A 72,089-nucleotide genomic window follows, 5' to 3' on the forward strand; every position below is an offset into this window, starting at 1 on the left:
TCAATACCCATAGGTATTGGATGGCGGGGATCCAATCTCTTTGACCCCCTCATAAGTTAACTACTATTAATACTATAACCCGGCTATTTAGGACTGTATCCCTGCTGACTCAGACTACTTAGTCGAGGGTAACATCACCTCCAAAAGAGGGGCCTACCATAATTTGCATTAATAACTTAATTCATTATCTTTCAATAATCCAACCCTTTAGGATTGTATCCTTGCTGACTCAAACTACTGGGTTGAGGGTAACGTCGCCTTCAAAAGAGGGGCCTACTACAATAACTAAGATAATCTCTTAAACAAGTGCAAAAGTGCGAAAATATTCAAAGGTTATACTAATACACGAGTCGGATCCAAGTGATTCATCTTGTCTATCTGTTTTTATTTTTTATTTTCAGCATTTAGTTAGTTTTTATTTTCTTAGTTTAAAAATCTTTTCTAACATTTTGATTTGGTTAGACGTTGAGGATAAACCGGTACTAAAAGCTCTTGTGTCCTTGGACGACCTCGGTATCTTACCAACAATATACTACGTCCACGATGGGTGCACTTGCCCATATGTGTGTTTAGTGTTAGTAAATATCGTGTTTTATAAATTTAAAACTTGGCTAAAAGTGTAAAAAGGGCTTAAATATACATCTAAAATATATTACACTACACACGCATCAGTAGGGGTGTTCAAAAGTATCCGTATCCGAAAATCCGATCCGAAATATCCGATATCCGAATCCGAAATATCCGAAAAATCGGATATCCGAAATTCGGATTCGGATAGCGATTTTCAAAATTTTCGGATATTTCGGATATCAGAAATATCCGAAAAAATTAATTTTCATTTTTTTCGGATATCCGAATATCCGAAGTATCCGAAAATATCCGAAATATCCGAAAATATCTGAAATATATCCGAAATATCCGAAAAATATCCGAAGTATCCGAAAAATATCCGAAATATCCGAAAAATATCCGAATATTTATATTCGGATATCCGAAACTATCCAGAATATCCGTTTCCGAATATGAAAAATATAATCAAAAATAAAAATTAAATAAAAAGTTGAATTTTCGGATATCCGATTCACTATCCGAATCCGTATCCGAAATTTCGGATATCCAAAATTTTGGATACGGATTCGGATAGTGAAATCTAGTATCCGAAAATTTCGGATATCCGAAATTCGGATATCCGAATTTTCGGAAATCCAGTTTCGAACACCCCTAGCCGTCGGGGCGGTTTTAGGTCAAAGAGTCGATAAACACTTTCATCCAATCTACTACGCGAGCAAAACTTTAAATGATGCTCAAGAGAACTATACCACCACGGAAAAAGAGCTCTTAGTCGTAGTGTTTGCGTTTGATAAGTTTCGCTCATATCTCGTGCTTTCCAAAACCATCGTGTTCACCGACCACGCCGCTTTCCGATTTCTATTCCGAAAGAAAGACGCGAAGCCGCGTCTCATTAGATGGATTCTTTTGCTCTCCGAGTTCGATATAGAAATTAAAGATAAAAAGGGAGCGGAAAACGTGGCCGCCGATCACTTGTCACGTTTAGAGGATCCTAAGAGAGAGGAGGTTCGTGAGGATTCCATAGGAGACACTTTTCCTCACGAAACCATAGACTTTGTTAGTGCCGAGGTAGAGGGTTTGCCATGGTTCTCGGATTTGGCAAATTATTTAGCGACCGGAGATCTTGTGAGGGGTATGTCATATCAACAAAAGAAAACGCTTCTTAGGGATGCTAGAAAGTATATTTGGGATGACTCGTACCTATTTAGGATAGGTGGAGATAGAGTGCTTAGAAGGTGTGTTTCAAGGGAGGATGGTTTAAACATCCTTAGACATGTGCACGAAGGTTTAACGGGAGGCCATCACGGGCCAAATGTGACGGCACAAAAGGTATTTGATAGTGGTTTCTATTGGCCAACGGTAGTTAAAGATGTTGTAGAGTTTGTTAGGACATGTGACCGTTGCCAACGTACCGGCAACATCTCATCCAAGGATGAAATGCCCCAAAATCCCATCCAAGTTCTTGAAATCTTTGACGTTTGGGGCATTGACTTCATGGGACCTTTCCCATCTTCGAGTGGGAATAGGTACATCCTCGTGGCCATTAACTATGTCTCAAAGTGGGTGGAAGCTCAAGCTTTGCCCACTAATGATGCCCGAGTGGTGGTGAGATTTCTTAAAAAGTTATTCACACGTTTTGGAGTTCCTAAAGCCATAATAAGTGACCGTGGTATGCATTTTTGCAATTCCGCCATGGAAAAGGCACTTGCTCGCTACGGTGTCACTCATCGTTTTTCCACCGCATACCACCCGCAAACTAGTGGTCAAGTAGAGAATGCTAACCGAGGGGTGAAGAGAATTCTAGAGAAAACGGTAGGAAAAAGTAGAAAGGATTGGTCGGAAAAGCTCGACGACGCTTTGTGGGCATTCCGCACCGCCTACAAAACACCGTTAGGAACAACGCCCTTTATGATTGTGTATGGAAAAGCTTGCCATCTTCCGGTAGAGTTAGATCATAGAGCTTTGTGGGCTTTGAAAACCGTTAACCTTGACCTTACCGAAGCCGCTACAAGGAGATTCTTCCAAATTCATGAGTTGAAAGCTTTGAGGGATGCTGCCTATGAACGATCATGGAGTATCAAGGAAAAGACTAAGGCGCTGCATGATAGGAGGTTGCGAGGATTGAAGGAGATTAAGGTAGGTGATAGAGAGCTCTTGTTCAATTCGAGGTTAAAATTGATAGCAGGGAAGTTAAAATCAAGATGGAGTGGACCGTATGTGGTAAAGGAGGTGTTTCCATACGGTACCGTTGAGTTATACGACGAAGTCGATAAAGGTGTGTGGAAAGTTAACGGTCATAGACTGAAGCACTACTTGGGAGGTCCCATTGATACTACCGAGGAGGAAGAAATTCCTCTAGAGGGCCCACCCACCTTCACCGAACAGTGAGTTGCGTAAAGCTTCGTTTGTAGAGTATGTACCGTTTGTATTTTTCGTTAATTTTTCGTAGCTAACAGTTGTTTTCGATAGTTTATCGGTTTGGTTTTTGTTTTTTTGAGTCATTTGCAGGAATTCATCACCGAGATTGTGCGAGAATTGCGAAGAAAACGGAGTTCTAGATATGACAGGTGAGGGAAGTTCTTGTGGGGCTAGAGGACGAAAACGAGGCCCGGTTGCACGGCCAAGAGGTTCGCCCACTCAAGAACAGCAAATGGTTTATTAGCGACCAGGAAGGCGTATTCGTTATGAAGGTGATGAGCAAAGGATTTATGATCGTCGCTCCGTCAGGAGGGAACACCCGCTGCTCCAGTTTCAGGTTAATTCTGATGAGTGGATAAAACTGCAAAAGATTATAAAAACGGACCTGCTTGAACATTGGACTATTGATTGGGAATGGTTGGGTCAAATGGGCGCTCATGAGAGAGTTGAAGAGTTGTTGGGCCCAATGTTGGTAGAAATAGTAAATTGTGATGGGCCACAGTATGACGAGCTGGTGGTAGAGTTTCATTCTACTTTTCATCATAGAGAGGGCTCGTTCTTTGAAAGCGACGCAATTACATTTAGTTTAGGAAGGATGCTTCATGTGTTGTCCATTCCTCAGTTTGCGGTAGCTAGTAGTTTCGATGATTTTGAGGATATATCTACTGATGAATTTGCTAATGGGCTGAGGGGGTGTATGTGAACCCTAGGGAGTTATGTGTGACAAGTGCTGAGCTAGCAAGGTTTTGGGGAACTATTGCGGATCGTGGTTTTATTAAGTCAAATCTTATTACTTCTGTTCGAGATCCGATTTATAGGTTCGTGTTGAAGGTTTTTTCTACCACTCTGGTTGGTAAGAAGTTGGGGAAAAACAAAGCCAACTGGATTGATTTGTTTTTGCTGATGTGTCGGGTTGAGGGTAGAAATATGAATCTGGCAAGTTTGTTGGCTTGGTCTTTTAGTAGGTCACGTAGGGGAGGTAAAAGGGCTGCTTTAGACATGGGCCCTTACATCACAAAGTTGGCACAGAATTTGGGAGTTTTTCAGAAATACAGTTTGAACACGTTGCGCCCGGGACCTGCGTCGAGGCACTTTAATGTGAAGGATTTACAGTTAGCAGGTATCGTAAGTATGACTGTGTGACAACTCGAATTTCCAAGATTTCTATTTCGCATTTATTGCACGTTCATGTATTGATTAGTTGTTTATTTGCACAATTGATTGCTATGGAATTGTATACGTTTTAATACAATGAGGTGTATTGTGTGATTATGCATGGTTATGTGTTAATTGTGTTAGACTTGTCAAATGCATAAACTTGGTGGTGAAACTGTGAAATTGTTGTGAGATGTGGTGCTTGTGTAAAATGTAATAGTTAAGGGTGTGTAGAGTGATTAGTGAAACTTTAACAACTTAAAACCCTAATCTTCTTCCCTAATCATTCACTAATCATCACAAGAATCAAAACACGTACCCTCACATTCTCTAATCCTCTCTACAACCATCTTCTCATCAATCTTGGCTTCACAAGTTCTTTTGCATCAAGTTTGATTACCAATCCATCTAGAAACAATCCAAGGTAATTGTTAATGAATTGTTGTTGTTCTTGATTCTTGATTCTTGATTATGTGATTCATGTTAAAACCCTAGTTTTCATATATGATAGTTCTGTGGCTACCAATTGAAATCTAATTGTTGTGAAATAATATTGATCAGTGGTGTAATCGTCTGCTTAATGTCAAGATGCTTTACATGCTATAACTGTTGAATGATAATTGGATGAAAGATGTTGAGATTAGGGTTCAAGATCGTATGAATGTGCTGTTACGTTACGTATATTATGTTTTCTGTGCATCTAGGGTTTGCTTTAAGTTTTTGTTGATTGGTCCGACCTTTAACAATAACACATGGTCCGAGTTTTATCTCCTCATGTTGTCCGATCTTTGTGACATAGTGTACTAGATCCGAGTTTTTGTGTTAAGCATAGGGTCCGAATTTTCTTAATGGATGTTATATAGACCGAGTTTTATGAAGATTACATTTGGTCCGAGTTTTAAAGGAAGAAAGTGGTCCGAGCTTTGTCTCATGCTCGCTATGTCCGAGTTTTGGGCTTGAAGCCCTAGTCCGAACTTTATAGATCATCATATGGTCCGACCTTTGGGCTTGAATGATAGTCCGAAGTTCTATACACATCACATGATCCGAGTTTATCATGCACATGCTTAGTCCGAATATTATTAACAAATAAGGTCCGAGTTTGAATGTTAAGTGGGGGGGGGGGGGAGTATGTCCGACTTTTTAAACCATGTATTTAGGTCCGAACTTTAATAGTGGAAACTTGTGACTTTTATAGAAAGGACACTAGGTCCGACTATTTATACAAGGAACCCTTTGGTCCGAATTTTTGTGATACACTCCCTAAGGTCCGACTTTTATTACATGTTGATATAGTCCGACCTTCTAATCAGCACCTTGGTCCGAGTTTCATGACCCTTGGTCCGAATGTTTATGCCTTGTATATGATGTCTGAGTTTAATGTATGCACACAAGATCCGACGTTTGTTGATGAACTGTCTGAGTTGTTGATGAAATATGATGATCCTATCACCACTGTATGCATGTTACTGAATGCTACTTATTGTATGATGTCTGTACATTACCGTACGTTACTGTAATTGCTGCATATAACCGTATGACTCCATATGTGATTGTATAATACTGAAGGCAACTGTATGATCCTGCATGTGTGAACATCCTATGTGATATTTGCATGTACACAATAAACACACAAAGCACGGTTGCATGAAAATCAAGGACTTGTAAACCCTAATTTGACGCAATCACTTACACCATATCATGTGCAACATATCCTAGGTCGTGTGTAACGGACTTAGACGTTTGATAAACCCTAGAGCATAGCATACCGAGCAAACCAAGGTGAGTTCACACAGCCAAGGCATGGGGTTCCCAGGGTGGGAATGGGATTGATTATTTATTTGTACTTCTCTAGATAATGGAACGTAATGATATGATCCTCGGGTGAGGAAGGTGATTGGTTAAGATACTGCTAGACTAGTGATGCTTATAGAACTGATCTTCGCACACACGCCGGGGTTGGCTGCGATAATATGACTGATCTTCGCACACATGCCAGGGTTGGCTGCGATAATATGACTAATCTTCGCACACATGCCTAGGAAGGCTGCGAACTGTACACTAAAACTTCGCACAGGTGCCGGGTGGCCGCGATACAAACATACCTAGTCTAGAATACTTGAGAACTTTCCCTAATCTTCGCATACATGCCTACAGGGCTGCGATACGAACTATTACGATACATGACTTAATGAACGAACACAAGGCTTACCATACTATTACAATTACTAAACTATAAACTGTGAACTCGCTCAACTAGTTGTTGATCCTCTGTTACATGCCTTGCAGGTCGTTAGATACATGGAGCTTGCACAGGGAGGAGCTGGTCGTTGTGGGCTTGGATCGTGATTGTTTGTTGAACACTTTATGACATTACATACTTATTTATATTGGGTTTTACTTATACGCTTCCGCTAAACAGTGATAACTTACTTATGTTTTGGAAACACCTTTCATATGGATTCGGTTTGGTTTAATTGTTATTACTTTAACTATATACATTGTTCTATATGATTGGTGGCTTGATCCTGGTCAGTCACGCTCCCAAGCGGTGATACTCCGCAGGTGGATTTTGGGGGTGTGACAGATTGGTATCAGAGCCATTGGTTATAGAGAACTTGGTTTTAATATGGGGAAAAACGTTTTTATTAAAACCGGACTATAACCAGAACAGTGCTCTCAAAGATCCACAACGACGCTTCGCTCCACGTGCAAGACTCAACATCCTAGGTAATAAGGTTTAGGTTTATTGCCTACTTGCTAGAAATGCATAGAACTTTGCTCGTAGTATGCTTAGATTACATTGCTCACTACTTGTTATTGATTGAGAACACCTATGTGCTTACACTCTTCTGTCATCGCACTACTCGCGAACCATTCTCATTTACACTACTTTTACTATGAAGATCATGTCTGGACGTGTGAACATGACTCAAGACCAGTTGATGGCACTTATCAATGAACGAGTAGCTGCGGCACTTGCAGCTGCAAACGCAGGAGGTATACCCTGCAGTCGTAACTTATTCTAGGATCTTTAGATCCTACGTTCCTAAACAACTCTTATGTTTAACCTCGCTCTGATCTTACACATTAGGTCAACACGCTCATCAGCCCGTTTGCACTTTCAAGAACTTCATGGACTGTCGTCCAGGCACATTCAGTGGCACCGAGGGGGCAGTGGGACTCCTCCATTGGTTTGAGAAGTTAGAGTCGGTATTCGAAATGTGTGAATGCCCTGAGGATCGCAGGGTGAAGTACGCCACTGGCACGTTGGAAGGAATCGCGTTAACTTGGTGGAACGCGCAAGTGCAGATCTTAGGGTTGACAGCTGCTAACGCCACCCCTTGGAATGACTTCAAGGAACTGATTAAAAGGGAATACTGCACTCGAGAAGACATTCACAAGTTGGAAGATGAGTTTTATCATTTGAAAATGACTGGGTCAGAGATTGAAGCTTACACTAAACGGTCGAACGAGCTGGCCGTGTTGTGTCCAACTATGGTGGACCCTCCAATCAAGCGCATTGAGTTGTACCTCAAGGGATTAGCGCCAGAGATACAGAGCCATGTGACATCGGCTAATCTTGATAATATCCAGGCTATTCAGCGCCTTGCTCATCGTATTACGGATCAGGCAGTGGAACAGAACAAGCTGCCAAAACGCATCAGGGCTACCACTACTGCTGTTACTACTTATGCTACTCCCAGTGACAACAAGAGAAAATGGGAGGGGGGATTCCAGCAGGGGATCAGTTTCTGTTCAGTCTCAAGCACAGCAACGTAAGACAAACGACTACCAGAATCCGGGTCAGCAGTCATCAGGCAGTCAGGGGCAGGGTGGATATCGGGGAATTCACCCACTGTGTAATAAGTGCAACAGACACCACAGCGGGCGGTGTCGTAAAGAACAATGTCAGAGATGTCTCAAGTTAGGGCATGAAGCTAAAGACTGCAGGAGTTCGCGACCTGCAAATCAGAATCAGCAACACCCACCACCAGCTCCACAGAACCAGCATCAGCGGGGCAACAGGGGATGTTTTCAGTGTGGGGCTGAAGGTCATTTCAAGCGTGATTGTCCCCAGTTGAATCAGAATCGCAATAACAATAACAACAACAACTAGGGCAATGGGAACAACAACAATGGTGGGAACAACAACGGCAACGAAGCTAGGGGACGAGTATTTGTGCTGGGGCAGGGAGAAGCGAGGAATGATCCCAACGTAGTCATGGGTAAGTTTCTTCTTGTCGACTTCTATGTTACTGTTTTGTTTGATTCGGGTGTGAATACCAATTATATGTCTTTGAAAGTTAGTCGAATGTTAAAACGTACACCAACTCCCTTGAACACCCAACGTGTTGTAGTGTTAACTAGTGGTAAAGGTTTAGAGGCCGTACATAGTTCAGGGTTGTAATCTTATCCTCGCTGGTCAGACGTTCCCTATCGACCTCATTCCTATAGTTTTGGACAGAACCTATAGCTCACGCACCGTACCGCATAGCTCCATCCGAATTGGAAGAACTATCGACGCAGCTACAAGAACTCTTGGATAAGGGATTCATCCGACCTATCTTTTCGGCTTGGGGAGCTTCAGTGTTATTCGTGAAAAAGAAGGATGGCACTTTCAGGATGTGCATCGATTACCGCGAACTGAACAAGGTCACAGTGAAGAACCGCCATCCTCTTCCACGCATTGACGGCTTATTCAACCAGTTGCAAGGGTCGAGTTACTACTCCAATATTGATCTAAGGTCAGGTTACCATCAGCTGGGAGTCCGGGATGAGGACGTCTCCAAGACAGCATTCAGAACTCGCTACGGCCATTACGAGTTTCTGGTCATGCCTTTCGGGCTTACGAACGCGCCTGCAGTTCTCATGGATCTTATGAACAGGGTGTGCAAACCCTATCTAGACAAGTTCGTCATTGTCTTCATCGACGACATTCTGATCTACTCCAAGAGCCAGGAGGAACACGAGCAGCACTTACGTCTTATCTTGGAACTTCTTCGGAAAGAACAACTGTACGCCAAGTTTTCAAAATGCGACTTCTGGCTTCGTGAAGTCCACTTTTTAGGCCATGTGGTGAACAGGGATGGGATTCATGTCGATCCATCCAAGGTAGATTCGATCAGGAACTGGCCTGCACCGCGTACACCAACGGAAATACGCCAATTCTTGGGTTTGGCGGGGTATTACAGACGATTCATTAAAGATTTCTCCAAGATCGCACAGCCGCTTATGCTACTGACACAGAAAGGTGTCACCTACCGTTGGGGAGATTCCCAGGAAATCGCTTTTCAGTACTTAAAGGATAGGCTTTGCAGCGCACCTATTCTCTCATTGCCAGAGGGCACGGATGATTTTGTAGTCTATTGTGACGCGTCGATACAGGGGCTTGGTTGTGTATTGATGCAGCGGGAAAAAGTTATTGCCTACGCTTCTCGTCAACTCAAAGTCCATGAACGGAACTACACGACGCACGACTTAGAGCTGGGAGCTGTTGTTTTTGCACTTAAGATATGGCGGCACTACCTGTACGGTACCAAGTGCACAATTTACACCGATCACAGGAGTCTCGAGCATATCTTCAAGCAGAAGGAATTGAACATGCGTCAACGACGATGGGTCGAGCTGCCTAACGATTACGAATGCGCCATCAAGTACCATCCAGGCAAAGCCAATGCTGTGGCTGACGCTCTCAGTCGAAAGGATACTCTACCTAGGCGTGTAAGAGCTTTGCAGCTCACTATTCAGCCTGATCTACCTGCACAGATACGAAATGCTCAGGTTGAAGCATTGAAACCAGAAAACGTCAGGGCTGAAGCCTTACGCGGCTCAAGGCAACGATTAGAACGGAAGGAAGACGGCGCCTACTATGTAACGGGGCGTATTTGGGTCCCACTCTATGGCGATTTACGAGAACTTGTGATGGATGAAGCTCATAAGTCTCGCTACTCGGTACACCCAGGTTCAGATAAAATGCACCACGACATCAGAACTACATATTGGTGGCCTAGCATGAAGGCCCACATTGCTACTTACGTCGGCAAATGTTTGACTTGTGCGAGAGTCAAGACAGAGTACCAGAAACCCTCAGGCCTACTGCAACAGCCCAGGATACCACAGTGGAAATGGGAAGAAATTTCCATGGATTTTGTTACTGGCCTGCCTAGATCTCAGCGTGGGAATGATACTATATGGGTGATCGTGGATCGACTCACCAAGTCTGCACATTTCCTGGCTATTAAGGAAACAGATAAGTTCTCTACCTTAGCAGACGTCTACTTGAAAGAAGTTGTTTCGAGGCACGGTTTGCCAACCTCTATCATTTCGGATCGGGATGCACGATTCACGTCAGAGCTATGGCAAGCGATGCACAAATCTTTTGGCTCACGGTTAGACATGAGCACAGCATATCATCCTCAGACGGATGGGCAGTCTGAGCGAACGATCCAAACTCTTGAAGACATGCTTCGGGCATGTGTTATTGATTTCGGCAACGGCTGGGAAAAGCATCTCCCTTTGGTGGAGTTTTCATATAATAACGGTTATCACACCAGCATACAAGCCGCTCCATTCGAGGCATTGTACGGACGTAAATGCCGGTCACCTCTCTGTTGGGCAGAGGTGGGGGATAGTCAGATCACGGGTCCAGAGATTGTAGTGGACGCCACGGAAAAGATTGCACTGATACGACAACGCATGGCGGCAGCACGCGACTGTCAGAAAGCCTACGCGGACAAGCGTAAGAAGCCTTTGGAATTTCAGGTCGGGGACTGGGTTTTACTTAAAGTCTCACCATGGAAGGGTATGGTTCGTTTTGGCAAACGGGGCAAAACTTAATCCGCGGTACGTCGGACCGTTTGAGATCATTGAGAAAATAGGCAAAGTGGCCTACAAGCTAAACCTACCAGCTGAACTCGGTGCAGTTCACAATGTATTCCACGTGTCGAATCTGAAGAAGTGCCTGTCAGGTGAGACCCTCATAGTTCCTCTTAAGGAACTCACTATCGACGAGCGGTTGCAGTTCATCGAGGAGCCAGTTGAAATCACGGACCGGGATGTTAAGGTCCTCAAAAGCAAGAGAATCCCTGTTGTTCGAGTTCATTGGAACTCCCGACGTGGCCCAGAGTACACCTGGGAACGCGAAGACAAGATGACAGAAAAGTACCCCCAGTTATTCGAAAACCGTGCAACCACTACTGAGACTGAAGCTACTACTGCGGAATTTCGGGACGAAATTCCAAATCAACGGGGGGATGATGTGACACCCCAGGAAAACCAGTGAACAATACAGCTTACCTAGCTTCCTCAGTGAGTGCGTACCAAATTTCGGGACGAAATTTCTTTTAAGTTGGGGATAATGTGACAACTCGAATTTCCAAGATTTCTATTTCGCATTTATTGCACGTTCATGTATTGATTAGTTGTTTATTTGCACAGTTGATTGCTATGGAATTGTATACGTTTTAATACAATGAGGTGTATTGTGTGATTATGCATGGTTATGTGTTAATTGTGTTAGACTTGTCAAATGCATAAACTTGGTGGTGAAACTGTGAAATTGTTGTGAGATGTGGTGCTTGTGTAAAATGTAATAGTTAAGGGTGTGTAGAGTGATTAGTGAAACTTTAACAACTTAAAACCCTAATCTTCTTCCCTAATCATTCACTAATCATCACAAGAATCAAAACACGTACCCTCACATTCTCTAATCCTCTCTACAACCATCTTCTCATCAATCTTGGCTTCACAAGTTCTTTTGCATCAAGTTTGATTACCAATCCATCTAGAAACAATCCAAGGTAATTGTTAATGAATTGTTGTTGTTCTTGATTCTTGATTATGTGATTCATGTTAAAACCCTAGTTTTCATATATGATAGTTCTGTGGCTACCAATTGAAATCTGATTGTTGTGAAATAATATTGATCAGTGGTGTAATCGTCTGCTTAATGTCAAGATGCTTTACATGCTATAACTGTTGAATGATAATTGGATGAAAGATGTTGAGATAGGGTTCAAGATCGTATGAATGTGCTGTTACGTTACGTATATTATGTTTTCTGTGCATCTAGGGTTTGCTTTAAGTTTTTGTTGATTGGTCCGACCTTTAACAATAACACATGGTCCGAGTTTTATCTCCTCATGTTGTCCGATCTTTGTGACATAGTGTACTAGATCCGAGTTTTTGTGTTAAGCATAGGGTCCGAATTTTCTTAATGGATGTTATATAGACCGAGTTTTATGAAGATTACATTAGGTCCGAGTTTTAAAGGAAGAAAGTGGTCCGAGCTTTGTCTCATGCTCGCTATGTCCGAGTTTTGGGCTTGAAGCCCTAGTCCGAACTTTATAGATCATCATATGGTCCGACCTTTGGGCTTGAATGATAGTCTGAAGTTCTATACACATCACATGATCCGAGTTTATCATGCACATGCTTAGTCCGAATATTATTAACAAATAAGGTCCGAGTTTGAATGTTAAGTGGGGGGGGGGAGTATGTCCGACTTTTTAAACCATGTATTTAGGTCCGAACTTTAATAGTGGAAACTTGTGACTTTTATAGAAAGGACACTAGGTCCGACTATTTATACAAGGAACCCTTTGGTCCGAATTTTTGTGATACACTCCCTAAGGTCCGACTTTTATTACATGTTGATATAGTCCGACCTTCTAATCAGCACCTTGGTCCGAGTTTCATGACCCTTGGTCCGAATGTTTATGCCTTGTATATGATGTCTGAGTTTAATGTATGCACACAAGATCCGACGTTTGTTGATGAACTGTCTGAGTTGTTGATGAAATATGATGATCCTATCACCACTGTATGCATGTTACTGAATGCTACTTATTGTATGATGTCTGTACATTACCGTACGTTACTGTAATTGCTGCATATAACCGTATGACTCCATATGTGATTGTATAATACTGAAGGCAACTGTATGATCCTGCATGTGTGAACATCCTATGTGATATTTGCATGTATACAATAAACACACAAAGCACGGTTGCATGAAAATCAAGGACTTGTAAACCCTAATTTGACGCAATCACTTACACCATATCATGTGCAACATATCCTAGGTCGTGTGTAACGGACTTAGACGTTTGATAAACCCTAGAGCATAGCATACCGAGCAAACCAAGGTGAGTTCACACAGCCAAGGCATGGGGTTCCCAGGGTGGGAATGGGATTGATTATTTATTTGTACTTCTCTAGATAATGGAACGTAATGATATGATCCTCGGGTGAGGAAGGTGATTGGTTAAGATACTGCTAGACTAGTGATGCTTATAGAACTGATCTTCGCACACACGCCGGGGTTGGCTGCGATAATATGACTGATCTTCGCACACATGCCAGGGTTGGCTGCGATAATATGACTAATCTTCGCACACATGCCTAGGAAGGCTGCGAACTGTACACTAAAACTTCGCACAGGTGCCGGGTGGCCGCGATACAAACATACCTAGTCTAGAATACTTGAGAACTTTCCCTAATCTTCGCATACATGCCTACAGGGCTGCGATACGAACTATTACGATACATGACTTAATGAACGAACACAAGGCTTACCATACTATTACAATTACTAAACTATAAACTGTGAACTCGCTCAACTAGTTGTTGATCCTCTGTTACATGCCTTGCAGGTCGTTAGATACATGGAGCTTGCACAGGGAGGAGCTGGTCGTTGTGGGCTTGGATCGTGATTGTTTGTTGAACACTTTATGACATTACATACTTATTTATATTGGGTTTTACTTATACGCTTCCGCTAAACAGTGATAACTTACTTATGTTTTGGAAACACCTTTCATATGGATTCGGTTTGGTTTAATTGTTATTACTTTAACTATATACATTGTTCTATATGATTGGTGGCTTGATCCTGGTCAGTCACGCTCCCAAGCGGTGATACTTCGTTGGTGGATTTTGGGGGTGTGACAGATTGGTATCAGAGCCATTGGTTATAGAGAACTTGGTTTTAATATGGGGAAAAACGTTTTTATTAAAACCGGACTATAACCAGAACAGTGCTCTCAAAGATCCACAACGACGCTTCGCTCCACGTGCAAGACTCAACATCCTAGGTAATAAGGTTTAGGTTTATTGCCTACTTGCTAGAAATGCATAGAACTTTGCTCGTAGTATGCTTAGATTACATTGCTCACTACTTGTTATTGATTGAGAACACCTATGTGCTTACACTCTTCTGTCATCGCACTACTCGCGAACCATTCTCATTTACACTACTTTTACTATGAAGATCATGTCTGGACGTGTGAACATGACTCAAGACCAGTTGACGGCACTTATCAATGAACGAGTAGCTGCGGCACTTGCAGCTGCAAACGCAGGAGGTATACCCTGCAGTCGTAACTTATTCTAGGATCTTTAGATCCTACGTTCCTAAACAACACTTATGTTTAACCTCGCTCTGATCTTACACATTAGGGCAACACGCTCATCAGCCCGTTTGCACTTTCAAGAACTTCATGGACTGTCGTCCAGGCACATTCACTGGCACCGAGGGGGCAGTGGGACTCCTCCATTGGTTTGAGAAGTTAGAGTCGGTATTCGAAATGTGTGAATGCCCTGAGGATCGCAGGGTGAAGTACGCCACTGGCACGTTGGAAGGAATCGCGTTAACTTGGTGGAACGCGCAAGTGCAGATCTTAGGGTTGACAGCTGCTAACGCCACCCCTTGGAATGACTTCAAGGAACTGATTAAAAGGGAATACTGCACTCGAGAAGACATTCACAAGTTGGAAGATGAGTTTTATCATTTGAAAATGACTGGGTCAGAGATTGAAGCTTACACTAAACGGTCGAACGAGCTGGCCGTGTTGTGTCCAACTATGGTGGACCCTCCAATCAAGCGCATTGAGTTGTACCTCAAGGGATTAGCGCCAGAGATACAGAGCCATGTGACATCGGCTAATCTTGATAATATCCAGGCTATTCAGCGCCTTGCTCATCGTATTACGGATCAGGCAGTGGAACAGAACAAGCTGCCAAAACGCATCAGGGCTACCACTACTGCTGTTACTACTTATGCTACTCCCAGTGACAACAAGAGAAAATGGGAGGGGGGATTCCAGCAGGGGATCAGTTTCTGTTCAGTCTCAAGCACAGCAACGTAAGACAAACGACTACCAGAATCCGGGTCAGCAGTCATCAGGCAGTCAGGGGCAGGGTGGATATCGGGGAATTCACCCACTGTGTAATAAGTGCAACAGACACCACAGCGGGCGGTGTCGTAAAGAACAATGTCAGAGATGTCTCAAGTTAGGGCATGAAGCTAAAGACTGCAGGAGTTCGCGACCTGCAAATCAGAATCAACAACACCCACCACCAGCTCCACAGAACCAGCATCAGCAGCAGCATCAGCGGGGCAACAGGGGATGTTTTCAGTGTGGGGCTGAAGGTCATTTCAAGCGTGATTGTCCCCAGTTGAATCAGAATCGCAATAACAATAACAACAACAACTAGGGCAATGGGAACAACAACAATGGTGGGAACAACAACGGCAACGAAGCTAGGGGACGAGTATTTGTGCTGGGGCAGGGAGAAGCGAGGAATGATCCCAACGTAGTCATGGGTAAGTTTCTTCTTGTCGACTTCTATGTTACTGTTTTGTTTGATTCGGGTGTGAATACCAATTATATGTCTTTGAAAGTTAGTCGAATGTTAAAACGTACACCAACTCCCTTGAACACCCAACGTGTTGTAGTGTTAACTAGTGGTAAAGGTTTAGAGGCCGTACATAGTTCAGGGTTGTAATCTTATCCTCGCTGGTCAGACGTTCCCTATCGACCTCATTCCTATAGTTTTGGACAGAACCTATAGCTCACGCACCGTACCGCATAGCTCCATCCGAATTGGAAGAACTATCGACGCAGCTACAAGAACTCTTGGATAAGGGATTCATCCGACCTATCTTTTCGGCTTGGGGAGCTTCAGTGTTATTCGTGAAAAAGAAGGATGGCACTTTCAGGATGTGCATCGATTACCGCGAACTGAACAAGGTCACAGTGAAGAACCGCCATCCTCTTCCACGCATTGACGGCTTATTCAACCAGTTGCAAGGGTCGAGTTACTACTCCAATATTGATCTAAGGTCAGGTTACCATCAGCTGGGAGTCCGGGATGAGGACGTCTCCAAGACAGCATTCAGAACTCGCTACGGCCATTACGAGTTTCTGGTCATGCCTTTCGGGCTTACGAACGCGCCTGCAGTTCTCATGGATCTTATGAACAGGGTGTGCAAACCCAATCTAGACAAGTTCGTCATTGTCTTCATCGACGACATTCTGATCTACTCCAAGAGCCAGGAGGAACACGAGCAGCACTTACGTCTTATCTTGGAACTTCTTCGGAAAGAACAACTGTACGCCAAGTTTTCAAAATGCGACTTCTGGCTTCGTGAAGTCCACTTTTTAGGCCATGTGGTGAACAGGGATGGGATTCATGTCGATCCATCCAAGGTAGATTCGATCAGGAACTGGCCTGCACCGCGTACACCAACGGAAATACGCCAATTCTTGGGTTTGGCGGGGTATTACAGACGATTCATTAAAGATTTCTCCAAGATCGCACAGCCGCTTATGCTACTGACACAGAAAGGTGTCACCTACCGTTGGGGAGATTCCCAGGAAATCGCTTTTCAGTACTTAAAGGATAGGCTTTGCAGCGCACCTATTCTCTCATTGCCAGAGGGCACGGATGATTTTGTAGTCTATTGTGACGCGTCGATACAGGGGCTTGGTTGTGTATTGATGCAGCGGGAAAAAGTTATTGCCTACGCTTCTCGTCAACTCAAAGTCCATGAACGGAACTACACGACGCACGACTTAGAGCTGGGAGCTGTTGTTTTTGCACTTAAGATATGGCGGCACTACCTGTACGGTACCAAGTGCACAATTTACACCGATCACAGGAGTCTCGAGCATATCTTCAAGCAGAAGGAATTGAACATGCGTCAACGACGATGGGTCGAGCTGCCTAACGATTACGAATGCGCCATCAAGTACCATCCAGGCAAAGCCAATGCTGTGGCTGACGCTCTCAGTCGAAAGGATACTCTACCTAGGCGTGTAAGAGCTTTGCAGCTCACTATTCAGCCTGATCTACCTGCACAGATACGAAATGCTCAGGTTGAAGCATTGAAACCAGAAAACGTCAGGGCTGAAGCCTTACGCGGCTCAAGGCAACGATTAGAACGGAAGGAAGACGGCGCCTACTATGTAACGGGGCGTATTTGGGTCCCACTCTATGGCGATTTACGAGAACTTGTGATGGATGAAGCTCATAAGTCTCGCTACTCGGTACACCCAGGTTCAGATAAAATGCACCACGACATCAGAACTACATATTGGTGGCCTAGCATGAAGGCCCACATTGCTACTTACGTCGGCAAATGTTTGACTTGTGCGAGAGTCAAGACAGAGTACCAGAAACCCTCAGGCCTACTGCAACAGCCCAGGATACCACAGTGGAAATGGGAAGAAATTTCCATGGATTTTGTTACTGGCCTGCCTAGATCTCAGCGTGGGAATGATACTATATGGGTGATCGTGGATCGACTCACCAAGTCTGCACATTTCCTGGCTATTAAGGAAACAGATAAGTTCTCTACCTTAGCAGACGTCTACTTGAAAGAAGTTGTTTCGAGGCACGGTTTGCCAACCTCTATCATTTCGGATCGGGATGCACGATTCACGTCAGAGCTATGGCAAGCGATGCACAAATCTTTTGGCTCACGGTTAGACATGAGCACAGCATATCATCCTCAGACGGATGGGCAGTCTGAGCGAACGATCCAAACTCTTGAAGACATGCTTCGGGCATGTGTTATTGATTTCGGCAACGGCTGGGAAAAGCATCTCCCTTTGGTGGAGTTTTCATATAATAACGGTTATCACACCAGCATACAAGCCGCTCCATTCGAGGCATTGTACGGACGTAAATGCCGGTCACCTCTCTGTTGGGCAGAGGTGGGGGATAGTCAGATCACGGGTCCAGAGATTGTAGTGGACGCCACGGAAAAGATTGCACTGATACGACAACGCATGGCGGCAGCACGCGACTGTCAGAAAGCCTACGCGGACAAGCGTAAGAAGCCTTTGGAATTTCAGGTCGGGGACTGGGTTTTACTTAAAGTCTCACCATGGAAGGGTATGGTTCGTTTTGGCAAACGGGGCAAAACTTAATCCGCGGTACGTCGGACCGTTCGAGATCATTGAGAAAATAGGCAAAGTGGCCTACAAGCTAAACCTACCAGCTGAACTCGGTGCAGTTCACAATGTATTCCACGTGTCGAATCTGAAGAAGTGCCTGTCAGGTGAGACCCTCATAGTTCCTCTTAAGGAACTCACTATCGACGAGCGGTTGCAGTTCATCGAGGAGCCAGTTGAAATCACGGACCGGGATGTTAAGGTCCTCAAAAGCAAGAGAATCCCTGTTGTTCGAGTTCATTGGAACTCCCGACGTGGCCCAGAGTACACCTGGGAACGCGAAGACAAGATGACAGAAAAGTACCCCCAGTTATTCGAAAACCGTGCAACCACTACTGAGACTGAAGCTACTACTGCGGAATTTCGGGACGAAATTCCAAATCAACGGGGGGATGATGTGACACCCCAGGAAAACCAGTGAACAATACAGCTTACCTAGCTTCCTCAGTGAGTGCGTACCAAATTTCGGGACGAAATTTCTTTTAAGTTGGGGATAATGTGACAACTCGAATTTTCAAGATTTCTATTTCGCATTTATTGCACGTTCATGTATTGATTAGTTGTTTATTTGCACAATTGATTGCTATGGAATTGTATACGTTTTAATACAATGAGGTGTATTGTGTGATTATGCATGGTTATGTGTTAATTGTGTTAGACTTGTCAAATGCATAAACTTGGTGGTGAAACTGTGAAATTGTTGTGAGATGTGGTGCTTGTGTAAAATGTAATAGTTAAGGGTGTGTAGAGTGATTAGTGAAACTTTAACAACTTAAAACCCTAATCTTCTTCCCTAATCATTCACTAATCATCACAAGAATCAAAACACGTACCCTCACATTCTCTAATCCTCTCTACAACCATCTTCTCATCAATCTTGGCTTCACAAGTTCTTTTGCATCAAGTTTGATTACCAATCCATCTAGAAACAATCCAAGGTAATTGTTAATGAATTGTTGTTGTTCTTGATTCTTGATTATGTGATTCATGTTAAAACCCTAGTTTTCATATATGATAGTTCTGTGGCTACCAATTGAAATCTGATTGTTGTGAAATAATATTGATCAGTGGTGTAATCGTCTGCTTAATGTCAAGATGCTTTACATGCTATAACTGTTGAATGATAATTGGATGAAAGATGTTGAGATAGGGTTCAAGATCGTATGAATGTGCTGTTACGTTACGTATATTATGTTTTCTGTGCATCTAGGGTTTGCTTTAAGTTTTTGTTGATTGGTCCGACCTTTAACAATAACACATGGTCCGAGTTTTATCTCCTCATGTTGTCCGATCTTTGTGACATAGTGTACTAGATCCGAGTTTTTGTGTTAAGCATAGGGTCCGAATTTTCTTAATGGATGTTATATAGACCGAGTTTTATGAAGATTACATTAGGTCCGAGTTTTAAAGGAAGAAAGTGGTCCGAGCTTTGTCTCATGCTCGCTATGTCCGAGTTTTGGGCTTGAAGCCCTAGTCCGAACTTTATAGATCATCATATGGTCCGACCTTTGGGCTTGAATGATAGTCCGAAGTTCTATACACATCACATGATCCGAGTTTATCATGCACATGCTTAGTCCGAATATTATTAACAAATAAGGTCCGAGTTTGAATGTTAAGTGGGGGGGGAGTATGTCCGACTTTTTAAACCATGTATTTAGGTCCGAACTTTAATAGTGGAAACTTGTGACTTTTATAGAAAGGACACTAGGTCCGACTATTTATACAAGGAACCCTTTGGTCCGAATTTTTGTGATACACTCCCTAAGGTCCGACTTTTATTACATGTTGATATAGTCCAACCTTCTAATCAGCACCTTGGTCCGAGTTTCATGACCCTTGGTCCGAATGTTTATGCCTTGTATATGATGTCTGAGTTTAATGTATGCACACAAGATCCGACGTTTGTTGATGAACTGTCTGAGTTGGTAATGAAATATGATGATCCTATCACCACTGTATGCATGTTACTGAATGCTACTTATTGTATGATGTCTGTACATTACCGTACGTTACTGTAATTGCTGCATATAACCGTATGACTCCATATGTGATTGTATAATACTGAAGGCAACTGTATGATCCTGCATGTGTGAACATCCTATGTGATATTTGCATGTACACAATAAACACACAAAGCACGGTTGCATGAAAATCAAGGACTTGTAAACCCTAATTTGACGCAATCACTTACACCATATCATGTGCAACATATCCTAGGTCGTGTGTAACGGACTTAGACGTTTGATAAACCCTAGAGCATAGCATACCGAGCAAACCAAGGTGAGTTCACACAGCCAAGGCATGGGGTTCCCAGGGTGGGAATGGGATTGATTATTTATTTGTACTTCTCTAGATAATGGAACGTAATGATATGATCCTCGGGTGAGGAAGGTGATTGGTTAAGATACTGCTAGACTAGTGATGCTTATAGAACTGATCTTCGCACACACGCCGGGGTTGGCTGCGATAATATGACTGATCTTCGCACACATGCCAGGGTTGGCTGCGATAATATGACTAATCTTCGCACACATGCCTAGGAAGGCTGCGAACTGTACACTAAAACTTCGCACAGGTGCCGGGTGGCCGCGATACAAACATACCTAGTCTAGAATACTTGAGAACTTTCCCTAATCTTCGCATACATGCCTACAGGGCTGCGATACGAACTATTACGATACATGACTTAATGAACGAACGCAAGGCTTACCATACTATTACAATTACTAAACTATAAACTGTGAACTCGCTCAACTAGTTGTTGATCCTCTGTTACATGCCTTGCAGGTCGTTAGATACATGGAGCTTGCACAGGGAGGAGCTGGTCGTTGTGGGCTTGGATCGTGATTGTTTGTTGAACACTTTATGACATTACATACTTATTTATATTGGGTTTTACTTATACGCTTCCGCTAAACAGTGATAACTTACTTATGTTTTGGAAACACCTTTCATATGGATTTGGTTTGGTTTAATTGTTATTACTTTAACTATATACATTGTTCTATATGATTGGTGGCTTGATCCTGGTCAGTCATGCTCCCAAGCGGTGATACTCCGCAGGTGGATTTTGGGGGTGTGACAGACTGAGCCAGTGACTTGGGTCGATGCGAGGCAGGGGCCTCAGGTTATGCCACCCACGGGTCATCCAGCAGATGATGTGATGCAGGCTATCTATTCTCCAGTTCGCCAGATTCCTAGACAGAGACAGGAGATACCAGCTCCTCAGTATCCACGCCTCCAGGCGCCACCGGATCCACTCACTTTGGCTTCACTTTATGAGCGGATAGATGCGGGATTTTGTAGGATGGATTATCGTCAGGATAGGCAGGATGGGGCTATCAGATACATGATGGATAAGATGAGCATGAGGGTGCCAGATTTCTTTCATCCTTATGTGGACCCGGTTCAGTTTCCTATGCCGGGCCACTATGATCCTACAGGTGGTGCTAGTAGTTCTGGTATGCAGGCAGGTCAGGGATCCGGATATGTGCAGCCGGAACCCGAGTTTCAGGTATTTGAGTCGAGTGATGATAGTGATGAAGAGATGGAAGAAGAGGAGGAAGTTGGAAGCGGCGACGAGGAGTAGTGTGGGGATGGCATGAGGATGCAGAGAAACAGCTGACGATTATATCTTTTGCTGATTATTTTTATTTTATGCTATTTTTGATCCTCATATTGTTGGTCTGTATTAATATTTACACACTTTAAACAGGTTGGTTAGGGAGGTTGGGTTGGTTGATGTGATGAAACTGATGAACTACTAATATTTTGATGATATATGATGATATGTTTTGGTAGTTTTTGTTGATGATTGATAGGTTGATTGTTATAGCCGCTTTCGTTCGCGTGTACGAGGTTAGAGTTGTTTGCTGAGCGCGTTTCGAATTGGAGGGCTTATGTGGAAATGACTGGCACTTTGACAGTCTCACATATCAGCTAAGTCGTTTCCCTTTTTGTTGTTGTAATTTATTTATTTATTTCGTCGTTAGTCGTTATTTCTTTAGTAGTTAGTTAATAGTTTAGTAGTTGTTTCGGTAGTTGTGTCGTATTTCCATTCTTGCATTAGGGACAATGCAATCTTTAAGTGTGGGGATGGGATACATGTAAATATGAGTCTTATATTGAAAAAAAATTGAAAAATCAGAAAATGTCTTTTGAATAAAGAAGTTTGCAAAATAAAACGGAAAATGATAGAAAAGGTGAATTTTTGCTTGGGTTAAATAATAATAATATGAGATTATAATAAATCGAGCTTGCATCTAGTTAGGGATATGTGGATAAGCCCGGGTTTGATTTTAAGTCCCTTTGAGCTAATATACCTTAATTGTCGGTCTGCTAGTGGGTTTTCGCCTCAGAGATATGGGAAATTAAAACTACCAATAATAGTATAAGGGGCACCGTTATAAGTTAAAACTGTTAGAGTTTGTGATCATGCGAAAAAAATAGAATAAAAAGTGAGCTAGAAACTAAATGAAAGTAATGCATTCCTATGTAGTCTGGGTGGGGATAGTGACTTTGCAACCGGATTACCGCTAGGGTGTGTGAAATCGACTGTGCAAAGAGAGAAAAAAAAGTACCGAAGCTTAAGTAGTCTGGGTTGGGGATAGTGACTCTACAGCCGGATTGCCTCTTGGTTAGGGAAAGCATCGTCTAGCCTCACGAATGAAAAAAAAAAAAGAAGAGCGAAAAAAATGGAAAAAGGAAAAAAAATATTTGATTGTAAACTCTCTTGGTTTTGATATAAGACGGTTGGGAATTGGTCCAGTGATCGTTCCTTTAGTCCTATAAGATTGAGGTGGGAGTAGGTGGACTGTAAATTCTAGTGTGAGACCCTAGGTGGATTGACCGCACTTAAATTAAATTCACATGATAAGGGTTTAGGATTGGATTCGGGTTTAAAGGGACAAGTATATTCGCAATCACGGTTAACGCAAGCATTGGTTTTAATAAGATATAAATAATTTTTGACCCAAGTGATTGTTTATCTCTGATTCCGTTGCACAATTCTTTTTCGAGGACGAAAAAAGAGTAAGTGTGGGGATATTTGATGTATTGCAAAATACATCCTTTATTCGTGTATAATTTGTATAGATTTCCGTTATTTCTAGTTTCGTTTTAGTTAGAATTGCGTGCTATTGATTAGATTGTGTTTTTCCAGGTCTTGGTACTAAAAGTTGATGAAAATGGAGTGAAAACGAGCTACAATGATGAAACACCAAGTCTTGGAACAAGTAAAAAAGAGCTAGAATAAATTCTGGATTGTATCACCCTAAACTATGCAAAATTGGCCGATACCACGCCCAACTTTCAAGTTGGCTCCCACCACCCTCTACTCGACAACTTGGTGTCACTGTCACCCCTTCGTTAAAAAATCACTAACTGAGTTTGTTTATTTTGCTGATGTGGCTTTTTATCTGATGTGGCAAGGTGACATGGCATTTTTTAATTGTAATTAATATAAATATATATATAAAACACAATACATACAGTCACTTTATAAAACAATTCTCTACCTTGAAGGAGACGGTCAGTATCCATGGATCCGGCAAGACGGCGACGACAAGATCGCTCCGGTTTTAAGGTCTGATTACCCCAACTTTCAAATCATCATCGTCTTCGCCAAACAGATGTTCAAAGCTGCACCAAAGATGTCTCGTCAAACAACCAGATTCATCGCTAATCTCTCTTCAAAACTCACATCTCACACATCCTCTGTATCATCATTGTCTTCGAATCCGATCTCTCAGTCGCGTTCGTTCGCCACAGCTCCTCCGCCACCAGCCGGCTTCGTCGACAAGAACACATGCGTCATCTGTCAAGGAATCACATGCAAAAATGGCACCTTTTACACCGAACAAGCCATTGAATACGGCACTAAGATGGTAAACCTATGGTCTATTCTCGTTTCAGATCTCACCGGCAATGATAAAAACAAGAACATACCATGGCTTCTCAAGTCCAAATCTCCGGTTCTTCTTTAGACCTGAAGGGAGGCGGCGACGGCTTGGTCCAAATCTCCAGTGAGATTGTGCTTCAATCTTGGCTAGTAACGGTGATGTCCTCTCTCCCATCTCTCTCTCTTTCGGGTTCGTCGTTCCAATCTGAAAGGAGGCAGCGACGGTTGGGTTGTGTGTAACGGAGGTGGTTGTGGTGGTAGGAGTTCCGATTGATTTTCTCTGCAATTTGTGTGTGTTTGGGTTGAACTACAAGTGATTTAGGGTTTTTATTTATGTTTATAGAGATAGATGATGGTGAGTCCACGTAGCCTGTCCACCTCACAAGTTCCTTGCCACGTAAGATTAAAAAACAAACTGAGTTAGTGATTATTTAACGAAGGGGTGACACAGCAACCTAAATGTTAAGTTGGGGGTGGTGGGAGCCAACTTGAAAGTTGGGCGTGGTATCGGCCAATTTTGCATAGTTTAGGGTGATACAGTCCATTTCCCCTTGATTATTTACTGTTTCACATAGATTTTGGTGAATGTCTTTCACATAATAAATTTGTGTTGATTATTTGCATCCTTGCGGGTTCGGGTGATCTTTGGGTAAATTGGCCAATAGCCTTAGAAACAGTAATTAAAATACAATTAGAATTAAATATTCTGTTTAACTTGTCGCTGAGAGGCTCGAGTTAGTTATTAGGTCTCAGTGCAATATATAGCTAAGATAGATTTTGAGAGAAGTCGGTTTTAGTTCCCTAATTGCATTTGTGTCTAGTAAACCAAGTTAGAACCTAGAATTGCCTTAAAGTGTCGCGCTGAGAGGTAGATAGTCGTATTAGGGCACTTTTAGAGTTGTTAGAGGACTGAGAGGAAGTCTAACAGTCGGTATACACAACAGCCTTGTAGGGTTTCCTAGGTTTCTTCCTGAGAAAGGCCGGGAAGTCTTAGCATTGAAATACCTTAAGGTTTAGTATTTTACGATCTCGGCTCCATACAACAATTATGTCGTTAGAAGTCCATTCCTAGTTAAACTGGATTCAAGCCTAGGTAGTCGTTAATCTCATCTGAATTAAACCTTAGTTCTTGTTCGTTCATAGTCTAATTTCATTTTAATTTCAATTTTAGGATTTTAGTAAAACCCCCCTTAAAACACAACAATTGTCAAGTCGTGTCAGTGTCTAGTCCAAATACAGTCGTTAATGTAATTAATTAGAGTACTTGTGGGTTCGACATCCGGACTTACTTTTCTTTACTAGAGTCGGCCGGTTCACTTGCCGGTGAGTAATTCAGTCAAGTTAGAGAGTCTAGAATTTTTATTACTTGAGTCTTAATTTAGGGTTATTTTAGTTTATTTAGTTGAACTACTTTTTCCACATTACTGTGGCCAAGGACGACTACTCGACCGCCGTCAGCCCCTTGCCACTCCAGATACGCGAAAACTCGACCTCCACCCACAAATGAGCAGTTAACAATTCTTTTTTTAACGTGATTTTTGAAACTTGCGATTCTAACATTTGTTTCTAACCCTAATTGCTATCACACTTCCATCATCATACCATTTTGCATCGACCCTTGTAACTCCGTAAGTATCTTTTCTTAAAAAAATAATATATAATTGTAGGTGCCATATGTTTTGTTTTGGGTTTTGATTTTGCCAATAGCTTTAGAAAACGACCCACTCCTCTTTAGTTGATTTTTTTTTTCAGATTTGCCAATTGCCAATTGTCAGGGGCGGATTTAGCATGGTTTTATGGGTTCTTAGGAACCCATTCGATTCGAAGAAAATAGAAAAAATTAGTGTAAACCTTCTATGATTTGGAAAAAAATAATGAAAATTAGTGAAAAACAACAAAAGGAACCCAGTGGAATCCGACCCTGAATCCGCCACTCCCAATTGTGATACTCCCAATTGTGATACTTGGTATTTTTCAACTATGTTAAAGTATTTAGTGAGCTATGATATTTTAACAATATTTATTTTTTTTTTCTCTCACATTTTTAGTTGACCTGTATTGTGTCTCCCCTATTTTTTTTATTCACCACTAAATACATATGTGTGTCCGCGAGTGTGCTTGCAATACATATTTATAAAAACAAAATTTATAAAGATGGTTTTAGTTTTGGTAATTTATACACGTGTAATTATAATCGAACCATAAAAACTGGCTATACAAAATCATAACCAAACTATTGCTCGATTTCTTAATGAACGGACACGAACAAAAAGATGTGTTCGATTATATGTTCGTGTCCGTGTTCATGTTCGGTTAAAGTTAAAGTTAAAGTTAAACGAACAAACACGAACATGCCTATGTTCATGTTCGTTCGGTTCATTTACATGCCTATTCACACTTAGAAAATCTTTGGTTAATTAGAATTCGATAGAATTCAATGCAATTGAAATATGAATTTTATTCTTTACTCTTTTTCTCACAAAATTCATTAATATTGGAGCTTAATTGAAGATACATTTTAAGGTTAAGGTTGGAAATTTAAGATAACTTTAAAATTGAAAGAAATTTCGTCAAATTCTTTCTAGTAAAGAAATTTAAGTTTACTTCCAAAATAACGAAATAATTCAAACAAATGAACCTAGATCTCCCCCTTTCACCATCACCATCTTCAGTGCCACACTACCACCACCACCCGCACTTGCCACCTCCATCCCCACCAGGCACCACATCCTAACTTTTATAATTTACAACGGGTGTTAATATTCACATACCCCTCTTTTCTATCTCTCAGATATATAGAGAGAGATAAAGTGAAAAGGATATGGGAATAAGAATTTAGACTACTCGCTACGGGGCTCGTTCCCGGTGCGTCGAGGAGCGGCGCCGGCGACGGGCTGCCCCCCCCCCCCCTGGGTCGTCCCCGTCCTCCCCTAAACGTTGAAGTCGGGCCTGTTTCTTCTTTATACCGGCCACACACACATATACATGCAATCACATATATATATTGAGGCTCATACTCTACACGATAAGTTCATCTCCCTTAGCCCCATCCTTACACCCCATAGGAATATGGGAATAGAATTAACTTTCAATCAAATGAATCATACGGTGACAAATTTCATACTCCACTTCTTTTTACAATCCAGCTCATTAAAATTTCGATAAATTGTGTCAACAAACCATCCATCAATGTTTATTCCACTATTTGTGGCGAGAGGCTTGGGTTTTCTAATGGAGATTCAAGTTTAATTCTCACTTGTATCACTTTAGTGGATTAGGCAATGATGGATAGAGTCTAGCCTCCTTGCAGAGGTGTCAGACTCTATCCCGAGCCCATCCGTGTTTTCGTCCCACCGTGTGTTACGCCAGAGAGTTCTGCTCTTGTGGTGGCACAACGATTGTCAAACTGGCAGCCGACGGTATGGTTTCCCGAGGGAATGCCCGAGTTTGCCAAAGCCAAACTCTGAAGCCAGCGTGAACCTAGTTAAGACAACATAGTCTGACCAGAGTGTGACAACAGGGCTCTCCAATTTGAGAAGTGCGGTAGCCTATTACAAAAAAAAAAAAAAAAAAAAAAAAAAAAAAAAAAAGTCGTCATTCTAAAAAAACATCCTTGTTTATCTATTGATGTATCATCTATTTTTTTATATCATATGGTGACGTAATGTATACATTTAATAAAAGTATATAAAATAAGTTTATAAAAACTGTCATGATTAAAAGAAATATTCAACAAAATGAAGCTCAAATAATATTCAAGAAACTCAAAACTCAAATCAGTGGTCATAGTTATAGTTTCAACTTAAAACCATTTATGGATCTATAAGAAAAATATTATACATGTATTATTATTCTCACTACTGCCCCGCACATGTTGACTACTGCCTAAGCACGTGGATAGGCAATCAGTAGTTTGTTGAATGTTGACTAACAATGGCTTATTTTAATCCTTTTATTCGTTTTTGTAGCAGAGCTTTATCTTAAATTTTACGATTTGCTCGTATCAACTAGAGTTACTTCTAGTAGATTTATAAAGTGCTAAACTATCTACACACTAGTCACCGTTAAAAGGTGTTTTTTATCCTTACATGCACACTCTGCAGTGTCGAACTGTGATCAAAACGCGGCGTTTTGGTCCGGTTAATCAGACAAAGACTGACGGGTATCTGACGGGTCTGTTGTCCGGACCAAAACGCCGAGCTTTAGCCGCGTTTTGGTCCTGTCAACCAGACCGGGTGTCAGTCTTTTCTCTCTTTTGTCTGGTTGACAGGACCAAAACGCGGCCAAAGCTCGGCGTTTTGGTCCGGTCAACAGACCCGTCAGACACCCATCAGTCTTTGTCTGGTTAACCGGACCAAAACGCCGCGTTTTAGCCACAGTTCGACACTGCAGGGTGTGCATGTAAGGACAAAAAACACCTTTTTTTAGTGTGTAAATAGTGAAATGAGTGTGTAGATAGGTACACCGTTTATAAATACTTCAAACCCAAAAGTATTATTGGGCTTTCTAGATAATAAAAGTTTGACAGCCAGCCCAAACAAAACAGCATACGAAGAACAAGAAAGTCAACTGTAATGTAAATAAAACTGATAGTTTTCTTAAAGGAACAGGTTATACTAATATATATAGATTATAGACGCGTGTATTACATGCGGTTGTACACGAGATCCGATATAATTATATAATTTGTTAAAAAAACTTCATATAACAGACGTATTTTTATTATCGTATGACAGTTCACACAACTAACTTGAATTCCTCACAAAAATTAGCATGTGCTAATTAGTAATACTAAAATATCATTATAACCCGTGTATTACACAAATTGAATACTAGAAAAATACCTAATACAAGAATACACACGTTTATCATATAACTGAAATTATGTATTATATTACATATAATAGTGTATATAAATAATTTTATTTTTATTATTGGATATATTTTAAATATAAATTTCATTCAAAATAATTTTAATGGTATGTCATAAAGTAGATACGTTACTGTTATTAATAATTGTTTGTGGATTTTTTGTTTATTATAAAATTGATCTAAGTGAATGGTTTATATATAATGAACTAGTGGGATAGTACTATAGTTTTGCTAGAAAGAAAAAGCAAAACGATGAAAACATCGTAATTTTGAGCTCAAGGTAAAACAGTAATTTGTAAGGACTAATGAGCCGTGACCTCCTCTAACCGGTTTTGGTAAGCCCTTTTGGGTGGATCATGAAGAACTAGTATAAATACTACACTCATGACCACACTCACCATTTCCTTGGACTACACACACCCACACTCTCATACTTTCCCTCTCACTAAAACCCTAAGAGCACAAACACACATCATTTTCGGACCCAATCGGTTAGCACTAGGATTTCGGCTCAAGCTTGGAAATCGACACTTGGAGTTCACCTTTCCTACCTCTTAACCGGTTAGTGATTCTTATTGTGTTTGTGCTTGGATTGATGATTATGACATTAGGGTTGTTTGCTAAGTTGTTGCACATGAAATGATTGTTTATGATAAAAATGTTACTTGAAAGGAAATAACTACTTGTTGAACAAAGGATGACGTTTATTGTGTTTGGATATTAGTGTTTACATGATGTTCTTGATGTATATGATGATTCTAATGTGTACAATGAGATAACCGGTTAATATGCTTGATTTCGGATGGATAGTGCTTGGTGTTTAAGTGAAGATCGAATCACTAGTCTTGTTGAGCATAAAAATCGGTATATGTGTGTCATATTATCGGTCAAGTATAGAACCGGATTGTGGTATTAAGTCCAAGTGTTTGATAGTCGTTCGTGTATAATTAGGAAGAATGCATATATGCTTGAACAAAGGTGGAATATGTTATGAATATGCTTGAATGTTTGAAGAACATGAAGAACTTGTTGAATATGCTTTGAATGTGGGTTAAATATTTGAAATCCTGCTTGTTTGATCTGAATTCATGAATGTTTAGACAAGAAAACATGTTTAAGTGGATAGTACACAAATAGGGTGCATGCAATTGGAATGTTATTGGATAGTACAACTGTGCAGAATCAGCAACTGTTGGGGAGTCGAAACCCCTGGTTGCGACTCGCAACCACAACATTACAAGTCGAGACCGCCAGTTGCGACAGAGGTTACGAGTCCTGTTGCGACTCGCAACCACAGCATGATGAACCGAGACCACAGGTTGCGACTCGCAACCACCCATGACCAACATAACAGCACAGCTCGAAACCACGTTTGCGAGTCCGGTTGCGACTCGAGACCCCTTAGTGGGCTTGCTTAGTTATGGGCCTAAGTTAGTGGGCCGGACTTATGGACTTCTGTGTTACTGTTGACGTGTTGTTTGGGCCTGTTATCATGAGCCCAACTGTTAGGGCCTCACACTTAGACTTTGGGTTGTGTTTGACTGTTAACTGTGAACTGTTAATGTTAAACGTGTTGCCATGATTATGACCTGTGTACAATACGTGTTGAACATACGTGCACTGCTTGGCTTGAATCTGATACGAATAATATCTGTGATAGGACCTAATTGATTACCTGCAATTTGATTGACTTTCTGTGTTACTACCGAGCAAACCAAGGTGAGTTCACACCCTTTACAAAGCATGGGATTCCCTGGGTTGGGAACGGGGTTAAGGAACGTGGATTCCTCGTCCTCCTTGGGTAGGACAGTTATGGTTCAGGAATGTGATTCCTCGTCCGGACGGACGGATAACTCGTACTAGACCAAAACTCTATCACGAAGTCCCTCCTTTTTATATCGACTTAATCGTCGGGCCAATGGCGAGCGGGTCATTAGTTAGATAGCGCTATTTAGGTCTGACAAACCTCACACCGTGCCGCAGAGGACGGGCGTGAACTAATGGATCTGGGGCACGTCAATGATGATAGACATTGATGATTTTCAGGGCACATAAACATGACTACAGTCAGCAGTCGATATGGTAACGAGTCTAGTGTACGCATGGGGTAGCCCCCACGGCCGAAATGCCTGATAACTAACATGGGGTAGCCCCCACGGCTGGAATGCCGGAGTAACTGGGAATGAACAAGTCACGTTTTTAAACTATGGGGTAACCCCCACGGCAGGATGCCAGTTAAAGGAAACTGTTTTCGAAACAACTAAAACGAACACCTAACTGTGAACTCACTCAACTAGTTGTTGACTCGTTACTACATGCTTTGCAGGACCATAGGTACTCAGCTGGAGCTTGCATGGAGGAGGGTCGTTGTGGGACACAGTTTGCTGCGCGCCATGTTCAATTTGAAAACATTTGAACTTATGTTATAACTTTAACTTATGCTTCCGCTTGCAACTTAACTTGTTTGTTTTGAAACACCAATCGTATTGGTTAAACTTTTATAACTGTTTATATGCTTGTTCAGTATGATTGGTGGCTGGATCCTGGTCAGTCACGCCTCCAAGCGGTAGTACTCCGCAGGTGGGATTTTGGGGGTGTGACATACTATTTATCACTTACATTCTTATTTTCTTTTTAGACCAATACTAACATTATTTCATTTGACCCGTTCATAGTGGATCTTCATACGGCCATTCTTTTTACATCCTGATTCTAGTTCATTTGACCCGTTCATAACGGGTCAACATATGACCATTCTTTTACATACTCGTTCTAGTTCGTTCGACCCATTCATAAGGGGGTCTATTACAAGTTCATTCTTTAACATAACAATTTAGTTCGTTCGACCATTCTTATTAGGTCTAATACAAGTTCATTCTTTAACATAACATTCTAGTTCATTAGACCCATTCTTATTGGGTCTAATACAAGTTCATTCTTTAACATAACATTCTAGTTCGTTCGACATGTTCGTATTGGCTCTATTACATGGTCATTCTTTGACATAACATTCTAGTTTATTCGACCCGTTCCTATGGGTCCATATTTAACATGATATTCTAGTTTATTCGACCATTCGTAATGGGTCTTTTACATGATCATTCTCTACATGACAATTCTAGTTCGTTCGACCCGTTTGTAATGGGTCTATTACATAATCATTCTCTAACGGACTTTGATTACCACAATATATAACAATAAACAATGCTATAATTAAAACTCGATCTTGAACACCTTGTGCTTTCTTGTTACTCGGGCCTTCTTCTTTCACACCTAAATTTCACAATTATTTAAAAAGGTTTAATCTCATGTTCTCATCCCATAGTTTTCTTAACATAACACATTATTAATTTCTCACATTCTCAACATTAACCGTTTAGCATCATAATCATTTAGAATCATTGAATTCACATAAAAAATTATATTCTAAGCATTTCATCAAACACTTAGTGTGCATACCTAATTTAAAGCATAATGTACAAGTAGTCTATGCACATTCTTCCTATTTCATAACATGGATGATTATAATCAATCAATTTCACATAATCTTCATCCCATATCAATTTATCTAACAATACCCCATTACATACAATTTCATTCATCAACATTCCACCTATTTGCATCTACATGATCATCAAATTTCATCATACTACTACTACAAATGGGTTTTCACTTTTAGATCATCAACTAACCAAATTCAAGCATAATTCTTGTTCTATAAGGTAATTCTAACTCATAACCATACTAATTTCACATGAACTCATGGATTGATTGTAACCCACTTTCTACAAAATCACCTAAATCATGAAATTCAACTTACCTTATGTTAAGAACACTTAGATAGTGAAGAATTTGTGTTCATGCATCAATTTTATCTTCAATTCCTCTTTCAGTTTTGCTGAATTTTAAGGTTTAAGGGTTTTTCCCTTGTCTTTCTTTTGCGCAGGTCGACACACACACACACACACTGAAGTGTGTGCGTTTTGATTTTAGTTTTTGTTTTATAATTCCATCTTTTTCATTTTTCCCATTTGACCCCTCAAGTTTGCTACTTGTTAATTTGTTACATGTTAATTTCCTCACTCTCATAATGGTAACTTTTGTAACCCCATGTTAACAATTCTTAGCCACCAAGTCCATAATAAATACAAATACTTTGAAAATATTTTACTTGGTTCAGAACGTTAGTTATCATATTCCATTCTAAGTCATATTTATATAAAATGAATAACATATGTGCAGTTTGAGGTGTTACACCGACGACCTACAAAGCCTTCGTCACGCATCCATCTCACTTTCTGAGTTGCTTCCGTTGGACTGTTAGAGGTATGAAGTATGAGCCTACATTAATTAGTCGTATTTGTTATGCTACTCGAATATGGTTGTCATTAGAATTGACTTGTACCGACGACGTTTAAGTTCAAATACAGTATAAATGATGAAGTATTGAAGCTACTGGTTGTAATATTTTTGTCACATTAGCCATGGAATGATATTTAAGTGTATATATATATATATAGTGGAGTGTATATATATATATATTAACAAAATTCATATGAATCTCCATTTTATGAAACAACTAAGTCTGTTTAGTATTGTTTTTGAAAATTCAAGGGAACATAGTCTTGTATAATAAACAACTTATTCATTTTCTTGATTCTTGGATTCCTGTAACTATTATAACTTGTAATGGTATTTATGCTAATGTCAAAGATAATAAATAACCTAGATTATCAAGGGCTTTGATGTGTCAACTGTCATGACGAAAATTCGCTTTGAAGCGAAACATGGTTTACATAGATTATACAAGTATAGTTGATAAAAATTCTTTATACTATTTAGAGGGTGTTTGGGGTTGATTTTTGAAAATAGATTAGGCGTTTTGAATAATCAGAATCAGATAATTAGTTGTAACAAAACGTGCGGCAGAAAGATAGTGTTTGGATTTGATTATGTTGTTTGATATCACAATAATCAGATAATCAACTATTTGAGTGTTTGGCAAATATATATTTTAAAAAATAAATAAGTGAAATGAAAAAAAAATCAATTTTTGGATTATCACGTTTTCCTGCAGTAAGGGGTGACCTACTTTTGGATTGTCACGTTTTGATCTCTACAAAAAGTAAAAAATCAGTTTTTATTAATTTTTTACCAGACACTCAAAATAGATTTTTTGCGATTTCAAAACACAATAATTAAAAAATCAGGTTGAAAAAGCAATCCCAAACACACCCTTAGTAATGGATTTGCTAAAATAATCAAAACCAAGTTTCGTCTATTTATTCCTAAAAAATACGCAAACATTTGCAAAACCTAGACTCTTCATATAAGCAACAAAATAGATTATCACGATATGCATTTGTAATTGATTAAGAAGTTTCAAAAACTTTCGTTGCCGGAATTTAATGATTCAATGAACCAAATGGCCTAAGAAATTATGTCCCGTGAATCTCTTTCAAACCATGAAAGCCGAGTATCGATAAAGCCCATAAATTGAAGCCATATTCAATAAAAATGCATACAACAAAACAATAAATAAATCCCACATACAAACTACCTATCCCTTTCTCCTACCATGCGTATATAAATTCTTGCTATGGAACTATGATAACATTAATAAATAAATAAAACTAGGTTTATACCCCGCGCGCGTTGCGGCGCGCTATATCGAATCGTTTTCGGTTGGAATTGAATTTATCTTTCCAGATCGTGTGAGCATTTTATGAGGAGAAACATCCTTCATGGTTCACTCAACATACTTTATCAACACTTGTTAGTTGTTACAATAGTAAAATGCTACTTTTATGCTCTTTCTAGAGGAAGAAACATGCTTAAACCACAAACTTATGTTTTTTTGACAAATAGCACAAAAGTACACAATCAGGAATACAAAACACTCGTTCACCATTATTTAGTAACGCATTCAAAATAAATAAGATAAATGACTAACCTAAGAAATTTTACAAAAATAAACGACAACTAAATCTAGATTTCACCAACACGATATTACGGTTATTAGAAAACATATCCAAAGCTTGATTCCAGACTGATGCATTTAAAATAAACCTGCTAAGTCAATCAAAATTAGAAGAAAAAAACATTAAAAAATGCGACGGATTTTACCTTCCATAGCGCAAGAGGTGAGTGTTGTAACCATTGACAAATTCATGAGGGGAAGCATCCTTCACAGTTCTCACCGTCGCCGTGGTAGTTGTGTTGAACGGTGGCGCAAAAGGTTTTTTAATGCATAGTATGTACATCAGTTTATTCAAAAGTAGAATATTATTATAAGTAATCACTGCATCAACTATTTAAAAAAATAAGCACATAATGATTTTAGGGTCTAAGCTGCACTAAAAATAACTCCTTAACCTTTTAGTCAACTTACATGACCCCTATTTAGCCACCTTATGAGACTTACTGTTGAAGACAACAGTTGAGAGAATACATACTTGGGAAACATACTTAAGCATGCAACCAGCAGAAAACACAAACCCAGAGATCATAACTGCCAATGGATTCGCCCTTAGAAGACATAATGCTGCCCTATTAAGTGCCATATCAACCATGAACTCGTCACGTTCAACGAAGGTAGTAACGTAAATTGAGTTAAATATTGAAAAAAAATAATAATTAAAACTCAAGGGTGTCAAGTGTAATATTTTTACAAAAAAATAAAACGCGAAGATGATAGATTCAAACCTGCGACACTTGCATGTCAAGGGAACATCCTTACCCATCCCATCACCTAGCCTTTTAGTGTTAAATTATGACGTGAATGAATGGTAGCCGACAACGCTCCTGATTCGGTTATTTGGTCTTTCTGGTACTGGCCGGTTCAGTTTGTTTTTTTCCAAAACCATAGATAGTGTTTTGGTCCGAGTAAATCATCAAAACCTATCGGATCATGAGCACCCTACCACTGTCCACTGCTGCTTACAACACCTCTTCGATTATAGCCTTCCCTTCCTATCTTCTTTCTTCTGGGCTTTCCACGCGCCCAATGAACGACAAAAGGATACGAATAGAGCAGCCTGCCACTGTTCATTTCCATTTATCTATTAACATTTAGTAATTACATATTCTAAGAGTAACACAAATTAGGGAGATTTGGTTTTTTTTAATGTTTATGTCTTTGAAGCAAATGATCAAACTGTTGGTAGGCATGAGCCTGTTAACGGATTAAATGGAATATTAGATCCATAACAACACCCATTTACCATTCCAACAAATTAACCACCTGTTGATCAATCAATAAACAGCATCCAAAATTACATTTATACTTTGAATCAATTATCTCCAAAATTTAAACACAAACAGATTCAACATTAAACATTTATGCTACAATCCACCATAACTTAAAACACACAAAAACCTAAAATTCATTTCCATTTATCTATTAACATTTAGTAATTACATATTCTAAGAGTAACACAAATTAGGGAGATTTGGTTTTTTTAATGTTTATGTCTTTGAAGCAAATGATCAAACTGTTGGTAGGCATGAGCCTGTTAACGGATTAAATGGAATATTAGATCCATAACAACACCCCTTTACCATTCCAACAAATTAACCACCTGTTGATCAATCAATAAACAGCATCCAAAATTACATTTATACTTTGAATCAATTATCTCCAAAATTTAAACACAAACAGATTCAACATTAAACATTTATGCTACAATCCACCATAACTTAAAACACACAAAAACCTAAAATTAGAGACAAATTAAACTACCTGAGACAACTTCAAATCACAATGATGTCACCTCCACTATCGACAAAGGAATCCCCTTAACGGAGAGAATTGTTTTATCGACTTCTTTTCCGATGAGCTTCTACAAAAACTCCATAACTAAACTTTGTGAGAGAATGTAAACACACCTATTAACAAATCATAAGATAAGCAAATTCAAACAATAAAATTTTATTACAAAATTTAAACATATCAACCAGACTTCAGGCCAAGAAGAACAGCAAGACAACATCTGGTAAAGAAAACGACCACCAGCAAACCTAATCTGAAAAACGAACAAATCAACATCAATCGCAAACTAAAAGGATATGAAAAGGAACAAACATGCAACGAATTTTCGATGAACTCAACCTAGGTTCCTCACCACCACCTAAGGCCTTGACCGACGAGGAATAGAGAGACACAACGACTCGTTCGATTGGAGAAAGAAGTTGAATAGGGAGAGCATTTAGTTCGCCGGAATTTTTTGGGCAGATGCCCCTTTCACTCGGTTGCTTTCTACATAGAATTTTTTTGTGTCTTGAAAAGAAGAAACTGTACGAGTCAGTAGACACGCGGCTTTATGGCTTTATGAGAAGCTTTTACACACAACAAAACATAGGGTACAACCAATAACTAAAAAAAACACAGCTGCTGCATATAGTACTACCTAAAGCCCTAGAGTGATGCAAATTTATAATATATAATTCTAACTTATTCGTATATCAAAATTTACTAAACTTTCTAGAATTTGTAGTTTGACCCCCGGAGTTTGATAATTCCATTATTTTATGCTAGAATCTCATAATTAAGCATGTTTTTAGGTATTTCAAGTGTATCAAAGTAGTGTATGAGTATAATGCACGTATAATTGATAATTTCAAGTATTTCAAGTGTCGGTTTTTGCGTATAAACACGTATTCGAGATTGTAGCGTATAACACAAGTATGTAACGTGTATAAGTATAAAAATGAATTCCATTACAATCAAAGTCTCGGATTACAAGACTGGAAAGGAAATACAAATACGATACGACTACAAGTTTCCAAAAAATAGAAAATATGATCCCACTTTCTAAATAAGGAAAATACAAAAATGCGAAGTGTTACGGAAGTGGCATGAGTCGTGGTCAAGCACTCATCATAAAAGATCGGATTCTACATATTCAAAGACATGTATTAGTTTGAAAGGGTGTGGGGCTATTATACGTGTTACACTATTTTTCTCTTGACTAAGTTTTGTCTCATTTAGTATTTTAGTAAGGTATTTTTAATGAGACATCACAAGGGATCTAGTGGTATCGGTTATTTTCTAAGTTATGAGGTACTGATTTAACATCATGCAAAAGTATATTGGTAATAATGCCTACTAGAAGCATTTTTTTGGCACGTCGTATTTATTATCCGTTTTCGACCCTCAACAAGCTTGAGATGACCCTACCTAAAATCGCTTAACGAACACACGTTAAACATCAACACTTTATGTTGATGCAAGTCTAAACTTAAGCTTAATATCCAAGCCTGATAAAAGGTAGTTGATGGCGTAAGTACGATGATGACCAGTTGTTGCTTTAACGATGTTCATACTACTAAAGCTTATCTAACCAAAGCTTCTTCTTCTTTTTTTTTAAAAAAAAAAACCAAAGTAGTCATACCTAAGCTTACTTAACCAAAGGTGCTTCCATCACAACTTCTTCTAGCGATGACGAATAAGCCAGCGCTACTCGAGGTTATCAATGGAGGGTGGTCGATGAGGATGGTGGTGGTAGTGACTAGGATGGTATGGGTGGTTGACAAAAGGTGTTGCGGTAAGGGAAGGTGGTGGAGGTCACAGCTGGTGGGAGCGATGGTGGTGATCATGGTGGCGATGGCGAGGGATGACAGTAGCGGCGATGACATGGGGGCAATGATTAGGGCGTCAAAGGTGGCGACACCGGTGATTGAGGGGTTGGGCGACAGAAGTGGCAATGGTCATGGTCAAGCACTCATCATAGAATATCGGATTCTACATATTCAAAGACATATATTAGTTTGAAAAGGGGCATGGATATAATGCGTGTTACACAATTTTCTTTTGACTAAGTTTTATCCCATTTAGTTTTTTAATAAGGATTTTTAATGACACATAATCCTAAGTGATCTAGCAGCATCAATTATTTTCTAAGTTCTAGAGTATTGATTTAACATCATACGAAGTATATTGATAATAGTGTATAATCTGAGTTAATATTATTATGTATGAAGACAGTGTTATGAAACCCTTACCATTGTAGAGTCGATACAAATTTAATTCATAACCGAATCGCCTCCAAGACAATCATCTAACCAATGACTCGCTTGTTTAGCACAACTAACTACTATTGTACCACATTCAAAATTGATATATATTTAATTCAAAATCGAATCATTGCCAAGACAGTCCTTTTATTTCCCCTAACCAATAACTCGTTTGTTCGCCAATGAGGTGGTGGTGGAGTGGTAAAGGAGAGACTTGGTGTTCTAAGGGACTCAGGTTCGATTCCTGCCCTCCCCATTATTTTCTGCGACACCTGATGATGATGAGAGACTGGGCGAATAGGTGGAGATCGCTAGTTCGATTCTTGAACTAAGCGAGTTTTACCTCACCGCACTGTCGTGCCTTCGGGCGAGTGTTCACGGGCTTCGGCCCTAGGTGAGGGTTTTCCCCGGTTCGAAGGCGAGTGTATTCCGACGTGATGAATTTCGTCAATAACCCATTTGAACGATTCGTTGGCCGTTAAAAAAATAACTCGCTTGTTCAGCGCAACTAACTATTATCGGAGGTTTCCGTCCCCTCCGATAACTTTGCTTGAATCTCGTACAAGTTAGGTTGTCATTGTATTTACTATACATACATTTACCAAATGGGGGAATAGTGCCAGGCAACTGCCTGACACTCCCCCATTGGACTTACCAGTTTACTATTTTTTATCCATTTAAAATTACCGTTTTGTCCCCAGCTGAAAATAAAATTACGCTTTTGTCCCCATCTCAGAATTACGATTTTGCCCTCAATTCAAAATTACGATTTTGGCTGGCACTCCCCCATTGGACCAACCAGTTTATTATTTTATATCCACTTTAAAATTACGTTTTTGCCCCTCATAAAAAATACGATTTTGCCCCCAGCTAAAAATAAAATTACGCTTTTGTCCCCAGCTAAAAATTACGAATTTTCCCTCGATTCAAAATAAAATTGTGGTTTTGCTCTCAGCTCAGAATTACCTTTTCAACCCCAGTTCAAAATAAAATTTTGTTTTTGCCCCCAGCTAAAAGTTACGATCTTGCCCTCTGTTCAAAAATGTGATTTTTCCCACTTTAAAAAATTATGATTTCGCTCTCAGTTCAAAATCACGTCTTTTCCCCAGTTCAAAATAAAATTATGTTTTTGCCCCCCAACTCAAAATTACAATTTTGCCCTCGGTTCAAAATAAAATTGTGGTTTTGCTTCCAGCTTAAAATTACGATTGTGCCCTTAGTTTAAATTTATATTACGTTGTTACCCCAAGTTCAAAATTACGAATTTGCCCTTGTGAAAATTTACAATTTTGCCCCTGATTCAAATTTACAGTACTACCATCACTTTAACTTTTGGCAAATTATGATTTTACCCCAGTAAAAAAAATACAATGTTCCCTTAGTTAAAAATTACAATATTGTCATTGTTTTACTTATTTTTATCAAAACTATAAAAGTATTTTGTTTTAATTAGTTAATTCGATTTAATTGTTTTCCATATCAATGAGCTATCTAACACTCGCTCATTATTCGATCATCGCCCCGCAACACGGGCGGGGCATTAACTAGTTAACTACAAGCGGAGCGGAACGTAGGTGACATAAGTCACATAACCCAATGATAAAAAATCTTCCACGTGTAAAAGAGAGTGATCAAGATATCTTCGACTTTCCTACCAATGGAAATCTTCCACGTGTAAACAAAAATCTCTTGTCCATATCCAACTCATCCACCAAACTCACCCCTCCAACGTGGCTCATCTCAAACCAATAACTGCCACCCAGAATTACCACAATACCCTCATCACCCAACATTCCACACCCCACACAAAGGTCAAACTAGACTTTTCACACCCCACACACCTCAAAATCCCGCCAACACGTTTGTGGTGTGAGGGTAACAATGAAGCTATCTTCCTCACAACAACACTTTCCTCTCTTCAATGGCGGTTCAAAGTTACACTTCACTACCTTCATCAAACCCTCGTTTTCACATTCTCACCTCCAGTTTCCATCTCTACCGGCTCTTGATTCTTCCTCCTCCTCCGCCGCATCGATTCCGGCACCGGTCCTCCGAGAAACCGCCGTTCCTGCTGAATTTGCTGATACCGGAAGTAGCGAAATCTCGAAACGGACGGTTAAGGAGTTGCTCGTTATTCGACGGCCGGTGAAGGAGTCTGCCGGTGACGGTGAAGGTGAAGGAGATGCTGACGTGGAAGTGGAAGTGGAAGGAAGTTCGTCGCTTACGTCATCGTCGTCGGTTGTTGATGCTGAGTTGTCTAGGTTTGCGAAGAAGATGCCGATTTTTGAGCCGATGAGAATTGATTCGAGTTCTGGTGAGAAACCGCTAGGTGTTAATTTGGATCTAGCGTTGTATAGAGCTAAAGTGTTGGGGAGGAATTTTAGATACAAGGAAGCTGAGGAAGTTCTTCAGAAGGTATAACGATCTCGTTATGATAATTGATTTGATCCGTGTGTTGATGCATTGTGTATGTGGTTCATAGTTAAGCTAGATTAAGTTTGTTATGAACATCTTAGATTTTGTTTTGTTAATTAAATCTAAATATGTTAGCTGGTTAATATGTTATTGAAGTGATCAAACTGACTGTAGATTATAAGTTCAAATAGATGAAGATTACATTACATTACAGGACTTGCATTAAGTTGAAGTTATTACCTCTGAATTTGATGTAAAATGCTACTGTAATTGCTCTTGATCCGTTTCCGTTTTTGTTGTGAGAAGCTTCTTACTTGTATCTGATATCCATAGAATGTTTTTATATAAAGTATCTTTTGTTGGTTCCAATCGATCTTAGATCTCTAGAACATGAATCGAATATAACAAACTGAACTTGAATATAACTTGAATCTCTGAATACATGTATGTTTTACAATTGAAATCTAAAGCCCTATTTATAAGTAAGTAAAAGGTGCGATTGTAGAGACGTGTCACTTCACGAACGGGTGTGTCTATTGATCTTGTGGATGTGATTGTACTTGAAGAGGTGCGTCCTTTTTTTTTTTCTTTGAAGCCGTCGATCAAAGGGTGTGTCCAAGGGACACATCGATTCCTTTAGGTAGTTGGTTATCAACTTCTGTTTTGTCACATCTAGTCCCTTTGCTTCATAACTACCCTAATATTATCTTTATACTATATACATAATAACCCTTGAACTTTAGAATGTGTAAGGATTAATGATTTCATCTTTGGTGTGAAGTGCATATCTTACTGGCCTGAGGATGGAAGATCTTATGTGGCACTAGGAAAAATATTGGGCAAGCAATCAAAAGCAAATGAAGCAAGAGCAGTCTATGAGAAGGGCTGCCAAGCAACACAAGGTGAAAATGCCTACATTTGGCAGGTCAGTCTTCCCTCTAAAGAATAATCAAACTTCTTAATGATTTTGTTTTGCTTAAATACTTGTATTTGTTACATGAATCCAGTGCTGGGCTGTTCTGGAAAACAAAATGGGAAATATACGGAGGGCAAGGCAACTATTTGATGCTGCAACAGTAGCTGACAAAAAACACATAGCAGCATGGCATGGATGGGCAGTTTTGGAACTGAAAGTCGGAAACGTAAAGAAAGCTAGGTATCTTCTAAGTAAAGGAATAAAAAACTGTGGTGGAAATGAATACATATATCAAACACTTGCAATGCTTGAAGCTAAAGCAAACCGCTATGAGCAAGCACGTTACTTGTTCAGGCAGGCTACTAAATGTAATCCCAAAAGCTGTGCAAGTTGGCTTGTAAGTCATCAGATTCTAACCTTCATATATTCGCCGAAACATTGGGGGGGGGGGGGGGTGCACCCCCCACTTCACACTAAGCTACGCCCCTGAACTTATAAAGAAGTAATTTTAAAAAATTCATTACTCGTGTAGGCTTGGGCTCAACTTGAAGTACAACAAGAAAATTATCGCGATGCTAGACAGCTTTTTGAGGTAAAGCATTTTTTTTTCTTCTAGTAAAATGCCATTTTCGTCCCTCCCTGAGGTTTGGCCAGTTTTGCGACTTTCGTCCAAAGGTTTGTTTTTCCGCATCTGGATCCAAAGGGTTTGAAATCTTGCCATTTTCATCCGTCTCGTTAACTTCATCCATTTTTTCTCGGTTAAAGTCAAGGGTATTTCCGTCTTTTTTGTTAACTTAAAGGGCAATTCGGTCTTTTTCACTTTATTGACAGGCATTTAGCATAATGGACAAGTATTCAAAAGATCGAATTGCCCTTTAAGTTAACAAAAAAAGACAATAATACCCCTGATGTAATGGAGAAAAATGGATGGAGTTAACATGCCGGATGAAATTGGCAAGATTTCAAACCTTTTGGATCCATAAGCGAAAAAAAACCTTTGGACGAAAGTCTCAAAATTGGCCAAACCTTAGAGGGACGAAAATGACATTTTACTCTTTTTCTTTTCTTAAGTTGTTTACTTGTTTAACAAGAATCACTAAACATTTGTGATGTTTTCTTGTCTTGTATCAGAAAGCTGTGGAAGCTAGTCCAAAGAACAGATTTGCATGGCATGTATGGGGAGTTTTTGAATCTAATATCGGAAACGTTGATAAGGGGCGGAAACTGTTAAAAATCGGACATGCGTTAAATCCTAGAGATCCTGTATTACTTCAGTCACTTGGTTTGTTAGAGTACAAACATTCAGCTCCCAATTTTGCTCGAGCGTTGTTCAGAAGAGCTGCAGAATTAGACCCGAGGCACCAACCTGTTTGGATTGTAAGCATATTATTTTTCGTTTTCTTTTTTTGAAAAATTTAGTTTTATTTGATCGCTGTGGTATTTTTGTTATTGAAATTAGGCTTGGGGTTGGATGGAGTGGAAAGAAGGAAATATAAAAACAGCTAGAGAACTCTACCAAAAAGCATTGTCAATCAATTCAACAAGTGAAAGTGCTGCTCGCTGCCTTCAGGTTTTGGTTCTTCTTTCACCTTTGCACATTTTTAAAAGTTAACAAGTCGATACGTTAAACTATTAATGCGTGCATTCTAAATGAGTTTAGGGACTTCAATTCAAAAATTAGTTTAGAGGCTTTTACATGTATTTCTTTACAAGTTAATATGCCAAAATTAGGTTAAGAAATCTTTTATAATATTGGTATACAGGCTTGGGGTGTTCTGGAACAACGATTGGGTAATTTATCAGCTGCTAGAAGACTATTTAGATCATCACTTAACATAAATTCTCAAAGTTATGTAACATGGATGACATGGGCATCTCTTGAAGAAGATGAAGGAAACTCCATTCGTGCAGAAGAGATCCGGAACCTCTATTTCCAACAGGTATTTCACATGTCTTTTTATATGATTTGTTAATAATCAAAGAGATTATATTTATAATTATTATTGGTTGGTTGCAACAGCGTACAGAAGTGGTTGATGATGGTTCATGGGTGACAGGAATGTTGGACATTATAGATCCAGCCATTGATAGTATAAAGAAACTACTAAACATTAATCAGAACCCGTATAACAAGACACGTGATTCTTCAACAAGTGAAGACGGCTCAGACCGTGTTGTTGATGAAAGTAACACAGAAAGTGGAACCGGGTTTGATTTAGATGGTTTTATCCGTAAGAAACTCTCTCTTGATGCGTCAAAACTGGATATTGATTTAGAATCTAAATCCAACAAGTCTCCAAGAAAGATTTGGCGAGCAAGTGAAAGTAAAGTGCCAGTATAACCAGCGACTAGTAATACATTGAAAGCAAATTCAAACAAATTGTGGTCTGGTCTGCTTAGCTCAAGCTGAAGCTAAATACACAAGTATTGGATGAATGATCTAAACACAAGGTGCTCACAGATATTATATGATTGTTCATTGTAGCTTAAAAGTGTAAGACAATGATGCCTTATTTCAGAAGAGAAGCTTTGTAATTATACTGAATGCTTTGATCATCTTTTAGCAATATCGAGATTGCTAAAGGACATGGCTGACCTGACATAAATCTTTGATCATCATCATCATCATCATACTCGGTAAATTCCACCAATAGCAAAACTAAGGTAGGGTCTGAGAAGGGTAAGATGTAGACAGCCTTACCTCTACCTGTAGGAATAGAGAGGTTGCTTCCAGTGAGACCCCTGGCTCGATAGTAGTTTTGCATCAAGCCTTAGATTAGTGCATGTACTCCCTTGTCTTTTGGCTATCAACGCCACCACATGATGCATGATTAACCATCCTCCTCTTTTAACGTTATTTTCATGAAATTAGTAAAATAACGTTAAAATTAGTGCACTTTCATTTTAGCCCCCCGAGCGCCCACACATATATACATTATATGCGCATACTGCTTCCATGAAATCCTAGGAAATAGTCTCTGTCCAGAGTTATAGTTGAACTTTTTTTATAAACAGATTCAGGAGGAGCACCATCTGTGTCGACTCATCCAAAAGGTCCAAACCTGTGTTTGTTGGTGCTAAACGACGTTGAAGCTAACCCATTATCGACAAACTCGCTGGCTACTGAAGTTAAAAACTCTTGATGGGTGATTAAAGGTCACTTTTATTTTATAAAAATGGACTACCTCTTTCAAATAAAACGAACCCAAAATAATAACACAGGTTTTCTTGTTTCAAATCAATCAGCCAATACAGAGTTTCATATGTGCACTCAAAAGACTCGGGGCGATGTGAGACGCAGAAGACAAACAAGTCGCCTGCTTCTGTTTCTTTTCTTCTACACAGGCTGCTTGGTTTCTGCCTCTTTCTTCTTAGCGGATGCAAAATTAATGTTCGTTTTAGGCTCTCTTTTTTCAGCATACAATTTGGATGTTTTCAATTGCTAATTATATTAGCTTTTTTTATTGCAATTTGCTGTCGTGGGGAATTATTTTTCCCACAACAAGAAATTTGTCGCTATTGCCTGGATCCGACGATTTCCAACAAAAAAACGACGTTGGAAAATAGCTAGTTTTTTGGTAGTGAAAGTTCCTAAACATGTCTATATTCACGTACTTTAGAAAAAACTAAAATAGTCACTTGTCTGCGATTTAACCATGTCATAGTAGATTCAGGCTTGGGGTGTTCAGGAACAACGATTGGGTAATTTATACACGGCTAGAACACTTAACACGAACTCTCATAATTATGTAACATTGATGACATGGGCATCTCTTAACGAAACTACTTGACATCAATCATAACGCATATAACAAGACACGATTCTCCAACAAGTGAGGAGGGACCAGATCGCACTGGTGAAAGTGTAATACATAAAGTGGAACCAGGTTTGATTTAGATGTGTTTATTAGTGAGAAAATATCTCTTGATGCATCAAAACTGGATATTGATTTAGAACCAAAATCAAGAATTTGGTGCAAAAGGAAGGCTCACCTCCTAGAAATATTTGGAGACCAAGTAAAAGTGTGAAACAATGAATGCCTTGTTTCATATGACCAAAACAGAAGAGAAGCATTATCTAAAGGGCATGCTCGGCTTTACATAAACCTCGATGGCAAACCGTTTGCACGGTTAGACTCGGTTGATTTTTAGGAAAAAAAAAAAAGAAACGAAAATCCCGAAAAACGTTTTGGACATTATATATCATTTGATTCGTTTTTTCAAGACGAGTCTAATGGTACAATTTGGTAAAAACAGTTTTCGGTCAGTTTTTGAACGTTTACAATTTGGTAAAAACGTTAAATAAGTCCCACGTAAACACTGAAACAAAGAGGAAGCAGAAGTAAAGAAACTGCATTAACAAGAACCTAAAACCGAATTTACAATCTTCAACTTCCTTCTACATCAAAGATTTTCGTGTTCTGTCTTCACTGAAAGTACATTTTATTTGGATTTCGATTTTACATTAAAGTCGAACAGAGACCAATAAAGAGTTCACACCAAAATCCAACAGAAACAAGACCAATGTTTCAGTCGCTTCTCTTAGTGTTAACCGGAGAGTTTTGCTCTGTCAGCATTTTAAGAACATTAACCAGTGCTCGCAACCGGTCCCACACATTGAACCCGTACAACGCCTCCACGAGCGACTGCTGAAACTCAAACGCGTTTTCCGCAACAGGATACTGGAATCGAAAGTAAACAACCAATTCGTTCACGTTTTAATCCCTTCTGTTTGCCACTTCTAATTTATAATCGTAAGAAATAAAAAAATTCCAAAACTTAAAATTACCTGAATTGGCTTTGGTATTTTGGTTTTTATCAAAGGCCACCATCTATCCTCTACCACAGATTTTACAAGGCAGCAAGCACGCAACCCTTCAACACCAGCAAACCGCCCAAATCCGCTGTCTTTTACACCACCGAATGGGAGAGACTGCCAAAGCATAAATTACTAAATAAATAAACATGTCAAGGTAAAATTACCTATTTGCCCATTAAAAACAAAACTTTGGACATATATATAGGAGGCAGATCAAATGCAAAGTGGAAATAGCATGAGAAGTGTACTAACTGGACCTTGACCATTGATCACGGAAAATCAATGGCTAAGATAAGGTAGTGACAATTTCGTAATTACGTAAGCGTATGTTATGACTGGAAGGGCAAAAAAACCACGATAGTTAAGACTTCTTATCTAGTTCCACCATTTTTTAAATTGCAATTTGCAAATAAAATTTTAATTATTCATTTTTTTAATCGTACCATTAAATTGAGCATTTTATTCTCTTTAAGTTGCTTATAGTCATGGTTGTAAAAATCCCGACTAGGCACCGATTAATCCCCGATTAATCTCGATTAATTTTCGATTAATTACAATTAATCCTGATTATATCCGATTAATCCCCGGTTAATCCCGATTAATCGCTAGTCCCCACCTCACTGACCGACTAGCAATTTCTACAACCATGCTTATAGTACTGCTATATAATTAAAAAAAGGCTTATAATAAAAATGTTGATATGTGTGAGTATAAATGTGCATTATTATATGATATATAAATGTACATAATCATATGATACACCAAGACTTCATATGAAATTTCCACCTTATACATGAACCGTCCTATATAACAGTAAATTTTACCTGACACATGTAATTGGACGCAAAGTCATTAATAGCAGCAACTCCACAATGCAACTGTGAAGCTATGAATCTGGCACGACGTTGACTACCAGAAAAAACAGCACAACCGAGCCCATATTTCGAGTCATTTGCAAGCCTAATAGCCTCTTCATCAGAGCTAAACTTCATGATTGGCATTATCGGCCCAAAAGCCTGCTCATCAAATTATACCATGCCAATTAATTCCGAAAGTCAAACTAAATGAAGACTTTTACAATTAGTTAGTCAACCACTTACTTCCTCTTGCATTAACCTCATTTGGTGGTTGACGTTTACAATGACAGTTGGAGGGAAGTATTGATCAACGGCACCTTCACTGATGTTTCTCACACTTCCGCCACCGACAATCTCTGCTCCTTTATCTAACGCATCGTTTATGAGGCTTTGCAGCCGTTCAGAATGGTCTTGCATGCAGATCGCACCCATATCGTATTTTCCTGATTGAGGAGGACCCTGTGTTATATAAAGAACGGGTCAAACGGGTCAAACGGGTCGAAAGTTGTCCAAAGTTTAGCTTTAATGGATATCACTATATAAATATAAAGAACGGGTCGAACGGGTCAAACGGGTCGAAAGTTGTCCAAAGTTTAGCTTTAATGGATATCACTATATAAAGTGTTTTACTCAGAAGTCAGAAGGTTAAATTATCATTGTAACTAGTATTTTGAGCCGCCACGACGCGCGGCGGCTTCGAAATTTAAAGTAACTTGAACTTATACCGTCAAATATTTTACTCGACTAGTTTGCGAACAAAATTTACATCAAAACGTAGATCAACTGAAAACGCACATGAAAATAAGCACAAAAACGTATTATATTTGACCTCGTTACCGAGAAAATTTACGTCGAAACGTAAACCAACTTGGATTTATAACGAAACGTACTTATGTAAGAAAATAATGTTTTTTAAGATAAAGAATGGCACCACATGTTGAGGTGGAGTCGAAACGTAAAGTAACTCAAATTTATACCGCCTAGTGAAAACGTATTATATTTGACCCGACTCATTGCCGAACAAAACGTAGACCAACCAAGAACAAAACATAGACCAACCAAAAACGTACATAAAAATAAACACGGAAACGTTTTATATTTGACCCACATACGTAAAAATAAGCACGTAAACTCTAGAGGGTCAAAATGACATTTTACAAAGTTTTTAAAAAGCTGAGGGGGGTGTAAGTAGCAATGCTATAAGTTGAAGGGTTGAATGCACAAAAAGAAAAAAAACAATAAAAAAATTATGTGGACAAAAGCATACTTACAGCTGTAACAGATTTAACGATCTTGACGACGGCAGCTACAAATGCAGAATAGACGTCTTTGTGAACATAAAACCTCTCTGCACCAGCACAATTCTGTCCACTTGATTGCAGGGCAGCCCTAACGGCAACTTGTGCAACCTATACTCAACTCTTAATAAATTATTAAACAATTTATACCATTATTATACAAATTGAGTATATGTTAAACAATCATACATGAGGCACATCTACATCTTCACACACAATAAATGGATCTTTTCCACCAAGCTCAAGAGTCACTGGTATCAATGTGTCTGCAGCCTTCCTCATTATCTGCATTTACAATAAATAAATCAGAACAAGTAAAATTAGGAGTTAAATGCCATTTTCGTCCCCGAGGTTTGGCCAGTTTTGCGACTTTCGTCCAAAGGGTTGTTTTTTTCGCATCTGGATCCAAAAGGTTTGAAATCTTGCAATTTTCATCCGCCTTGTTAACTCCATCCATTTTTCTACGTTAAGTCAGGGGTATTTCCGTCTTTTTTTGTTAATTTAAAGGGCAATTCAGGCTTCAAGGGTATTCAGTCTTTTTACATAGAGTGAAAAAGACCGAATTGCCCTTTAAGTTAACAAAAAATACTGAAATACCCCGGATTTAACAGAGAAAAATGGATGGAGTTAACAAGCCGGATGAAAATGCCAAGATTTCTATCCTTTTGGATCCAGATGCGAATAAACAAACCTTTGGAAAGTCGCAAAACTGGCCAAACCTCAGGGACGAAAACAGCATTTTACTCTAAAATTAATTATATGTTTACAATATACATTGTCAAAACACAAAATACCCTTTTAATTTACAATAGATAATGTCATAAGATTGAAATCATACCATTTTACCAACACCGGGTGACCCAACAAATATCATTTTGTCAACTGAAGACACCAATGCTTCTCCCGTCTCAGCAAACCTGCACAAATCAAAGTTTAAAGCTCCTAACTAAATATAAAAAAATCACATAACAAAGAAGGGCTTACCCAGTTATTACTTCAACAAGATTTTCAGGAGCACCGACAGCTGCAAGGGCACTTTGGAGAATTCGCACATAGAAACATCCAGACCAGCTTGCGTGTTCAGAAACCTGCAAAAACCAATAAAGAGATCCGACTAAATTAAAAACAATAATGATTTGTAAATAATTTTTATTCAAGAATAAAAATACCTTGACAACTATCCCATTTCCGGAAAATACAGCCGCCAAAACCGGATTAAACAAGTTATGAAACGGATAATTCCATGATACAATAGCTCCAACCACACCAAGGGGGTGAAATTCCACCTTGGCTGTCTTGTGAAGCATTGATCTTCCACATGATCTGAAAAATACCGAAATAGAAAAAAAAAAAATACAACTTATACAATTGTGACGACTGACAATGATGATGATTATCATTATTGATACACTAAGACTACTTCTTACTATTATATAAGAGTCAATTGCCATTTTTGTCCCTGAGAGTTGGCCAGTTTTGCGATTTTCGTCCAAAGGTTTGTTTTTCCGCATCTGGATCCAAAAGGTTTGAAATCTTGCCATTTTCATCCGGCTCATTAACTCCATCCATTTTTTTCGTTAAGTCAGGGATATTTCCGTCTTTTTTAGTTAACTTAAAGGGCAATTCGGCTTTTTTCACTTTATGTAAACTCGCTAGAGATTTGTGAAAAAGACCGAATTACCGTTCAAGTTAACAAAAAAGATGAAAATACCCCTGACTTAATGGAGAAAAATGGATGGAGTTAACGAGCAGGATGAAAATAGCAAGATTTCAAACCTTTTGGATCTAGATGCGGAAAAACACACATTTGGACAAAAGTCGCAAAACTGGCCAAACCTCAGGGACGAAAATGGCATTTTACTCTTCTTACTATTATATAAATTTGAATAGAGAAAACTTAAAACTTAATACCTGTGCTCGGGTTTTAACCACTTCTCACCCTCTGAAAGAAGCCAAGTAATTTTCTCACATGTTGTCATTATTTCTCCCATAGACGCATCCACCATAGTTTTTCCAGTATCACGTGAAGAGACTCTATAAATAAATATGAATTAGTATAAACTTGAAAATCGAGTGCTAAGAGCGTCAAAAGATGGCATGATCAAAAGTGAAATTGTAACTTATTCATAATTTTATTATGAAAGAATTCGTACTCGCATATAAGGTCTTGATGTTCTAAAATATACTTCAAAAGCACACGCAAGAACTGACGCCTTTGCTTGAAGCTACCCTTTGCCCATACAACCTGGGATTTCCTAACCTGTGCTACTCGCTCCTTAACCTGAGCACATTTAATGACCGTAATACAGTTTTACCCAACGAATGATTAATCAGCAATTTACTACTAATAAGTTTGAGGAATTGGCGATCTAACAAAAGATTAAATAAACAAGTATAGTCCTAGAAGAATACATAATTACAATCATACAGAGGCTCTGTTATAAATGTTTATTACTTTATTTTTCAAACACTAACCTCGTCAGGCTTCAGCGCTGGGAAGTAGCCTAGGTACTTCATTGTTGCAGGCTCATAGCACTGGACTTTGTCGGTTTGTCTTCTTGAAGGTATCTAAAACATGATAATACCAAAAAAAAACCGTTCCAGGTCTTTAAAATCCGTATTAACATCTTGAAACATAAATAAGAACTTACATAGATGAAGCTATTCTCTTTGGGATGTCCATCATCTATAACTGTTTAACATCCAATAAATGTAAAGTATTAAGAATGTCAAAATGGTATACATCAAAAGCAAGTATACTTGTTACAAAGAGAGAATCAAAGAAATATCACAAACACATATCAACTGCACACACACAAACATACACGCATTTAAATCTAAATACGTATTAAGAATTGTACAAAGAGTGATGTGCTTTCTAACAGAGATGAGCTTTCAAACCATACTTCTCTCACCGTCACTTCACATTTGTATGGAATTCAGATATTCTTGTCAACTAAATAGATGGTTATCCATCGAGTTAACGAAAATCATTTGTACATTAGCATTCGACACCATAATCACAGACTTCAGAACCTGGGATCCAGATCCCTTACGTAATATTAGGAATGGACATTGTTACCTAAAGCTCTATCTGCAGCATAACGGATCAGCCTACAAATGCAAGCTGTTCGATACACATTGTAACTTCATGCTACTGCTCTTGGAATAAAATACACACGAAAACCATATTCAGTTAAGTTCAACCCAATAAAAGGTCTAGAATCATGTCTTACCTGGCTTAAACTATGCTTCTTAGCAGTTGACTAGTTTTGCTAACATCCCCCCCCCCCCCCCCCCCCCCAAAAAAAAAAAAACTCTAGCTTCATTAACACTCCATGCCATATTAGAACTAATCAACTGAAATAGGAAAGCATAACCGATAACTGATTCGGATTAACCTTTGTTTCCTAACCTATAACACTAACACACCAATGCACCTGACATAAGCATATGCATGTATAACTCAAACACATCATCCACCACCACAGACAGAATCAATGCATATAATACATGAAACTAAAGACAAAACTATGAGAGAAATGTTGTACCATCGGATGCATCAACGTCGATCGAAGGCACATTAGAAGGAATGAGCATGAGTAGAAACTTGCAGATGACGTAAGCGAATGCTATGACGATTAGAGGCCACCAGAAGGCCATTTTTATAGATTGATTGAAGAAATTTGAGGTCTGAGAGTAGCGATTAAGGTGGGAAGTGGAAATTAGGGCTTGAATTTAGAGAAAGAATGTAGGTGATTTTCGTTGGTGAGAGTAAAGAATATATTCTTTCTTCAGTTGTAGATGCAAATCTTGAGTGTTGATCAGGGGTATAAAATACCTTGTTTCTCCTGATTTTTACGATCACGCCACCCTTCAGGACGGACAAGATCGAAATTTCGATAATATTTATATTTGTTTACCAACTAAATTACTTGCTAAATTACTTGCCATATGTTTCGGTGATTTTAACTAACTGAGTTTAAAATTAAAAAGTTTAACGTCCTGAGTTTCAAACCACTTATTTTATAACGTTTTAAGTTCAATTTTTAACAATTGTATTTTTGATTTTGGGCTCAAGTGGTTAAAAACACTAAGGTAGTGTTTGGTATGAGGTAATGGAGGATGGAATTGAATACTTCATTCAAGGCTAATGAAAAAAGAAGTGTTTGGTTGATCATGTGAATGGAATAAGGCATTACATACCCCATTCCATTCCTTCTAAAATTGTTGAAATCTATTCCTGGCCTACCCCCAGCTTTTTTTTCATTCCGTTCAATAACAAAAGGTTGTTTCTCTATTTTGCCCCCTCCTCACCGATTATCCCTCTCCTTCCATCGATGTCGCCATCTTCATAGAGCAGAACGTCACTCCTCTGGAACCCTAAAATTTGCCCAGTTCGTCGTGATTTTCATCATCAGACACGAAATCAGGTAAATTTTTTATTTATTTGTTCAATTCTTGTGATGTTATCATCCCAGACTTTCACGGAATTAATGGTGAACTTTAAACTCTTTACATACTGAATCAATTGGTAATATCATCGGTTCTGTTTTGTGAGTTTTAACCAAAATTGAAGTTTTTGTTGGTATATTTAGTTTTTAATCTTCACCATGATAATTAAATTCATCGTTTTTTTTTGGGTTTCTGTTGGAAGTAACAAATTAGAAGAAAACACAAAGTAAAGTTTTTTCATTCTTATTCAAGTTATATTACGATTCTTGTTGTTCTGTTTTGATAGTTCATATTTTATATTCTATTTCGGTTCCATGTATTGAATTATCGGTTTTTTTTTGTGAGTTTTAACTAGGGGTGCAAACGAGCCGAGCGGCTAGCGAGCTACTCGATATCGGCTCGAGAAAAAGCTCAAAATAAGCCGAGCCTTATCGAGCCCAAGCCGAGCTTGAGCCTAAACGAGACCAATTTTAATATTATATATATTATACGTATTATTTAATACTGGCGAGCCGAGCTCGATCGAAAAATAGTAGGCTCGAACTATGCCGAGCCCGAGCTTCACAAAATCATGACAAGCCGAGATCGAGCCTAGTCTAGATCGGGCTCGTTTACACCCTAGCGTGGACATATAAATACTTGTGTGTGTATTTGATTACTGGTTAGACAATTGATTACTGAGAGATGATTTATTGAGGTCTTTTAACATGCTTTTGTTTATGATATGTGTGGATTCTGTATTGCCGAAGTGCTAGTGTTATTTGATATTATTGTATATGGGTGTTTAGACAACTAGTTACACAACTGTTCACTGAGAAATGATTTATTGAGGCCTTATGCTTTTGGTTCAAACTACTGCCACACTTACATTTTGTTTATGATATCTTTTAATATTTAAGAGTTAGGTTTGTTGATTATCACTCATATTAACATTCTAGACATTGAATTCTGACATTCTGTATTGCTTAAGTGCCAGTGTTGTTTGATATAATTAGAGTATACCGTACTGCAGACAACTATATGCACAATTGATCACTGTAAAATGATTTATTGAGGTCTTATAACATAACATGCTTTTGTTTCAAACAACTACCACATTTGCACAATGAGTGATATTGGATAACAATTGCCTAATTTAATAGACTTGAAAGTAATTGAAGTCTATGTTCTTTTGAATGGTTCTTCTACTTGAATTATTTTCTTTCACTGCTAGTTCTTCAGCCAATTCCTTTCCACTTTAACCCATAACCAGCTAAGTAGTTAGCCACTAACTCCATCGAATTGAATAAATATATAAATACTAATGTGTGTGTATTTGAATTATTTTCTTTAGCTGCTAGTTCTGAATTCTCTAATGGGTCAAACTTGGTTTGTTTTCTATATATTTTTTTTTTCATTCGTTGAGTAGCTTGAAAGAGTCGGAAGAAATAACTGGTGCGGAGATTAGGGAGGCTATAAATACTTTCAATAGTGTTTTTGGAACTGAGAGCAATAGGGAGGAACTATGTAACAATCTTTTTGCGGAGATGAACAAAGTTGTGGGTTTGACTACTCGTGAATGTGACAAGGTTGTATGTAAGCTCGCACAAAATGAAGAGTTGATGGTAATTTTTTTTAAGGTTGATGAAGAACGCAAATTTGGATGGGTAAAGACTATGCTTGAAGATATTGCTTGACGTGATATACGATGACTTTTGGATTATTTTTTAATTTTTTTTTAATATATATTTATTATAATTTTTAATGGAAAATTTTGTGAAAACTAGTAATTTTTCTTTATTTTTAGACAAGGGTATTGTTGTCATTTTCAATGAATTGTATTCCATTCATTCGTCCTTTTTCGCATACCAAACAACACAAAGTAATGTATCATTCCATTCTCATAGGTTAACCAAACATGACCATGGAATGGTAATGACCCATTCCATTCCCTTGCCCATTCCATTCCTTTGCTCATTCCATTCACTCGTCCATTCCATTACCAACAAAGGGACTTAAAACGTTATAAAATAAGCGGTTAGAAACTCAGGACGTTAAACTTTTTGATTTTTGATTCAAGTGGTTAAGACCACTAAAACACATAGACCTAAAAGGTAATTTACTCTTGAAGTGATAAACCAGAAGGGCCAAAGTCGGAAGGTAGGTTTACCATCAACATTGATTTTTAGCATATATGATTGATACCACTAGTGTAAGTTGAACTAGTGTTTAAGCTAATTCCCCTATATTAATTATCAAAATTGGTATACACACAAAAACATTGTTCAATTTCTATAGTTTTTAATTAATGTGTATTTCACGTTCTACTTCTTTTGATTTACTCTTGTCTGCGTCTCTACCTCTCACAACATATATACTATATGATATAGTATAAATAATTCAGTCCCCATCCCTATATAGATATTTGTGACTAAACTACATTTTCTATTCTAAGTTCTAACTACATTTTCAATACACTTAAAATTAATGAACTCGGTATTAACTAGCTAATTTGCTATTCCGTTTAACCTCTATATATAATCTACTAAAGTTGTTCATATTGCCATCATAATTATTTTCTGTTTCTTGCAAAAAGATGAGTATACTTAACTTTTGAAACGTATGCAACGCGTATTCGTAGTTCAATGTTTTTTCGTCTATGTTTTGGTCGCTTTAACATCTCGTCGCAACGCCCAGGTCCTAAATTCTAGTTATTTAACATATTCTATTTTAATTTTTGAATATGTACTTATGTATATGGTTGTGTGAAGAGGTAAATTCCAACTGGGCTCCAACAAATTTTTGCCTAAGACATCTGGTCCAACAGAGGATTTAACCATTTCCATCTCTAAAAATAGAAGTCTCAATCCCCATTTATGGGCTTTCTAGAACATACTTATTTAGTTTCATCTTCTTTATTACTCTTGTTTACACCCATATTTTCATTCATAAACGAGACACTGACTTGAACGCCGGATGATGGTTCTATTAAAGACTAGCTACACTTAATATTTAATTTATTCTTTATTTATTGTTGCACGCTTTGTATTCTATTGGTGTGTGTATATATTCTTTGCGAGGCATATCAATCACATCATTCACTTTCCATTCTCAAACATGCTATCATACGCCATTCTATCCTGACCTTTTTTGTCACACCCTTAAATTCCACTTGCAGAGTTCTACCGGGAGGCATGTGACAAACCAGGATCACAGTCATTAGTCATATTGAACGACCACTATATGAGTTTAAAAAAAATATTTTCCTTTTTGCTCATTCACGAGAAAATAATGTTTATACAAATGAGTTGTGGAAGCGTATCCATTACAAAACCAAAATAGTTAAGGTAAATTAAAGTTGAGTCTATTTGTTTGATGAAATCAATGCGACTCCAAAATGCATCCCAGTCCTGATCTGTGCTACCTTAGCAACCTGAGAAAGACATGCAAGAACAAGTGTCAACACATAATGATGAGTGAGTTCATAGGTTTTTTATTATCATTATAAGATAAGTTGTTTCCCAAATGTTTTCCAATGTTTCAAACTCGAAAAGTAAGTTGTAGTGATTAGCAGTTACTTGTTATATTTGTAGGTAGCTAACCTATGTTACATCACGAAAGAGTTCGAAACCGAAGCTAATTGTTGTTGCCTCTGTTTGCTAGGTCTATCACTGACCATGGCGATAAGTTAGGCTAATTCTACACCCGTTGACCATTCACGCTCGAGCTAGGTCTATCACTGACCATGGCGATAAGTTAGGCTAATTCTACACCCGTTGACCATTCACGGTCTAGCTAGCACAACTAGCTCGAGTGGGGCTTGTCGGGCCCAGTAGTACTACTCAAAATTCCCCCGCTATCCACCCAATACTAGCGGTCCGAGGTTTGTGAGGACTTTATGTGATAAATGCTACTTTGTGACCATAACGATATAACAAAAACCCTAACAATTGTATCGTTACTTGACTGTAACATTATGACATTACTTTACCGTAATGTAGCGCATTCTTTCTCCCCCTGTGTTTTAAAAACATTTAAAAGAGTAGGGGTCGTGAACTCATCTTTGTTTTGATCGTTATGACTTAAATGAATTACGAGCTGATAGGGTCAACCACTTCCTATTATGGTTATCATTAGGTTTGTTAGTGTGGGTCCATACAAGACATGTAACTCTACACGTATTTAACACAGAACAAGTAAACAAGTTGACCCATAGACGTTTAATCGTGTGGTATCGTGCACGTGGTCATAGCATAACATGCACACATTAACGTATACCCATTCGGGTTTCAAACAATCATTCCTACCTAGAAACAACATGCAACACACTTAGAAACACTCATGTAAACTTTCAGCCAATACATCCGTTTTTTGGCTATTTTGAGGAATTTATTTAAAACAGTAAATGGGTCACAAAAATTCTAAATAAATTATAAGGCATGTCATTTAATCCACGAATGCTTGTGGATTTTTCTCATGCCCTAAACACTTACAGAAAATTCAATAAAAATCAAATAGTACACCTAGGTCTGATTCATCACATTCTGGTGACAGTTTACGGTAAAAATCATTTAAAAAACTTCTTTAACTTTTTTAACGAAATTCTAGTTGGAGGATTTGAGAATCTCCTAACACTACCTACTGTATAAATTTCACATATTAATTGCAAAAATGGATTGAGTTATGATATTCGTAGTAGGCTGTAAATTCTGACAGAAAACGCAGCCTAGACCTTTGTCACGGAAAAATTTATTTAAAATATCAAAACTCATCAAAAAATTATGATTCCAGTGGGGTTGGAAAGCTATTTCCTGGAATTACATTTTAGACTCAAGAAACACATGTTTTCACGGTTTCACTTACCGACCGAAAATTAAAGGAAAAAACCAACCGCAGAACCAAACTGGTGACCGGTTTCATGGTTTAAGACCAAACCATGAATGTCACACCCTGACTTTTGCGGAAGCGTATGATGTGTGACTGGTTTAATATCGTTGCATTCAATCATAATAAACAAGTACATGATCAAAACGATGTTCATCGATTCATAAAATTTGAGTATTACAAACACTGGTTATTTATGTTTTAAAACACAACCTTCGACTAGGTTACAAACCAACAAAAGTGGATGACATCTAAACTTGAAGTCTACTTCTAAAAACAACACCCGCGCCCAAGATCCAATCTATCACCTGAAATACATGTAATTTTGTGTAACACCTCGAAAATTCATGTCCAATATTATATCGACACGTGTCATGGACTTTAAACGTGTAAATGATTGATTAAGAGGGACTAAATTTGACAAACAAGGAATCTATGCGTGTTAAAGGATTCAAAGTGTCAACAATGAATAAATATACCTTTCAATAACCCTACATGATGTTTATACCCTTAAACGAATAAATCATGGATCATACGAAGCTAATTGTGAAAGAGAGTGAGGAATTACAAACTTCAGGGGCTAAATGTGTCAACATGTGTAAAGTATACCTCTGAGTGACCTTTTAGCGAAACCAAAGCTTTGTAATGGTTAATTATACTCACGATGATAAGTGATAAAAATTTCACAAAGTTTCGTTATCGTATGAGAAAGTTATTATAAAATTCGTATACGAGGGGTTAAAAGCATCAACGTTGAAATTTAAGACTTTTTAGTGAACGCATGAATAGCCGGGGACTTAATAAAGTTGGTTTATAACTTGGAGTCCTTAAAAGTCAAGTTTGGGGGGTTAAAAGTGCAAGAAAACAAGTTAAAATCAAGTTTGGAAGGACCAGTGACCAAAATTGCAAATATGAGAAACTTGCTGACCGAATCAAACCTTCACACGAGGCGCGTAAGGTCCCTATGGACTCTTACGCGGGCCGCCTAAGGTGCCCAGATGCTGAAAAATTGCACAGCTGCCTGTTCCAACAAGTTTAACCGACTTATGAGCATGGTTTTTGATCCTATGGGCCTGTTTGATGGTTTTTAAGAGCCTAGGGACACTTGGAATGATCAGGGAACATTCATAGACTTTTTTGTAATGATCTAAAGGCATCAAGAAACCTATATAGAGGTCATAAGTTAGGTTCTTCAATTGCTCATTCACTTGTAAACTTCACAAACTCACTTCTGGAGGTTCCTGGAGCTCAAGACTCATTCCTAGTGATCATTAGTCGTGCATAGGACCTTGGTAAGCATCATTAACCTTTCTTAATTCAGTTTAGCTTAGTTATTTAGCGTTAAGTCAAACCGTCGTAATTAAGATTTGACTTCGTTATTGATCTTAATTTATCCAGTCAAATTACAAATTGAAAGTACCTATGAGTTGGTAATTATGTGGGCAATAAATCCTTAAAAGGGCACCCTCTGATTCCCACTCTAACTAGGTCAATTGTCGGGTCAAACGTGATACTAAAAAGTCAACAGAAAAGCAAATTTTCAAATAAATGCATAATTAGCAATGTAGAAGCTATGCAACCTATTTTGACATTAATATAACCTGGTAATTAATGTAAGAACATGTCTAAACATGTTCAACTCGACAATTTTCAGTTTAGGCTCGGTTCGGGACCGAAAGTTGCATAGTTTGACTTATGCTTTGACTTTCAGTTCTGACCCGTTTGAGCATGATTTAGGAATGACATAGAGCCTTAATAGGACCAAGTTACCTATAAGTATAACCCTCTGTGATTATACAACTTGGTTCATTAGTTATTCGATTCATATGCATGATTCCGTTAAATGCTTAAATGTTGACTCTTATGCCCTTATCACCTTAAAATGTGATTTTTGAAAAAGTGAAAGAATAGAAACCTTCACTACTGATTTGTAAACTTATCCCTAAAATTTGACATTAGTTTGAGGTCTAGATTAGGAGTTATGCTCATTAGCGTAGTTAAGAAGCTTTTAAGTAAATAAACCGCATAATTAGCATATAGCCTATCTAAACTCAATTTTTTGATACCAAACTTATTACCCACTGATGTAATATAATATTTTGAGAATTTTGGAGATTTTTATTTATTTTTAGACTGAGCATAACTTAGAGTTCTAAGCTTGATTCGGTAATTGTCGGTTTTGCCCTTTTGGGCCATAAAATGAGTTTTACAAATTCTTTTGACCCCAAACCTTTTTCTACTGATCTAATATGATAAATAAACTATTTTGAGCCTTCTGGAATAATAAAAATATCAGCTTTTCTTTAAAAACCCGGAAATGGCTCCAAATCGTCTTTTTAAGCGTTTTTAACGCATAGTATATATTAAAACCATTTTAGATATATAAGACTTGATACCTACTGATGTTTTAAGTAAATTTTCATACTTTAGCAGTAAGCAAAAGTCTTAAACTCATAATTCCAGTTTTGACCTTTTAAGCCTAGGTGAAATTACCAAAATGCCCTTAAGATGCATAGTTTGGTTATAAGTGATAAATTTCACATATAAGTTATACCCTACTGATATAACTTATTAAATTAAGTATTTCTACTGATTACATCAGACCTGAAACTCAGAATTATATTTAAACTCTTTTATAACCTTTTAAATGACCAAAATGCCATTTCGGGGCGTAATTTGAATTTAAATTCATTTGGGGCATAATAGAAGATATCTTTCTGATGTCACCACATATTTAAGGCATATTAACTTAGGAAACTTGCATATGACTCTTATGGTTACCCGTTACGCATGTTTCGCATTCGGATCGGTCTATGTAACTAGTTTACATATATTAGCCGAAACGGGTCAAACCATATCGTTTTTGTCTCAAAATCCAGAATGTGATTAAGTTACCCATATTAAACAAGCATTCAAGCTTGTCGGGTCAAAACCACATTCTAAATCGGTCTTCTCTTTATCATGCGTTTGAACCATATCTTCCTTTGAAAACTAATGTAACACCTCGTAAAATCATACCCAATAAAACGAAAACACGTGTCATGTTAGAAAAACGTGTCACGGATCAAATAAAGATGTATGGTAGGATTTAAAAGGGGCGACATGTTATTAAATTACCTCTGAGCGACCTAAGGGCGACATGTTATTAAAATACCTCTAATCGACCCAAAGTTATAAATCCCAAGATCCTTGAATCGTTTTGATAAACATCTGATATATTAGCCATTTGTTTTAAATAAATAAAATTCCATTTTATATGGAAAATTGGATTTTTAAAATGTTGCTACAACATTTGGAAGTTGGATTCTTGATTTAAAAGAATTAAACTTGAATAAATTCATGTCCCTTATATTTTCGACACTTCCAAAGCTTGGCACAAGGAGCCAAAGTGATGTAAGGACATGCAAAGCATTCAAGATCTGAGAAAATGGTCCCTCAACTGCAGTAAAAGCATGAGATATCGACACTACAAAATTGCATGGTCAAAACTTGGAAGTTTACAAAATTTTGGATTCTGGTCATCGGTTACGGACCGTATGGCTTTGAGCTTACGGTCCGCAAGGATCCGTTACGGACCGCATCCGATTAAGCATACGGTCCGCAAGGAGCATATCTGGGCACATCAGACCAAGGCCGGTTACGGACCGTATCCGTATAAGCTTACGGTCCGTAAGGGGTGGATACGGACCGCAAGGCATTTTGCTTACGGTCCGTAAGGCTGTCGCTGGTAGCAGGTTTTGGACAGCTGCCTGTTCAACCTGTTGCACCGCCTTATTAGCATGGTTTTCGAAATTAGGGGCTTGATAGGCAGTATATAGCCACATAGGGGCACCTGGGATCATCTCACAACATTTGTAGACTTCCTTGGCAAGATCTTGTGCATTGTAGTTCACTATATAAGAGCTTGAAGTTGTGAACTTTAGGACTTGCTCATTTACAATTTATTCAAGCATCTCTGGAGCTTCTCTGGACAGCAAACAAGTTTCTCTTAAGTCCCTAATCATACTTAGAACTCTTGTAAGTGTTCCTAATCCTCCTTAATTCATTTTAGCTTAGTTAATTAGCTAAAAGTCAAACCGTCGTAATTAAGGTTTGACTTCGAGATTAAGCATTAATTATTCAGTAAAATCTCGAATTTAAAATACCTATAAGTAGGTAATTATGTGGGTAACAAACCCTTAAAAGGGTATTTTCAGATTCCCACTCTAACTATGTTAATTGTCTAGTCAAAGCTTACTTTAAAAAGTCAACAGAATACTTATTTCCAAATTAATGCATAATTAGCAATGTAGGACACATGCAACCTGTTTGATCATTAATATAACTTGGTAATTAATGTAAGAACATGTCTAAACATGTTCAAATCGACAATTTTCAGTTTAGGCTCGGTTTGGAACCGAAAGTCGCATAGTTTGACTTCTGCTTTGACTTTCAGTTCTGACCCGTTTAAGCCAAGTTTAGGATTGCCTTAGAGCTTATTTTGGACCTATTTACATGTTAGTATAACCCTCTGTGATTATACAACTTGGTTCATTAGATACCCGATTCATATGCATGTTTCCGCTAATTGCCTAATTGTGGACTATTATGCCCTTTAAGCCATAAAATGTGATTTTTTGAAAATATAAAAGAGTAGACATCTTAGTTGCTGATTTATAAACTTGTGCCCAAAAATTTGACATCAGTTTGAGGTCTAGATTAAGACTTATGCTCATTAGCGTAATTAGAAGCCTTTTAAGGAATAAATGGCATAATTAGCATATAGCCGTTCTAACCCAAATTTTTATACAAAACTTTTTACCTACTGATATAAATTAATATTTTGGGATTTTTAGAAATTTTTATTTATTTTTAGGGTGAGCATAACATAGAGTTCTTAGCCTATTCGGTTAATGCCGGTTTTGCCCTTTTGGGCTATAAAATGAGTTTTATAAATTCTATTGACCCCAAACCTTTTTTACTGATCTAATATGTTCAATGAATTATTTTGAGCCTTCTGGAATTTTAAAAATATCAGCTTTCTATGCCAAACCTGGAAATGGCTCCAAATCGCATTTTTAAGCATTTTAACGCATAAGTATGTAATAAAACCTTTTTAAACATATGGGGTTGATACCTACCGATATATTTAGTAAATTTTTATATTTTAACAGTAGGCAAATGTTTTAAACTCAGAATTCCAGTTTTGACCTTTTAGGCATATGTGAAATTACCAAAACGCCCCTACGGTGCATAGAATGGTTAAGTTTAATATATTTCACATAAAATTAATACCCTACTGTTGTAACTAAATAAAATGGGTATATTTACTGATTTATTCAGACCTGTAACTCAGGTTATTATTTAAACTCTTTTATACTCTTTAAAATGACCAAAATGCCCTTTTGAGGCATAGTTTGAGTTTCAAACCATTTTTGGCATAATGGAAGGTATCTTACTGATATCACAACATAATTAACGCATATTAACTTAGGAAACTTGTATATGACTCTTATGGTTACTCGTTACGCACTTTACGCGTTCGGATCGGCTTATGTAACTAGTTTACGCATATTAGCCAAAACGGGTCAAACCATATCATCTTTGTCTCAAAATCCAGAATGTGTTTAAGTTACCCATATTAAACAAGTATACAAGCTTGTCGGGTCAAAACCACATTCTAAAACGGTTTTCGCCTGAGTATGCGATTAAACCGTATTCTTTCTTTAAGACTAACCGGTCTAAGCTTAGGCTAAATTAAAGACCCGTTAGGATTCTAATAGGTTATTATAAACCTTCGTTCCAGAATAGGAGATCCAGTAAAAGATACGTGCACTTGCTTGTTGTGAATTATACTTGCAAAGGTAAATACTTTTAACTTATTTTCCCTTATACGGGCTTGGGGTACGGTATATAAAATACCGCTTGGTAGGGCATTTGACCTTAACTCATTAGTAGTTGAGTACTATCAAGATGACCCGTTTGAAAATTGGTTTTGTTTGTTTTACGCCTTTAGGGGTTTAATGACCATGTCCCGGATATCCTTGCCATCATTCATGAAATGGCCACGACCTTGGCACGCGGGTGTAGGCGTACACCCGACAATGTGCTTACATTCATTAAAGTATAACCGCTGGTTCCCACCGCGGGACTATACTATGTGGTGTGTGTCTATTAATCTTTAACCCGGCTCGAACCGGGCGACTGAACGCATAACAGACATGTAATTTTTTTACAAGTTTAAATTTAACTAATTATCCCAAGTTATAAAAAGCTTTGTGCCAAGTGCATTCAAATCAATTTTAAACATTTTCAAAATGAGTCAGTTAAATTGTATTTACCAATGTTAAGTGCAGGTACTACACGTAATAGGCTGGCCTCTCCTTAGCATCACTTAGAAGTCTCGCAAGCTTGGATGCCTTTGTCTGTTGAACTATATTTCCTTTTTCTTGATCCGCCTGTGGATCTGTTTCAACTACTTTGTGATACTTGAATATTACAATTTGTTTGGTTGAAATAAATCTTTCTTTGCTTCCGCTGTGCATTTTATATATTCTTGTTGTTTGACTATGACAATATCAACTACGTCACTATACCCCCACCGGGCCCACCGGTGACACGTGGAAAATAAGGGTGTGACATGTTGGTATAAGAGCCAACGCTGAGTGAATTAAGCACTAGCCTTTTGTGTTTAATCTCAGTTAAATAAATGCACATTCCTCGAGTTCCGAGTCTAGACACAGAACATAGGACAAACTCTGTTTTGTTTTGTTTCATTTTTGTCTTTATTTTATTTTATATTATATGTTGTTGTATCTTTGTTTTGTTGACAGGTTTGACCATGCCACCTAGGATGAGACGAGGTCGGGGAAAGGCTCCTTTCACTAGCCACGACCACGAAGTCGGGCCTTCGCATCGGTGTACCCCTTCGATTACAATGAGCACGAGTCCTCAGGAGCCATGGAGGACGTACGTGGAACCTGGGAGGCGATCTCTCTCCCTAAGCTCTTCACCTTCTTACTTGCACTCTTTTGGGCCACAATCTGAGAACGAGCCCAACAACCCTCAATCATCTTTCATACCCTTGCAGCGATCAAACTCGCATCATTCGTTTGGCGACCCCACTCCCGCCTTCCAGAGCCGGTTCAACCCGGCTAATTTTATTCAAGAACCCGTGGGTTTTAACCCACTAGGACCCGAGGATCACTTCTCGGGTGAAAACGACATGGATGAGGACACGGATCCTGTGGAGCCTGCAACCGGGTCCCCGAACCATCCCATCGAAATCTTGGATGGGTCCTCATTTCACGGATCACCTTATCGTGGTCCGGACAGCTACGAGGCGAGGTTCAGGCAGATTGACTGGTATTTTACCCCCTCTCACCACTCGTCTCCATACCAGCAGCAGCAGGATCCTTCCGAGGATTCTCGATTTGTGGCAGTCGCACCGCCACCACCACCACCACCAGTGGAGCAACCGCCTCAGGAGCCACCGAGGCGGAGAAGGTCGAACGCACGAATGTCCGTGCGAGGAGGAGTCCGCATCAGCACTCCTCAGCCCTCGAGTGGCAGTCATTATCCGCCACTCCAAGAAGAAGACCCGCAGATGGGGGGACCATCAAACTCTGTCTCAGAGGTACACTTTACGCCTGTGGCGCCACCATTGGGTTTCGATAACCCAATCCCTGCTTATGCCGGTTCAGCGGCAAATAACCCGTTCGAGCTACCGGGCCACAACAACTTCAACTATGCTAATGTGGACCCGTACCAGGAGGCGTGGGACTATAATGCTCGTCACCCTGAAGGGCCCTATGGTGGTCCTTAGACCACCGGGTACCCACCTTACATGTACCAGCAACCGCCACCTCCTCAACCGCAGTATCAGCAGCCGCCGCAGCCGCAACTGATCCTGCCGGAACGTCAACAAGAGGTCCTCGATAGATTGGGCCAATGTGAAGAGGAAATTCGAACGGTGCGCGAGAACAACCGAGGCTTCTTCAAGGGTCTGTCAGACCTACTCAAGGGGAAGTCCAAGAGAAGGGGTCGTTGAAGACCTTTGTTGTTTATTTTATTTAGTTGTAATCAAGTCCCTGCGTGGACTTTTTGTTTCAGTACTCAGCCCCTGCGTGGGCTTGTCTTTTAGTATTATGCCCCTGCGTGGGCATGTCTTTTAGTTGACCCCTGAGTGGGTTTGTTTATTTCTCGCCCCTGCGTGGGCATGTTATTTTGTAGAAGTTCCGTTTAGGGCAAAATGTAATGTTTGAATCTTAATGAGATGTTTAATTTAAAATTTTCATTTTTGCTTATTAATTATTATATGCATAATCATGAAACATAAAATAAATGAAAATAACTTTCTTATTAAAAGATCTACTATTATATTAATATGGCAAAATCTAAAAAGGACAAGACCTAGCCATATGTCATCTTAAGACAAGGCCAAGATGGTAGTTCCATAATTAGATTCAGATCTAATTTAACATCTCAAATTAGGATTGTTCTGCGTTAATTATTAAAAGAATCTTAAAGGTAAAACCTAGCCTATATGTCACTACAGACATGACCAAGACGGTAAAACCTATCTAAAAGATTCCAATCCATGTTACCATCTGTGAGTATGTTAACATTCTTGGCAAACTGTGAATCGTTAAAGTCACACAGGCCATCCTTTAAAAAGGGTTAATCTAAATTCCCTTATTTGAAATAATTATCCCTTAAGGATGAAGTGCCTACGGGCTATAATTAATGTCCTCTGTGACTAAAGACAGTGGTAGCTTATAACTCCCTGTCAAGAAAAGGTGATGAACTGTGGTTCAAACCTAAATACCTGGATACTGTAAAATCCTGGTTTATAATCAAATTAAATTGTCTACGTGACTAGGCCTTATGTGCTATTATTAATTTATAATTTAGGATAATAATAAAGATCCTACATTTGTAGCAAATTAACATAAAATGGCAATTTAAAACCATGGTTAATAGAATATAAAATACTATAAAAGCTTCTAAATAAAACCTTGCCCATTATTTTCTATATGTAGCATTTGAAGCTACATGGCTGGGTCGGACGAGGTGAATAGTCGTCCGGTGGAAAATCACGAGAATACTAAGATACAGTTGACCAACGCAGAACTGCAAGCACTCGTCGATAATGCTGCTACCAAGGCTTTAGAGCGGCAGTATAATGAATATTGTGGGACTCACAGTAGGACCCTATATACGCCACATTCCAAGCCTAAGACTCATTCTGAGGCTCACAGCAAACCACCACCTACCCCACCTAAGTCTAAGAAAAATGAGTCTAAGAAAGATGATGACAGACATTCCTCCAACCAAAACAGTGTTCCCTTCAAGAAGATTGTGTTTGATGATGCACCATGCGCTAAGTCCTGTACATATAAATATTTTGTATCTTGTAAACCCCGGGATTTTACTGGGGAGAAAGGGGCGGTAGATTGCATGACTTGGTTGGATGAGATGGACACGGTGGTAGACATAAGTGGTTGTGCTGAAAAGGACATTGTGAAGTTTGTGTCACAGTCTTTCAAGGATGAAGCCCTAGCATGGTGGAGGTCGTTGATTCAAGCCACCGGAAAGATACATTTGTACAACATGTCTTGGGAACAATTTGTTGCACTTATCAAGGAAAACTACTGCCCTCAGCATGAGGTTGAAAAGATAGAATATGATTTTCTATCTCTGGTTATGAAGAACCTGGATTGCCAGGCTTATCTCACGAGCTTTAATACTATGTCAAGGTTGGTTCCTTACCTTGTGACCCCGGAACCCAAGAGAATCACTCGTTTCATTGGGGGTTTGGCCCTAGAAATAAAGGCAAGCGTGAAGGCCTCTCGGCCCGCTACTTTTAGATCCGCAGCTGATATATCTATGTCCCTCACGCTGGACGCAGTTAGACAGAGATCACTGAGAAATACGGATGCCGAGAAAAGGAAACATGAAGATGACAATTCACGCCAGTCAAACAAGAAGCACAAGGGAAATCATAACCATAAGAAGGGGTCGGGATCTAAGAAAGGAGATCAACAATCGGGTGATAGACCCAAGTGCAAGACTTGCAAGAAGCATCATTTAGGGAGGTGCAGGTATGAACAGAAATCCCAATCCCAGTCGAAGGCATGTAGGATTTGCAAGTCCTCTGAGCACAGGACCCTCGATTGCAAAAAGCTGAAGGATGAAACTTACTACAGTTGCAATGAAAAGGGGCATATCAAGACGAATTGCCCGAAATTAGCAAAGAAGGCCGAGGAGGGAAAGAAGACCAACGCCAGGGTCTTTCAAATGAATGCACAGGAGGCCATCCAGAACGACAATGTCATAACAGATACGTTTCTCATTAATGATGTCTACGCTAGAGTATTGTTTGATTCTGGAGCAGATAAATCCTTTGTAGATAATAAGTTTTGTGAGTTGTTGAAACTGCCTGTTAAAGCCTTAAGTGTGAAGTATGAAGTGGAATTAGCTGATGGAACCATAGAAACAGCTTCGACTGTATTAGTTGGATGTGTCATATCCATTAGGAACCACTCTTTTCCTTTGTCCTTATTACCTTTTAAGTTAGCTGGCTTTGATATAGTGATAGGCATGGATTGGTTATCACATAACCAAGCCCAGATTGTGTGCAACAAGAAACAAGTGGTGATCAAGACTCCATCTGGTGAACCACTTACCATTCAGGGAGATACCCAACACGGATTGCCTGAGCAGGTGGCTATGCTCAAGGCATCCAGATGTCTGAAGAAGGGTTGTGTCATTTATATGGCACAGGTGACCATGGATGAGAAAAAGCCCAATATCGAAGACATACCAGTCATTTCTGAATACCCTGAAGTTTTCCCGGAGGAACTACCTGGTTTACCACCAGATAGACAAGTGGAATTCAGGATTGACATCATCCCCGGAGCTGTACCTGTTACAAGAGCACCATATAGATTGGCACCAACAGAGATGAAGGAGTTGAGGACGCAGCTAGATGATTTGCTAGCCAAAGGTTTTATTAGACCTAGTTCGTCTCCATGGGGAGCACCAACCTTGTTCGTCAAAAAGAAAGATGGTTCGATGCGTTTATGCATTGATTACCGTGAGCTTAATAAGGTCACTATCAAGAATAGGTATCCTTTACCCAGGATTGACGATCTGTTTAACCTGTTACAAGGAGCAAGTTATTTTTCTAAGATAGATCTCAGGTCAGGCTATCATCAATTGAAGGTCAAAGATGAGGATGTGCACAAAACTACATTTAGGACTCGCTATGGTCATTACGAGTTCCTAGTGATGCCTTTCGGGCTCACTAATGCACCTGCCGCGTTCATGGATCTCATGAATCACGATTGCAAGCCTTATCTGGATAAATTTGTCATCGTCTTCATCGACGACATCCTCATCTACTCAAAGAGCCAAGCCGATCACGAGAAGCATCTCCACTGCATTCTAAAACTACTACATCAAGAAAAGCTCTATGCCAAATTTTCTAAGTGTGAATTTTGGCTTCGTGAAGTCCAGTTTCTTGGGCATGTTGTGAGTGAGCGTGGTATCCAAGTGGATCCCACGAAAATCGAAGCTATTATGAATTGGCAAGAGCCAAAGACACCTACGGAGATTCGCAGCTTCCTAGGACTGGCAGGATACTACAGGCGCTTTATTGAAAACTTCTCAAGAATTGCAGCACCCCTGACTTTACTCACTCGCAAGAATAGCAAGTTCGATTGGGGGCCTAAGCAGCAAGAATCCTTCGATATTTTGAAGCAGAAGTTGAGCAATGCTCCTGTACTGACATTGCCCGATGGGATTGATGAGTTTGTAGTCTATTGTGATGCATCACACACCGGGATGGGTTGTGTGTTAATGCAAAAAGGCAAGGTCATTGGCTACGCTTCACGACAGTTGAAAGTGCACGAAAAGAATTACACCACCCATGACTTGGAGTTGGGTGCAGTTGTATTCGCACTAAAACTTTGGAGGCATTACCTGTATGGGACTAAGTGTGTGATCTATTCTGATCACAAGAGCCTTCAACACTTGTTCAATCAGAAGGACTTGAATATGAGACAGCGACGTTGGATGGAAACTCTGAACGATTATGACTGTGAAATAAGATACCATCCAGGAAAGGCTAATGTAGTCGCAGATGCCTTGAGCAGGAAGGAAAGAGTGAAGCCAATAAGGAGCAATGCCAAAAGTATTGAAATCAAGAATAGCTTGAATGAAAGGTTGTTAGCAGCACAGAAAGAAGCTGTTTTAGAAGCTAAGTACCCTGACGAAAAGCTAGGGGTAACTGAAGAACAGTTATCCTATGGCAAGGACAGAATCCTGAGATTAAATGGAAGAATATGGGTTCCTGTCTATGGAGGACTTCGGGATGTCATCCTTCAGGAAGCCCACAGTTCCAAATATTCCGTTTATCCTGGAGCTGATAAGATGTACCAGGATTTAAAGGCAAATTATTGGTGGATGGGCTTGAAAAAGTCTATAGCTGCCTATGTAGCCAAATATCTGACGTGCGCTCAAGTCAAGGTTGAACACCAGAAACCGTCAGGTTTGCTACAACAGCTTGAAATTCCCACTTGAAAATGGGAAATGGTAACAATGGATTTCATTACTAAGTTGCCTAAGACGAAGAAGGGAAATGATACTATATGGGTCATAGTTGACAGACTAAGTAAGTCAGCACATTTCCTACCCATTAAGGAGACTTATAGCTTCGACTTATTAGCCCAACTGTAGGTGGATAAGATTGTATCTTTACATGGCGTACCAGTATCCATTATCTCTGATAGGGATACTAGATACACATCTCATTTTTGGAAAAGTTTCCAACAATCTCTGGGCACGCAATTGAATTTTAGTACGGCTTACCATCCTTAAACGGATGGGCATAGTAAGCGTACAATCCAGACTCTGGAAGACATGCTTCGTACATGTGTGATTGACTTAGGTGGTAGCTGGGATAGGCACCTACCTCTGGTCGAGTTCTCCTACAATAATAGCTACCATACCAGCATTCAGGCTGCACCTTTTGAGGCACTATATGGTAGAAAATGCAGAACGCCCATCTGTTGGGCAGAAGTAGGAGACACTCAATTATCAGGTCCTGATATAGTCTTTGAGACAATGGACAAGATTGTCCAGATTCGCGACCGCCTGAAAGCTGCCCGGGATAGGCAGAAGAGCTATGCTGATAAAAGGCGAAAACCTCTGAAGTTCGAGGTTGGTGATAAAGTGTTGCTTAAAGTATCACCTTGGAAAGGGGTGATGCAATTTGGCAAGAAAGGTAAGTTAAGCCCGAGGTATATAGG

The 72,089-nt window shown here is 39.1% G+C and overlaps 2 protein-coding genes and 3 long non-coding RNA genes across 7 annotated transcripts; 2 read left to right on the forward strand and 3 right to left on the reverse strand.

The window, feature by feature from the left end:
* Positions 1-32,116: 32,116 nt before the first annotated feature.
* On the reverse strand, positions 32,117-33,115 carry LOC118485619. The gene is made up of 2 exons (XR_004877115.1): positions 32,981-33,115; positions 32,117-32,433 (listed from the first exon to the last, which is right to left on the reverse strand). It is a non-coding gene; the product is annotated as an uncharacterized LOC118485619 (long non-coding RNA).
* A 1,893-nt stretch (positions 33,116-35,008) lies between these two features.
* Positions 35,009-37,538, reverse strand: LOC118485620. 3 transcript variants are annotated; one of them, XR_004877116.1, is made up of 4 exons: positions 37,271-37,538; positions 37,117-37,184; positions 36,902-37,001; positions 35,009-36,203 (listed from the first exon to the last, which is right to left on the reverse strand). It is a non-coding gene; the product is annotated as an uncharacterized LOC118485620 (long non-coding RNA). The 3 variants fall into 3 exon arrangements; XR_004877118.1 differs by having other exon boundaries at positions 37,098-37,184; XR_004877117.1 differs by having other exon boundaries at positions 36,902-37,184; positions 37,284-37,538.
* A 3,437-nt stretch (positions 37,539-40,975) lies between these two features.
* On the forward strand, positions 40,976-45,138 carry LOC110897787 (protein high chlorophyll fluorescent 107). Its single transcript, XM_022144516.2, has 8 exons — positions 40,976-41,589; positions 42,371-42,514; positions 42,597-42,902; positions 43,038-43,097; positions 43,637-43,882; positions 43,965-44,075; positions 44,269-44,445; positions 44,526-45,138. Exons 1-8 carry the CDS (start codon positions 41,056-41,058, stop codon positions 44,844-44,846), a joined length of 1,899 nt encoding a protein of 632 aa, XP_022000208.1. The 5' UTR covers positions 40,976-41,055; the 3' UTR covers positions 44,847-45,138.
* A 1,700-nt stretch (positions 45,139-46,838) lies between these two features.
* On the reverse strand, positions 46,839-53,404 carry LOC110897786 (aldehyde dehydrogenase 22A1). The gene is made up of 14 exons (XM_022144515.2): positions 53,031-53,404; positions 52,131-52,171; positions 51,955-52,047; positions 51,633-51,760; positions 51,391-51,513; positions 50,649-50,802; positions 50,464-50,567; positions 50,318-50,396; positions 49,669-49,764; positions 49,453-49,590; positions 48,425-48,640; positions 48,149-48,340; positions 47,295-47,438; positions 46,839-47,187 (listed from the first exon to the last, which is right to left on the reverse strand). The coding sequence occupies exons 1-14, from the start codon at positions 53,140-53,142 to the stop codon at positions 47,035-47,037; spliced, it is 1,773 nt and encodes a 590-aa protein (XP_022000207.1). The 5' UTR covers positions 53,143-53,404; the 3' UTR covers positions 46,839-47,034.
* Positions 53,405-53,607: 203 nt separating this feature from the next.
* LOC110897785 lies at positions 53,608-55,745 on the forward strand. Its single transcript, XR_002568945.2, has 2 exons — positions 53,608-53,912; positions 55,343-55,745. It is a non-coding gene; the product is annotated as an uncharacterized LOC110897785 (long non-coding RNA).
* Positions 55,746-72,089: the final 16,344 nt, after the last annotated feature.

Source organism: Helianthus annuus, chromosome 13, assembly GCF_002127325.2.
Source record: "Helianthus annuus cultivar XRQ/B chromosome 13, HanXRQr2.0-SUNRISE, whole genome shotgun sequence".
Taxonomy (NCBI): Eukaryota; Viridiplantae; Streptophyta; class Magnoliopsida; order Asterales; family Asteraceae; genus Helianthus; species Helianthus annuus.

What these genes read in the sequence shown, in the direction of transcription:
- LOC110897787 (XM_022144516.2), top strand. Translation starts at nt 41,056, where the DNA reads ATGAAGCTATCTTCCTCACAACAACACTTTCCTCTCTTCAATGGCGGT. An exon ending in AAAGCTGTGCAAGTTGGCTT is followed by an intron (nt 42,903 to 43,037) that starts GTAAGTCATCAG and finishes TTACTCGTGTAG; the next exon opens with GCTTGGGCTCAACTTGAAGT. An exon ending in GTGCTGCTCGCTGCCTTCAG is followed by an intron (nt 44,076 to 44,268) that starts GTTTTGGTTCTT and finishes ATTGGTATACAG; the next exon opens with GCTTGGGGTGTTCTGGAACA.
- LOC110897786 (XM_022144515.2), bottom strand. Translation starts at nt 53,142, where the DNA reads ATGGCCTTCTGGTGGCCTCTAATCGTCATAGCATTCGCTTACGTCATC. An exon ending in CATCAAGACCTTATATGCGA is followed by an intron (nt 51,514 to 51,632) that starts GTACGAATTCTT and finishes ATTTATTTATAG; the next exon opens with AGTCTCTTCACGTGATACTG. An exon ending in CGTCCAATTACATGTGTCAG is followed by an intron (nt 47,439 to 48,148) that starts GTAAAATTTACT and finishes ATGCTTTGGCAG; the next exon opens with TCTCTCCCATTCGGTGGTGT.